General features: G+C 40.3%; 1 protein-coding gene across 1 annotated transcript; it reads left to right on the forward strand.

The window, feature by feature from the left end:
• The first annotated feature begins 15,599 nt into the window (after positions 1-15,599).
• On the forward strand, positions 15,600-58,448 carry FSCN1 (fascin actin-bundling protein 1). The gene is made up of 5 exons (XM_074200198.1): positions 15,600-16,792; positions 45,188-45,344; positions 49,023-49,144; positions 50,251-50,418; positions 53,518-58,448. Exons 1-5 carry the CDS (start codon positions 15,958-15,960, stop codon positions 53,718-53,720), a joined length of 1,485 nt encoding a protein of 494 aa, XP_074056299.1. The 5' UTR covers positions 15,600-15,957; the 3' UTR covers positions 53,721-58,448.
• Positions 58,449-60,948: the final 2,500 nt, after the last annotated feature.

Consider the following 60,948-nt stretch of genomic DNA (forward strand, 5'->3'; position numbering starts at 1 on the left):
TTTGAAAGTTCTTTACATTACAAGCCCATTAGGCAAATTATACTCAACAAGAAGTCATTCAGTCTTCTACTGAATACTTTCAGTGATGATGAGCTTACCACTTTCTAAGGCAGTCAATAGTAGTCATTTTTCCTTGGTGAAAGACACAGAAATCTGTCTTAGATATTAATAAAGACTCATCAAATTAAGACATCTCCTTTCTTCTACAGAAGTAACCACCCTGATTCTTGTGAAGTCTTGGGGAGCTAATCTGTGATGCTTAGCTCTAGTGCTTAAGGAAGCCACAGATGATGAACAAAGAAAACATACAGCCAAAAGAGAGCTTCATTGACATGCACCAAAAAAAAACACAGACCATTAGAGATAGGACAGAGAGCAAAGACCCAGCCCAAGAGGGGATGAAATGACCCTTCTTTTGGAAAGGTATTGTGGGGGAGGAAAGTCAAGTGATTGGCAGAATCAGATGATATTCAGGGGTTTAGGGCTTTGAATTAGAAACAAAGCAAATCTAGAAAGGGATTCCTCCAGACCAGATTCTGCCAACATTGCTGTCAGGTTGGTCTCCCCCCTACTGAGATGCTTCAGCAAAAGTGGGGAACCTTTTTTCTGTCAAGGGTCATTTGGATATTTATAACATTATTTGAGGATATGCAAAATTATCAACTTAGGCTGTTATATTTGCTCAAACGTTTAATTAATTCACCCCTAAAAATTCCTAGATTTATTGAATTTTGAGTTCTGCCCGTGGTTGCCATGGCAGTGCCAGACCAAAAACTTTTGTGGGTCTTAATATATGGCCTTTCCTTCTCTCCAGCTGGCTGTTCCTCACCCCTATGCAATAGGTTTCACTCCTCCAGAGAAAAGAACCTCCCTGGCCAAATTCACACAAAAATATAAGGATAGGTACTGGTCCTATGATTTTGTTAGTAAAGGAAACTGCTGATAAGAAAGTATAGAATGAGTTATATATTTTTGCTTGGCTATGCAGATTTGTTACAAAAGTTTTCTTTTTCCAGTGAGGGTTGGGTGGGAAAAAAAGTACTTTAAAATAAAATAATTTTTAAATGTTCTTTTCTTTTTTTAATAGCACTGTCATTGCCCAATGATTCCTCCCACTCCCACCCCCCCAAATAGAAGCCTCCCTTGTTACAAATAACAGTCATACAAAATAAAACCATACAGTGACTGTCTAAAAGAATATTCTTATGAGTTCATCAAGAAAGTTGATGAAATTTCCTCTATTGATATAGATAAGCAGCTGTCCTACCATTTATAGTATAACAGAGAGTCCTGGGGGACACTAAGCAGGTAAGAATTGCCCAGGGATACACTATTATGTAAGAGGTAAGATTTAAACCCAGATGCTCTTAATTTTGAGATTGGTTCTTTTTCCATGAGGACTGATAGTCCAAATTTTACTCCCAGGAACTCTCTTAGGACTCCAATCTTTCGCTTCTACTTCCAAAGGTTGATGATCCAATTCCCTTTATTTTCCTATCCCAGTCTTTTTCCTTCATGTTTTTGGTGGGGTGAGATCCCAAACTTTTTTTTTGTCCCTTCTTACATTTACTTCCACCATCTTTCTCAGAAGTCACTAGCTCTCCTTTAACTTCATAATAAACCTTAAACTTCTGAGGCTGGAACTTGAGAGTATCTACAAGCTAATCCTAACTTACTTTCCAGCATATCTCCTAAAACTTTGGGGGGCTGATTAGTTTCATTTTATTGCTTTAGAAGACCATGGATATCATAGGGTGATGTCTTTACTTAAGCATATTTGAGTAGTCAGCTTCCCTTTCTTCCAAAGTCATTGGGGTTCAGGGGCAGGACAAAAGTCAAGATGACTAGCAATAACCAGTGGATGACCTTGGAGTCCTCCATGTCTGACCTTGGAGTCCTCCACGTCTGACCAAGCTCTAAGGTCTCCACAGTACCTGCTTTAGTGACCTTCATGGAACAAATTGTTCTCATCCACCAATTCCACCAGGTAGAGGAAGTCTTCACATGCTTGGGAGTAGATATCCTTCCACTTCACAGATAGGTTTGAGGTCTGTCCAAATTATCTTCAACCAAGCTTGCCGGATTTGCCAAGATCTCCCCTCCCAAACTCATACAAAGAAATGGACATAGGTCCTGTTCTGTTAGGGAGTCTACCAGCAATTTGAATCCTATCCATCTTTGAGGTCTCAGCTTCTGATACCTCCTCTGCCAAACCTTTACTGACTACACCAAGAATTTCTCAGTACTCTGGGATTCTCTTGGATTTATTGGGTATAAATCTGACTTGGTACTTATCCTACACTGCTGGTTCTTGTTAGTTATTTTTTTCCTGTTTTTTTTTTTTTGTTGTTGTTGTTCAGTCTTGTCTGACTTTTCATGACCATATTTGGGGTTTTCAAATATACTGGCATTGTTTTGACACTTCCTTTTCCAAGTCATTTTTACAGATGAGGAAACCGAGACAAACAGATTAAGTGACTTGCCCAGTTCACATAGCTAATCTCACAGTATCCCAGCCACATTTGAACTCAGGTCTTCATGACTCTAAGACACTGTAATGACTCAATGCACTCTTATCTAAGATATTAGATTCTAAGTTCCTCAGTGCCAGAAACCAAGTATTATATTTTTATATGTCTCCCCATGACTTCTAACACAGCATCCTACTCTTAGTAGTTAATTAAAGATTTGCTTGACCCATTCCCCTTTCTCTTTCTTTTCTTTCTCCCTTCATTCTTTTTTTTTTAAGGTTTTTGCAAGGCAAATGGGGTTAAGTGGTTTGCCCAAGGCCATACAGGTAGGTAATTATTAAGTGTCTGAGACCAGATTTGAACCCAGGTACTCCTGACTCCAAGGCCTGTGCTTTATCCACTACACCACCTAGCCGCCCCCTCCCTTCATTCTTTAAAAGAATTTTTTTTATTTATTTAGGGAAATGGGGTTATGTGACTTGTCCAAGGAGTGTCTGAAGTGTTTGAATTCAGGTCCTCCTGGCTCCAGTACCAGTGCTCTATCCACTGTACCACTAAGTGCCCTCTCCCTTCATTCTTTATCCAATCTATTATTGTAATTTTTTTAAAACAAACTTTCTTTTCCATATGAATCTCATTCTCTCTCTTCCCCTACCCAGAGCCATCCTAAGAACAAAGAATACAAAAGAGAAAAAACAGTTGCAGGATGGGGGAAGAAAAATCAACCAACCTATCAACCATATATGATAAGATATGAGTGTTCCACACCCACAGTCCCCCATCTCAGCAAAGGGGAAGGAAAGTGCATTTTATCCACTCTTGTAAAGTCTAAACTTCCTCATAATTGATAATGTTTTCAGTTTAGTTCTATCCTTTCGTTTAAAGATCAATCAACATTAAGTACCAACTAAAAACTAAGCACTGTGTCTCCTCTAGAATGAAGTCCTCCATGCATTTGATGAGGAAAGGGGTTTCAGTCTCCAGATAGCTGTTATCTCTGTAAGCAGCAGGGAGGGGGCATCCAATACCTCCAGTTCCTCAGTATTTTCATTACTCTTTCTCTGAATTCACTCTCCTCCCTTCCCAATCTCAACCCTACAGTTAATCAATTCAACTCACATTGCCCTCTACTCTTGAATCCCTGGTTCTAAAAATCTGCTTATCCCCAACTACCCACCTCCTTTGCTCCTACTCACATGCTGCTAACCTAGCTAAGGGGCTCATATAATTCTGCTTACAAATTTATGTCATCCAGCCTTGACTGGCCCTGACTGCAGCACAGCAACTCTTTTATTCCTCAATGATTCTCTATCCCACTCCCCATGGATATAGTTCCAAGCCTTCTATTCTCTTCTCAAGCCTCCCAGATCTCCTCTTCCTCCATCCCTTCAGCTGAGGACTAAGAACATTGTTTCCCTGAGAGAATTGATGCCATTTACAGTAATCTCCTTTTCTTCCCCTTCTCAGCATCTCACAAGCCCTTAATATCATCCTACTACTTTTTCTTTCCCCTAGTCTTTCTATTCATGCCCTTGATCCCTTCCCTTCCTGTATTCTCTAATAGACTGTTGCCCAACTATTACCCCCCCTCTAAACTTCTATCTCTCCCTTTTTATTCCTTCTTTCACTGTTGCCTTCAAATATACCCAAGTCTTCCTTGCCTTTTCTCCCCATCCTTAAAAATCCTCCACAAAATGTATCATCCTATGTTTTTCCTCTGTTTCTCAGCCATATTCCTAGGATAAGTCATCTGTTGTCTCTACCTTTTCTCTTGTACTCACCTCAACCTTTTTCAATCTGGCTTCTGCCCTCTCCTCTCTCAAAAATTACAAAGTACCATATGTGATGGCCTTTCCTCAGTCTTCATCCTTCTTGACTCTGAGGTAGAAGACCTTTTTATCATTTGATACAGTTGACCATACTCTTCTCCTAGATGGATTCCCCTCTGGGCTCTCTTGAAATTGCTCTTTCCTAGTTCTTCTCTTCTTATCTGCTCACTCTTTCTCAGTCTCCTTTGCAGAATCATGACCTATATCACGTCTCCTAACTGCTCAAGGCCTGCCCTAAAGCCCTTTCACCTATCTCTCTCTCCACTTTTTCAGTGGCTTCATTAGTTCCCATGGAACTTTGAAGAAGACTCTCAGTCCTAGTTCCAGATTGTCAATTGTCTATTAAATTAAACTGGATGTTCCAGAGACATCTCAAACTCAACATATCCAAAAAAAATTTTCATTTTTTTCTTCTTCCCTCCCAATCCTAACCTTCTTCCAAACTTGCTTATATCTGACTGTTGCTGTTCAGTTGTAACCCCATGCCAGGGTTTTCTTGGCAAAGATACTGGAGTGGTTTGCCATTTCCTTGTTCTGTTCATTTTACAGATGAGGAAACTGAGGTAAACAGGATAAAGTGACTTGCCCAAGGTCACACTAGCTAGTAAATGCCTAAGGCAGTTGAACTCAAAAATGGGTCACTCTAACCATTTTGCCCCCTAGCTCCCTATATGTGTACCTATACATATACATATATATATATATATACATATATATATATATATATATATAGAGAGAGAGAGAGAGAGAGAGAGAGAGAGAGAGAGAGAGAGAGAGAGAGAGAGAGGATGAGAATCATAATCTCTTTAGGCACCTAGATTCTCAACCATGGGGTTATCCTCTACGCCTAACTTTACCTGCCCCCACATATCCAATCTATTAACAAATCTTGTCATTTCTACCTCCATAAAATCTCTGCCATTCAGTCCCTTCCCTCTACTTATGCAGCTATCATCTTAGTTCAGCCCCTCACCATCTTTTTCCTATCTTATTATGACAGCCTCCTAATTGGTCTCTTTGATTTAAGCTCTACCCCAGCTCCAGTCCATCCTACAGTCAACTACCAAAGAAATTTTCTTAAATGCAGACCACATCACTCCTTTCTCAATACCTTCCACGTTTCCTTGTTGCTGGTGAGATAAAATAGGCACTCTTATCTTTTAAAGTCCTTCACCTTTTGGCAGCTTCATTATAAGTTATACCCTTCCCTGAACCCATCTCCTCACCTTAGGCCATCCCCCAGCTTGGAATGTACTGGCTCTTCATACAATTCTTTAATGTCTTTGAGAGGCCGTCTTAGCTCCATCTTCTATATGATCCCTCTCTTGATCTCAACTGCTAGTGATCACCTTGCTTTTAATGATCTTGAACTTACTTCACACTTATATCAATCAAGCAAGAATAAACACTTTAAGCTCATATTCTCTCATATTGTCCTGTGGGGACAAGGATAAAGACAAAGAATGCAGCAATCCCTACTTGCAAGAAACTTCTATGCTAATGGCCCTGGGTTTGGAAGCCTGGTTTGGCTGATTCATTAAATAAGTGGAGTACTATATGAGATGGCTGGAAAGGTAGGCTAGGGTTAGTTTGCAAAGGGTTTCAAATACCATAAAGAACAATTTGATTTTTAATCCTAAAGGCAATGTGGAATCTCTGGAATTTAAGAAGGGAAGTGACATGGAGATTAGCTTTTGATCTTTTTGAACAGATAGTTACTTCTTTGGTCAATAGGTATTTTTAAGCTGGACTTAAAAAATTGGAATATCATTTGTATGTGTCTTTCCACATACAATGGGATCCAAAGTACAAGTCCCTGGAAGCCTAATTGATAAAGCCCACCTACCACCATATATAGAAGATATTTGCCTCTAGTGGTTCAGAGAGGATACCTGAGTTAGGGGAGCAGAGAGGCAATCAGGGATAACCCTCTAACACAAATTATTAATACAAAAGCAGCATCCCTTGACTCTGAGGTAGAAGACCTTTTTATCATTTGATACAGTTGACCATACTCTTCTCCTAGATGGATTCCCCTTTGGGCTCTCTTGAAATTGTTCTTTCCTAGTTCAAGGGCATGTTCTAATCCAAGTTCATATGATATTTAAATACTACTACTACTACTACTACTAACTACTACTACTACTAACTACTACTACTAACTACTACTACTACAACTACTAACTACTACTACTACTACTACCACTACATGTCCTTTAGTATTGAAGAGGATCACACCAACCAACTGTGAGTTACACAATTATGTTTCTCATAGTAAGGGGTATGTTGTGTAAGACATCCTTCTCACTTGCCTTTACCAGAAACGTTCCATCCCAGGGCCTGAATTATAGGAAATCGGACTGCTGGAGTTGGTCTGGGTGTTTGGGAGTCTCTTGGCCTTAAATTGGTTTATATTCCTTCCATATCAATGAGGCACCACAGCACTTCATCAACACCAGGCAAGCACCAGCATGTGATATCTGGTGACAGAGTGTGACTACTGGGTGCACTGTAACGCGTCTTATATGCATGCATTTTGTAAAGACATGATGAGGGGGACGGCTAGGTGGCACAGTAGATAGAGCACTGGCCCTGGAGTTAGGAGTACCTGAGTTCAAATCCAGCCTCACTTAATAATTACCTAACTGTGGTGGCCTTGGGCAAGTCACTTAACACCATTGTCTTGCAAAAAAAAAAAGATATAATGAGAAAAAGGTAGCTATGTAATACTGCTGGCTGGCATCAAGAAGAACTGAGTTCAAACCCAGCTTCAGACTCTTGCTAATTGTGTGATCGTAGCACAGGTCACTTCACCCCTATTGCCTCAGTTTCCCTATCTGTAAAATGAGCTGAATAAAAAAATGACAAACTACATCACAAACAGTGATTGGTAACTGTTTTGTAACTTCTAGTGTTAGAATTGCCTAGGACAAAGGGTAAAGAAAGGATCTTCCCAGGTTCACAAATTCAGTATTTCTCTTGATTAAGGACTTGAACTCTGGTCTTTCTAATTCAAAGGTAACTGAATTCACTATATACTCTGCTTCTCACTATATTTTATAACAACAGTTCACAAGAATAAAAAAATCATTTATAATTACAAATCACTACACAATGATTTCTTTTGAGAGCAGTAAAAACATGCTTATAGAGTTGAGGTCAGCAGTTTTTATTCCCAATTTACAAATTTGAAAACTAAAGACAAGGAAGGAAAGAATTTACATATGGTCATGCAGCTAGTCACCAGCAAACTCAGGTCTTCTAACTTTAAACTTGGTACTTTATATATCATTTTGTGCTGCCAACCAGGAAAACAATATATGATTCAATGAGCTCAATATTTTAAGCTGAAAGGACAAGAAAACTGAAACTGAACTTTGGGAAATTATAGTGACCAAACTTGGCCCTGGAGAGAGTGGAGAAAATGTACTTCCTTCCCTTCTTTGTAAAGGATGGAGACTAAGGGTATATAACAGTAATGATGTTGTCAGATGATGTGGTGATGAGTTTTACAGAATCTTTCCTTTTCTTTTTCATTATATGTGGTAGTTGACTGGGTGGGGAGAGAGGAAAGAGTTTCACTTGAGAATAAAGGTAACAAAAATATTTTTATAAAAAGAAAATTAAGAAAACAAAATAAATAAAACTGATATCTACATTAAAGATGAGAAACAATCTGACTTAGTGATAGAAAGCTAGATGTTAGTTGGGAAGATCTGGGTTCCAGTCCTAACTTTAACACCTATTGTCTCTGTGACCCTGGGCAAGTCACTTAAACTCTTAGTGCTCTAGATATCTTTCTAATACTATAAATTACTGAGAAGCTGCTGCCTTGTATTGGTAGAGGGAGTTTCTTTATTCTAGCTTCCTATACCAATGAAATCACGGGTGCATTCCCTATCAATAAAATTAAAAAATATATATATCATACTACCTCCCACGCGATTTCCTGTTTTCCCAAGCTATTGAACCAGAATAAAACTGAAATGCCAAAATATTCTGCAGTCCCAAACAGAATAGAATAAATATTTCCTGTCTTGGCACAAAAATGATTTTGACATCTCTGCACTTGTGTTTCCTCCCTGATAGAATAGAGGGCATGCCCTATCTTTACCCCAGTGTTTGTACAAATGAATGAGGCTGTGTCTTCCCTTGTAAGGAAGATGCTGCATCAATTACAACGAGGGTACCAGTCACCTTCCCAAGCTATTCAGTTATTCCATCTTAACTCCAATAACAACAAACTGCACTAACAATTCTCCAGCCCAGCTGTCAAACTAGCCTTGTGTTTCATTCCATTGATAAGGTCTGTTGGTCCACAAAAGAGGGGGTAAAAATATCTTGCTGACCTTCAGTTGTCATTGCCTCTCTATCTCTGTTAATTACAAATGCCAAGGACAAAGCTACATTATAAAGTTTATCTTTGCCTTCAAAGAAGGAAATAGCTAATAAGGCCAATACTCTCCTAGATCATCAACATCTCTGAGAGAAGACAAAATTTTCAGACCTTGCTTTCACCATCATTCATTTAGTCTGTGATCTCTCTCTTAACAGGTGAATTGCAACCAAATCAGCTTTTACCATGAATTCAAAAATTGCCACCTAGGATCCCCCCCCCCCCCCCCCCCGTTTTTAGTGGAAGTAGTAGGGGAAAGAAGGGTGTTAAAAATAGCTATGCCTCCCCCCCCCCAAAAAAGGTCATTGAGATTTTTTTAAATGCATAGAAGAGAAGAAAGCATGGATAAGCAGGAGTTTGGAAAAGTTTTTGGAGAATTTATTATATATTTTGTAGCTAGATGGTACAGTGCCAGACGTGCAGGTGGGAAGACCTGAGTTCAAATCCAGCCTCAGATGCTATCTATGTGACCCTGGGCAAGTTACTTTACCCTGATTGCCTCAGGTTTTTTATCTGTAAAATGAGCTGGCAAAGGATGTGGCAAATGACACTCTGTCAAGTAAATCCCCCCTAAAGGGGTCATGAAGAGTTGAACATAGCTGCAAATGATTAAACAAATTTTTTTAAAAAGTAGTATGAAGTGGAGATTCATGGCTTTACATATAATCCTTTTTGGTGTGTTCTGCTGTTTTTTTGAGAATTCTCTCTCTCTCTCTCTCTCTGTTTAACTTCAGAATAAAAAGAATAAAATTTAATTAAAAATAAAAAAGAATTGACAACCTGATTAGCAGAATCAGTGCCTCATATTACTCTCCTACCCCAGTTAAACCAACCCTGAGGGTATTCCCAACTTCCAAGACATATCAGTGATCAATAGATCATAGATTTGAGCTGGAAGGAACTTTAAGAGGCTACTTTGTTCAACTTCCTTATTTTATAGATGAGAAAACTGGGACCTAGATAAATTAAAAGATTTGCCCAGGGGGGCACACTGGTAATAAGTGGCAATGCCAGAGGTTGAACCCTGGTCCTCAACCCAAATCTGTAATGATTTCTTCATTACTGCCCTGCTTCCTCATCAGATCCAGGGAATGCAATCAAACAAATAATTTTAAAACCTCACCTTTTTAAAATACATACAGCATTAATAGGCAATAGGGGAAACCCAATAATCTAGGTTTCCTGGGTTTTAAATCTAATGTTCTATCTACTACATCTTAACCAATCTAGGTCTTTAAAAAATCAGAGAATTTCAGAATTAGAAGGCACCTTAAGAAGTCATCAAAGGGGCGGCTAGGTGGCGAAGTGGATAAGGCACCAGCCCTGAAGTCAGGAGTACCTGAGTTCAAATCTGGTCTCAGACACTTAATAATTACCTAGCTGTGTGGCCTTGGGCAAGCCATTTAACTCCATTGCCTTGCAAAAACTAAAAAAACCCCAAAAAAGTCATCAAGTCTAATTCTGAACACAAGAAGCCAATAAAACAATTCAAACAACCTCTGCTTGAATACCTCTAGTAACAGGGAACTCACTACCTTATGGGGTAGCCCAGATAGGATTAATCTTTGCTAGAGAGGCCAAACTGTGCTTTCAAAGAACTTCAATTCAACAAACACTAAGTGCCTGTTTTGAGTAGAACACTGTCTGAGGAGAAATAAAATTTAAATAAGGCAAAACCCCTACCCTCATGGAGCTAACCTGACCTCCACTTACTCTTAGCTCTGGAGCCAAATAATAAATTATTCCTTTTTCCCCTGAATAACCCTTCAAATAGTTTTGAAGAAAGAAATATCTTTTCCTCCATCCTCTCCAAATGTTTTCTTTTGGGGGAAGCTAAGTGGCACAGGAGTCAGGAGGAGCTGAGTTCAAATCCAGCCACAGACACTTAATAATTACCTAGCTGTGTGACCTCGGGCAAGTCACTTAATCCTAGTGCCTTGCAAAAAAAAAAAACAAAAACCAAATGTTCTCTTTGGAGGAAAAAAAGTAGATCTTGGTTCAAATCCTGGATTTGCTAATACTGTTTGTGTCACCTTGGGAAAATAACATCTCTTTGTGCTTCAGTCTCTTCATCTAGAAAATGTTAGATTAGATCATCCCCAATGCCCCTACCTGCTCTGAATCTATGATCCTAATGGCATAAATATTCCAAGCTCCTTCAATTTGCTCATCTATAAAATGGGGGGTAATGAAACTTCTCTTCTTTCTCCCATAGACAGGAAGAAAATGAGATAATATTAATTATAACTACTTTGCAAAAGCTAAAACACAGAAAAAATAAAAAAGTTCAGAAGAGAGTATAAATAAACAGCGATTTTATTACCACCTTGTTAAATTTAATATAAACTTAAAAAAATAAACTGAACATAACAGAAACTCACTGTTTCATATACAATTCTCCTTTTTGTTCTTTGTATTTTGTAATATTTTTGTTTCTTGATGAGTGTCAAGTTCATAGTTTTTAAAACAAAAAATAAATTATAAAAGTACTGAACAAAATTTAAGAGATTATTACTGAGTCTGGTTGGCTTCCTGGACACCAATCCATTTGTCTTTTGTACCTGTTCCCATTCATATCATTTGGTGACCAGCCCATGCTAAAAAACTTAAAACAGCAAATTGAACTGGCACTGAACATTGCAGTTTATATCTCATTTCTTCCAGACACTAATATCTTCTGTCTGCCCAGTGGGCCAGCACAGAGGTTCCTTACCCTTTTCCTTTGCGATTCCAATGTCCAATTTTCTCAAAATGTTATGATCACTACTGGGGGTCAGAGGAGAGGAGCCTCAGATCAGGGACCTAGGGAAGGAAGCAGCTACCTGCATTGTTTCCAGGTGGGGAACAGACTCTAAATGAAAAAGAGCTAACTTAAAAAAAAAAAAAAGCAATTAACTGGTGTAGTGGAGTACATTAAACTTGGAGTCAGAAATATCTGAGTTCAAATCCTACCTCAGATCCTTAGTAGTTAGCTGTGTGACCCTTGTTAAGTCACTTAACTCCTTTTTGACTCAGTTTCCTCATCTATAACATGAGGATAATAAAAGCAAACCCCTGTAAAGTTGTGTAAAGTGCTTTGTAAACTTTAGAGTGCTATATAAATGTCATTTATAGTAATCTAATGTCATTAGCAACAATTAAAGGGCCATCATATCTGAACATTTCCATACCTGAGAGCACTTAAAAGTTGGACCAGGTCAAATGCATAAAGAAGGTTACAGAATCCTAATAATATTTAGAAACCAAATCTCAATCAAAATCTCTCTCTCTCTCTCTCTCTCTCTCTCTCTCTCTCTCTCTCTCATTTTTTTGCAAGGCAAATGGGGTTAAGTGGCTTGCCTAAGGCCACATAGCTAGGTAATTATGAAGTGTCTGAGGCTGGATTTGAACTCAGGTACTCCTGACTCCATTGCTTGTGCTCTTTCCACTTCGCCACCTAACCGCCCCCAAATCTCAATATCTCAAAGGGGTAAAAATGCTAACAGAATGAAAAAAGTTAAAAAAAAGAGTAGGAAAATTTTTAAAAGAAATAACTAGCAGAATAAAAAAAAATAGATTACTGGGAAGATAACATTTCCTACCTGCTGATTTTTTTTATATTTAAATGATCTTTATAATAATATGGTCTATTCAAGTATGAATGGTATCCTTGATAAAAACATAAAAAAAGAACAGACAGGCTTTTAGAGATCATTTTCTATAGCATACCACATATTCCTGATCACATAACTGAGAAATAAGACTATAAGATTGAGGGTTCATAGATTTAGGTCTGGAAAAATCCTCAGATATCAATCATGTAAAACAGTGATATCAAAAACAGTGTGTATGTGGGGGAACACTCCCAAGTACAATCTGAACCAGATTAAAACAGAATTGTGAAATATTTAACAAAATACCTAAAAACACATAGAACATTGATAATATTAATATCTAAGACAATATGTGGGCTTATGGGCAAATTTAGGTAAGATTTAGTAGACCCAATTTATGTTTGCGTTTGGTAACAATGATCTAAATCAATCTTCTCATTTTACAAAGTTGTCTCATTTTACAAGTGACTTTTCAACTTTAAAAAGTTGCAAGTCATTTCACAAATGACTTGTCCAGCCAGAGTCACACAAGTATCAGAACCTAAATTTGAAATTTTAGGTCCTTTGACTCCAAAGCCAGTGAGTGTTCTTTTCACTCTCTAGCTATATTCCATTTTTTTTTTTGACTTTTAGTTGTTTTTCAGGCATGTTCAACTCTTAGTTACTCCATTTGGGTTTTTCTTGACAAAGAAAAACTAGAGTAGTTTGCCATTTCCTTCTCAGACATCTCTTGTTAATTCATTTAAAAAAAAAAAGAATACAGAACAAAGTACCACTTTGAAGGCTCTCTTCAAATGAGATATCAAAATTATACAAGAGCCTAAAATAGATTCCATTATAATTTGTTCAAAGATCTGACTTTATGTTAGACACAACATTAAAATGGGGTTACATGCCCACCTATGTTTAATTGATAGCGTTGTGGAAGATTTCTTTTAAGAAGCTGGAATACATGAAAAATTACATATAGATAACAAAATTATCCCAGTGCTCCTATTTACTAATGACATTGTAATTACTTGTAGAGCTCTGAAATATTACAGTTTTCTTGTCTAACCATTCACACTTAAAAAACAAGGTGGAGGAAAAAGATCTATTCTCCAGACTACAACATGCACTTCATTTAATTAGTCCCAGAATAATAAACTTGAGAGATAGAAGGAATATATTCTTTGGATAGGATATAAATAGAATATAAATTGGGTTCCTAATTGAGAAGGCAGAGATTAGGATGTGCCACTTTTGGAAAATGGCAGAGTTCTTCCTGCCTTCCTTCTTTCAGTGATTCCAAACAAAGCTTGCTGCTGTAAAACTCCATCTCCTTAGACCCTCATGTTCTCATATTGATGTTATATGCTTTCAAATAAGGTAATGTTATAATCTCAGAAGCATCAGAATGACAAGTAATCCAAAGAAGAATGGAAATGGGTCTAATTGGGCTTCAGCATACAACTTGTTTATGAGGACACAAGGACATGTAGGACCAGAAAGGAAGGCAGCCTAATTTTGTAACTGGAATTAGAGACAAGTGTAAAAACTGAGTGGTATATTAGTATCCTGGGGATATTAAAAAAAAAAAAATCAGAACAAGGCTTCTAGAACATTGAATGGAACTCCTGAAGAGACCGAAGAGTATTAGGATTGTGATGCTGCAGTTAGATATGAGCTCAAATATGAACTCTGACAGTTAGTAGTTGTGTGACTCTGAGCAAGTCACTTTAACCTCTGCCTCATTTTCCTCAACTGTAAAATGGGGATTGCCCCCCCCCCAAGCTGCCAGGATTGCTATGAGGATCAAATGAAATATTTGTAAATCATTTAACCTATGGTAGATGCTTAAATGCCTGTTTCCTTCTTCCTTCCACCAATAGAATAAATACCCTGCATGCCATCTAGGTATTCCAATTCCTAACATTGTAACCTAGGCGTAATAAATGTTTAATAAATGTTTACTGAATTTAATTGAATTAATAGCTAATATTTTATATGACACTTTAAGGTTTTCTCCGCCCTTTATATATGTATTCTCTGATGTGATCCTCACCATAACCCCGGAAGGCAGGTACTCCATTTTACAGGTGAGGAAACTGAGATCCAGAGAGAGAGTAAGTCACTTTCCCAGGGTCACACAGCTAGTACATCTGGGGGAGAATGTGGCCTTGGCTTTTTCTGATTTCAAGTCTGGCACCCTGGCTGAGTGAAGGATCAAGCAGGGCTTCAAAATCAACCGGTGGACTGAAGCTTGAAGACTGAGAAACTTGTGAGAAAGCAAGATAGGGGAGGACCCAGGACCCAATTCTGAAGTTGTTTCTGAAATCTAGAAGTAGAGGGGGGGGGAAACACAAGGCGAAGAATCAAGAGGGAATATCCAAGGGGGAATTTGCAGCCAAGAAAGCTCGATTAAGGAGGGAAGTTTTTCTGAGGCTGAATGAAGGAACCGAAGGCACGGAAGGAAAGGTTACCACTACCAAGAAGACAGAACATCTTAGGTGAAGGGCGGCTAAAAGCGGAAAGCCAGCGTGGGTCTGTGTTGAGAATGCTCCACAAGCCTTGGGCCAGAGCCGCAGCCCCGGCGGTCTGGCTTGCACTTCTTGCCCTTTTGAAGGCGCCCTTCGCCTCCCCTCCCCCTTCCTTGCGCGCGGCTCGCAGTCTATGTGCAAGTGGGAGAGGGCTGAGAAGGGAAGGCACAAAAGAAGAAAATCTGAGATCTCAGTCCACATTTACGATGGGGGTAGCTCCATCCTTCTCAGGTGGGGGGGGGTTGGGGCCAATTTGACTCTGCCCTTGAGGTTTAATAAAGGAAAATCTGGATGTTCTTTGTCGTCCACTCCCCTCAGCCCTTCTGGGGTGTCTGGCCGCGGGGTCAGAAGAACCATCCTGAACCCCCCACAAAAGCGCGGGGAAGCCCCCTGGCTCTCGGCGCCGCTTCTGCTTCTCTCTACCGCAGCGGGCCCGTTTGGGGCTATGCATGAGAAGGATGGAGTTTGGGGGGGGCTGGCCATCGGGGCTCTGCAGAAAGGGGGGTGCCCCCTAGGACCTGGAGGAGGGAGAAAGGAGTCCGAGGAAAATCTGTGGCCGGAAAAAGCCCCGACCCTTCCCGATTCGTGGGCCCCCCCCCCCGCGTCCCCGCCGCGCCCATCTCCGCGAGGCTGCTCGGAGCGCGCCTCCGCTGCTTTCCCGCCCGGCCCCAGGTTCTGGTCCGCGGGGCCGGGCCGGGCCGGGCCGGGGCCGGGGCCGCACGCTGCGCGCCCGCCGCGGCTGCGCCGCCCCCTCCTCCCGGGCCCGGCCCCGGCCCCGGCCCCGGCCCCCCGCGGGGGCCCGAGGCTCCGTCGGGGGCGGGGCCGGCCGCCAACCCCCTGACATCATCCCGTCTATATAGGCTGCGGCTGGGCGGCGGGAGGCAGGCTTTGTGGAGGGCGGCAGCGCGGGGAGCGGAGCGCGGCGCGGCCGGCGAACAAAGGAGCCGAGGCGGGAAGGCAGCGCGGCGGCGCGGAGAAGCGCCCAGGCCCCGCGGCGCGGAGAAGCGCCCAGGCCCCCCGGCGCGGAGAAGCGCCCAGGCCCCGCGGAGCGGAGAAGCGCCCAGGCCCCCCGGCGCGGAGAAGCGCCCAGGCCCCGCGGAGCGGAGAAGCGCCCAGGCCCCCCGGCGCGCCCCGGAGCCCCCCGCCAGCATGACGGCCAACGGCACGGCGGAGTCCGTGCAGATCCAGTTCGGCCTCATCAACTGCGGCAACAAGTACCTGACGGCGGAGGCCTTCGGCTTCAAGGTGAACGCGTCGGCCGCCAGCCTGAAGAAGAAGCAGATCTGGACGCTGGAGCAGCCGGCCGACGAGGCCAGCGGCGGCGGCCACGCCGTCTGCCTCAAGAGCCACCTGGGCCGCTACCTGGCGGCCGACAAGGACGGCAACGTGAGCTGCGACAGCGAGGCGCCGGGGCCCGACTGCCGCTTCCTGATCGTGGCCCACGACGACGGGCGCTGGTCGCTGCAGTCCGAGCCGCACCGCCGCTACTTCGGCGGCACGGAGGACCGGCTCTCGTGCTTCGCGCAGGCCATCTCGGCCGCCGAGAAGTGGAGCGTGCACATCGCCATGCACCCGCAGGTCAACATCTACAGCCTGACCCGCAAGCGCTACGCGCACCTGGGCGCGCGCCAGGACGAGATCGCCGTGGACCGCGACGTGCCCTGGGGCGTGGACTCGCTCATCACCCTGGTCTTCCAGGACCGCCGCTACAGCGTGCAGACGGCCGACCACCGCTTCCTGCGCCACGACGGCCGCCTGGTGGAGCGGCCCGAGCCCGCCACGGGCTACACGCTCGAGTTCCGCTCCGGCAAGGTGGCCTTCCGCGACTGCCAGGGCCGCTACCTGGCGCCGTCGGGCCCCAGCGGCACGCTCAAGGCCGGCAAGGGCACCAAGGTGGGCAAGGACGAGCTCTTCGTGCTGGAGCAGAGCTGTCCCCAGGTGGTGCTGCGGGCGGGCAACCAGAGGAACGTCTCCACGCGCCAGGGTGAGCCCTCCTCCCCCCCCCCCGCCGCGCGCGCCCCTCCCCGGGGAGAGGGGGGGGGTGTCCCGTGCTGCCGCCCCCCCCCCCCGGCGCCCCAGCTCATCCCGGGGACGGGCGCAGGATGGGGAGATTGGAGGGAGGAGTGCAGCGGGGCGCCCCGCGGCGTGGCTGCCTGGGGGGTGGGGGTGCCCCTCCCTCCCTCATTCTTAGCCGGCTTGGCCCATGCCCCACGCCTCTGCCTTCCACTTACAATCTTTTTACATTTTTTGCCTTCCACTTCCATTTTTTAATTTTTTGCCTTCCACTTACAATTTTTTTAATTTTTCCCTTCCACTTACAATTTTTAAAATTTTTTTTCTTCCACTTACAATTTTTTTTAATTTTTTGCCTTCCACTTACAATTTTTTAAATTTTTTGCCTTCCACTTACAATTTTTTTTAATTTTTTTCTTCCACTTACATTTTTTAATTTTTTTCCTTCCACTTACAATTTTTTTAATTTTTCCCTTCCACTTACAATTTTTTAAAATTTTTTTCCTTCCAATTACAATTTTTTTTAATTTTTTGCCTTCCACTTACATTTTTTAATTTTTGGCCTCCACTTGCAATTTTTTTTAATTTTTCCCTTCCACTTAAAATTTTTTAAAAATTTTTTCCTTCCACTTAGAATTTTTTTTAATTTTTTGCCTTCCACTTACAATTTTTTAATTTTTCCCTTCCACTTACAATTTTTTAAAAAAATTTTTCCTTCGACTTAACATTTTTTTTTATTTTTTCCTTCCACTTACATTTTTTAATTTTTTTCCTTCCACTTAACATTTTTTTTTAATTTTTCTCTTCCACTTACAATTTTTTAAAAATTTTTTCCTTCCACTTACAATTTTTTTTAATTTTTTTAGGTTTTTGCAAGGCAGTGGGGTTAAGTGGCTTGCCCAAGGGCACACGGCTAGGTCATGATTAAGTGCATGAAATCAGATTTGAACTCGAATCCTCCTGACTCTAGCCACTCCCCATTTACAATTTTTTTAATCTTTTACCCTATTATTACACCTTTTACACTCAACTCAGGGAACTCTGAGCTCCCGCTATCACACAGTTCGTTCAATTTTACTTTCCAACCTTAAAAGTAACAACTGTCTGAGCAGTTTTCCTCCAAAGAGAATGAGCAGATGCCACATCAGCTCATGGGGGGGGGGGCAACTCCTCCCTGATTCTTCTGACTGGTGGATGTGGGAGGTATTATTGTTGCATTTAGTTCCCACTCTTGCCTTTATTTTCACGGACTATCCTTTGTAGTCTTATCTGCCTCTCACCTTGGTGTCTTTTTTAGGATCTTTTAAAGCTGAAGCTTCCATGTATGTCTTGCCTATTCTCCTCTAACTTTGAAATAGGGGCCCCTTGTTCTCAGCATTGACTCTGGAGGTGAGCGGGTAATTCTGGGTCAGTTGGGATTAGGCAGGAATGCCTTTCCTCAGCTACTTTTCAAAACAGCATCTTTAGAAAAGCCAGGAACTCTTCCCAGATTCTAAAGGTTGATGAAAGAAATCTTTCCACTGCATCCTTCCCAGCCTCCTCAAATAAAACCTGGGGTCCTCTATACACATTTCTGTGATCCAAACCATTTCAGATTGATGCTTGTTGAGTATTAAATCTCTTGTCTTTGTGAGGTGGTGGGGAAAACCAGAGCAGGATTGTGAGCCCTAGAGAATGGAGGAGAGGGGGCTGTCTGAGCTGCAGTTTCCTTCATTCAGCTTTGTCACACAGTCCTCAACATCGTCACACTGCAGATGAGAAAACCAGATGTGTTATGGAACTGAAGGGGTGTAGTGTTAGCGTTAAAATCAGGGTTTGGGTCCCCCCCCCCCTTCTGCAGGAACCATAAATCCTGAAGCATCCCTTCTGTGTTTCTGGGAAGGTAGAATCCTGCCTCTAGGAGGAATGAATAATTATGACTTGCCTTCAGGGCGTGTCCTGAAGATTTAAATGTAAGGCTTGTGTAGTTTGGGCTGGGAATATCTCCAAACGAATAAAAAGGATCTTCGGTTTAGGGCAGGAAAGGACCCTAGAGCTCTCAGCCTTGGTCCTACCCTCACCCTTTAAAAAAAAATCTACTTGTTCTGAAGGGGAAAAGGGAAGGAATGGGGTTGAATTCAGGATCAAATAGGGAGACTCCCCAAACCTCCATTGTGTAATTCTAACTGTTCAAGAGTCTCAGAGCCACCGATTAGAGCTGTTTTAATGCCAAAGGTCTGATTGAACTGGGAGAAGATAAATGGTTAGTGGCCTCAAATAGACCATGGGTTAGGAGATGGGTGGGGTTCCTACTCCACCTCCTTAATTTCTGAAAGCTCTTTGGTGCCAATGAATTGCCAGCCCCAAACCAAAAACCAAATTGTGACTCTAGGGGCTCTTGAAAGAAGGCAACCGTGGTCCAATTAGCTGCAATATGATCTCTTGTCTTAAATACATTTCAACTAAGAAAGCTGTTTTCCGTTCAGCTAATTCTGGCCAGGAGCAGTATTCACCAAGCTGTTGTAGAATTGCTGCTGAGACTTTGCTAACTTAAGGGAAAAAAAATTTTAACGTTTTGTTTTCCTGTGGCTGTGCTGGGTTTCTCTAATCCACCATCTCCTTTCCTCTTCAGTATAGCAGATAGATCTGGTTTCTGGACAATGGTGAACGCCCATGCTGAGCTCCAGTTTCTAAGATAAACTCTTTACCTAGACAGCTGAGTAAAGAAGGTCTTGTCTTCTTTGAATGATAAGATAGTGCCAAAGTCTCTGGAGATGACCTCCTGGTTAAGCCAAATTACATCACCCCCAAAGAGGAGAGCTTAACACTGAAACTTCTTCCCCTTTCATCTTTTCTTCTGATCTTCTTTCTCTCCTTCCTTCACCCCCCCATTCCCTTTTTCTTTTCAATTTCTGCTCAAACCAGATGAACAGCCTCTTAGCAAGTTTTTGATCCTCAGGAAGCATGACTGCCTTCCTTCTCCCTTGAGGTTGCCTTCAAAAAGACAGTGGGGTTCTGCTTTTGTCAGCGTTAGATTCTCTTACCTAGGTACATTTGAACAAACACAAAAATTGGAGGGCATGTCTGTATTCAAATTCTACCTCTTGGATCCCTGGGACAAGATAATGCTTGGAGAATCATAGATTTATAACTAGAAGAGACCTTAAAAGACCTGAATCTAACTCCATTCAATAAAAACTGTTTTATTTTTTAATTAACAACAATTTATTAGGACAGCTAGGTGGTGCAGTGGGTAAGAGCACCTGGAGTCAGGAGGACTTGAGTTCAGATTTGACCTCAGACAATAATTGCCTAGCTGTGTGATTTCGGGCAAGGCATTTAACCCCATTGCATTGCAAAAAACAAACAAAACACACACACACACACACACACACATACACACACACACAAAACAACCATTTATTTTCTCCTTCCCCTACCCTTCATTGAGAAAAGAAAGAAATGTATTATAACAAAGTCAAGCAAAACACATTAGCCATGTCCCCAAAAATGTATGTCTCATTCCACACCCTGAGCCCCTCACCTCTCTGTAGGTTAATCATCAGTTCTCTGGAATCATAAATCTGTCTACTTTTATAGATGGAATACCCAGCATCACATATTTGAGACAGGATTTGAATTCAAGCCTTTCTGACTCTCAAATCCATTGCTCCCTAGACTAAAGTTTCCTTTTCCTTAAAATGAGGATGAGATTAAATGACTTCAGACATGCCTTCCACCCCCTAGATCTATGTTCCTGTGAGTCTATGGCATTTAACACTTTTGAACAAAACTAGGGAGACAGAATGCTATAATACAATGCATCATGGATCTAGATACTACGTAACATGGCTTCTCCTTCATCTCTTTCACCTCCTGACTTGGATAGATTTTGAACAGTGGACTAAGGTGATGGGCTAAGTCTCCATCCAATTTATTTGACCTGGTTTATGTCTGCCCCTTTTTTTAGCATTAGGCTTCCAGGGATAATTCTGTTTGACCTGAGAGACTCCTTACCTGTTTTTACTTTCTGGTTCCTTGGGATATCAGACCTCTAGTTACCTTTCATGGAAGGAGAGGAAAAAGATGACTAATTGGGAGGTACAAGGAGTTTTGCAATTGAACCAAATCCTCCAAGCCCTTGTGGTGGTTCTTGGTTTTAAAGGCCCCACAGGTGAGTTAGAAGCAGTGACTAACCATGATAGGCAATAGGCAATGATGAACCGAGTTCATATGACCCCTCCTTTCCACCCAGATGGGAGGGAAGCACTTTTTTCCTTTAGCAACCTGGCTGTAAGGCCTGGGCAGGAGGGATCTTGGTTTGTTTTGGATGGGTTGTCATGTAGAAGAGCTATTGGACTTGTCCTGGTTGGTCCTGTAGAGCAGAAACTGCAAAGGAATCTTTATAAGCTTGGTATTTTGAAAAACTTAACAATAAAAGCTGTCTAAAAGTAGAATGCATTGCCTTAGTGAGTGGTGAGTTCTCCATCCTTTAAGGCCACTTTTTGGGCATATCCTAGTGCAGATTTCTTTCTTTTTTTTTTTTTTGAGAATGGGTTGGTCTAGAACTGAGTGTCCATCTTATTTGTCCAACAAAAACCCCTCCAGGGGGAATGGTTTAACAAACTGTGGTTTATGTATGTGATGGAACACCATTGTTCTATTAGAACCCAGGAGGGATGAGAATTCAGAGAAGCCTGGAGGGATTTGCATGAACTGATGCTGAGCGAGATGAGTAAAACCAGAAGAACACTGTGCACTCTAACAGCAACATGGGGGTGATGATCAACCTTAATGGATTTGCTCATACCAACAGGGCACAATTTTGGGGTGTCTGTGATGGAGAATGTCATCTGTATCCTGAGAAAGAATTGTGGAGTTTGAACAAAGACCAAGGACTATTACCTTTAATTTAATTTAATTTTTTAAAGAAAGATTTTGAGTTTTACAAATTTCCCCCCCCCTTCTTGCTTTCCTCCCCCCACCCCCCACCCCCCACAGAAGGCATTCTGTTAGACTTTACATTGGTTCCATGTTTTAACACTGATCTCGGTTTAATGTGATGACAGAGAAATCATGTCCTCAAAGAAGAAAAATAAAGTATGAGATAGTAAAATTACATAATAATATAAGGGTTTTTTTTTTTCTAATTTGACGGTAATAGTCTTTGGTCTTTGTTCAAAGTCCATAATTCTTTCTGGATACAGATGGTATTCTCCATCGAAGGTACCCCAGAATTGTCCCTGATTGTTTCACTGAAGGGATGAGCCAAGTCCATCAAGGTTGATCATCACCCCCATATTGCTGTTAGGGTGTACAGTGTTCTTCTGGTTCTGCTCATCTCACTCAGCATCAGTTCATGCAAATCTTTCCAGGCTTCCCTGAATTCCCATTCCGCCTGGTTTCTAATAGAACAGTAGTGTTCCATGACATACATATACCACAGTTTGTTAAGCCCTTTTCCAATTGATGGTCATTCACTCAGTTTCCAATTCTTTGCCACTACAAACAGGGATGCTATGAATATTTTTGTACAAGTGATGTTTTTACTCTTTTTCATCATCTCTTCAGGGTATAGACCCAGTAGTGGTATTGCTGGGTCAAAGAGTATGAACATTTTTGTTGCCCTTTGGGCATAATCCCAAATTGCTCTCCAGAAAGGTTGGATGAGTTCACAGCTCCACCATCAATTATTACCTTTAATTTTTAAAAAATGTTGTCGTCTTTATGTAATTCTGCTATATCTCATACTATGTTTCTTCCTTGAGGATATGCTTTCTTTCTCATCACATTTAACTTAGATCAATCCGTACTATGGGAATGATGTAAGAACTAGCAAACTGCCTTCTGTAGGGGGGAGGGGGGGGAGGGAAGCCAGATTTGGGGGGGGGAAACCTTTCTAAAAATAAAAAAAAAACCTCCAGGGCAGCATACAGAATTCAATTCCCATTCATGAATACAATGTAACCCACCTCCAAAGAGCACAGTGACATTTCTTATGGACCTTCCTGAATGAGCCTGGAGGGCCAAGGGTACAGATTGGCCATACCTGGTCTAGAAGATGGTCACTGGAGTCTGTTATGTTTCCACAATGCTTTAAGCCCAAAGAGAGGAATGCACAAGAAGTTCTTGGGAGAATCCTATCTACCTTGAGAACTGATGACTTATTGATGATTTAAAAGAGATAAAAACAAAAACTGGACCTTTTGACCAGAACCAGCTTTTGTTTGGTGTTACCATCTGTAGGTCTATTTATTTTGCCTCTAATACTTCTTGACAGTTCTAGGAAGAAAGGCTTAAATAAAGATCATAGGGAAGGGAAGTCAGTGGGTTAATAGCCCTCTGAACTGTCTTGGAAAGCTAAAAGAATGAGATTTGGAAATCCCAGCTCGTTTTGAATATTTTAATGAAAAGAAGAGGAAGCAAATCTCCTGTAGGCTGCTTTTATCCTTTTTCTTCCCTCCCCCTCACCTCCATATGCTATCTTCTACTAAAGTATAAGTATCTAGGCAAGTGAGAAAAACTAACTTTACATTCTGACATCAATATTCTTTTTTCTTTTTAGAAAGATTCTATTTATTTTGAATTTTACAATTTCCCCCCTAATCTTGCTTCCTCCTCCACCCCCACAGAAGGCAATTTGTTAGTCTTTACATTGTTTCCATGATATGCATTGATCTAAGTTGAATGTGATGAGAGAGAAATCATATCCTTAAGGAAGAAATATGAAGTATGATATATGGCAGAATTACATAATAAGATACGGTATGAGCAAGTCCATTAAGGTTGATAATCACTCCTAATCATCAACATTCTTTTTCAGAGGCAAAAGTTAGGGGGCAGCTAGGTGGTACAGTGGATAGAGCACTGGCCCAGGAGTCAGGAGAAACCTGAGTTCAGATTTGGCCTTAGATACTTAATTTACCTAGCTGTGTGACCTTGGGCAAGTCACTTATCCCTCTTGCCCAGTTTAAAAAAAAACAAAAGCAAAACAGAGGCAAAAGTTAGGCAATTTTGGCACTTAAAGGGGGGCAGTTGGGCCTGTTGGATAGGTCACTGGATGAAAGAGTTGGGGAGGGAACACCCTCATTCAACTAGCAATGTGACCTTAGTCAAATCATTGTAACTTCTGTGCTCCATTTTTCTTCTGTAAATTGAAGGAGTTGATTTCAGTGGCCATTAAGGTCTCTTCTAAATCTATCATCCTATGATCTATAAATGAATAGAAAAATGTTAATACAGACTGCCCAATTGGAAATTTGAGGTCTGAGAAGAAAGGAAGAAAACCCTCTAACTAGGATTATCTTTTGGGGGAAAATTTTTATATTTTATTTTTTCCAATTACATGGTAAAACAATTTTAAACACCCAATTTCTAAAATTGAGTCGTTTCCCCCCCCCATCCTTGAGAAAGCAGGCAATTTGATATAGATTATACATGTGCTAACTAGAATTATCTTGATAGACTTGGTTGAATCATTAATAAGTGTGTGAGGGAGAGGGGTGTCCAACTGATGGTATTCTATAATAAAGAAGATCCCACAGGGACATGAATCTCCAAAGCTGAAACATTGGCTCCATCCCCAGTCTTTAATTGCTTTCCAGCCATCTCCTTCTGCCTAGTCTTATCTTTAGTGTGAGACTCACAATTAGAATTCCAGTTGCTTATTTGTATAACTAAGCTGATAAAATAATCACAATGCTTATATTTTAGTAGTGGTAAAGTGGCTTTTACCCCCCCATCTTTTTTTTTTGTCTTTTAAATCCTACATATTGAAAATTCAAACTGTCCCACGTATTTTTCTCACCTCCCCCTTTTCCTGTTCCCTAAAGCCTCATAATTTTCCAGTTAATTGTGATTCATCCTTTTTAAGAACTCAAAAAGCCATGTTTCATAAGTAAGAAACTAACACTCAACTTGTAAGGACTTGATGGGATGGGTAAGTGAGTTCTCCAACTTCTTCCTGCTTGTAATGGGGAATTTCTGGCCCTGGGAACCTTACCTTATCCAAATTGTTACATCGAATGATTCTTGGAGTGAGAAATCAGGTTGTCTGGATCATCAAGTATTTACTTGTTCAGTCAGCCCCTACCTTGGGCCTAGTAGGCATAAAACTGTATCTAAAAGTTGATGACATGATCCTTGCTCAAAGGAAGTGGATTATCTGAACTGCTGTTAGCTGGCTTCCCTGCAGGAGAAGAGCTTGGTCCAAAAGCTAATATTCTCTTAGCTGTCATCAAGGAGAGCAAAAGAAATGACTCTAGCAGCTAATCTTTTTCTTTTAGCAATAATAATAATAATAATAACTAGCTTTTATATAGCAACTGCTCCACACTAGGCACTACACTTAATATTCCACATTATTATCTCATTTATATCCTTACAGCAACCTGAGAAGTAGATATTATTATCCTCTATTATCATTGAGGGAACTGAGACAAATAAGGTAAAGTGATTGACCCAAGATAAAGTGTCTTCGGCCCACCTTCAGTCATCCTGATCCATATCTAGAACCCAGATAGTTCCAGAGGAGAAAATGAGGTTGATATCTTTGCATAGACCCCTCTCATTTAAATCCCAATTCATATTCATGTCATGGTATCACATCCCTGATGTCATGGTCCTCTTCATGAAAGAAGGAGAAGCAACTAGATTTCCTATGATGTAATTTGTACCTCATCTATTCCACTCTCTTTCTTATTCCTTTTAAATATCTAATGATTTATAATAAAGTCAACATGTAAATTTCTTTTTCTTTTTTCCTGATGGAAAAAAGACAAAAAAGAGAAATTTACATCCAAAGAGAAGGAAAGAAAAATGGTGGAAAAAAAAGAAATTTCATTTGAATTTGGGGTCTCCCTGATCCTCTTAAGGTTTCTTCCAATTCTGAATCTATGATTTCATGATTTTCTCCAGTAAGTAGTTCATCTCACAAAGCCTCCGACACTATCCAAATAGAGAGGAAACATTTTGTTACTTGTACTTTGGATTGATGGAGGTAGGAGGGGCTCTGGAATTGGCTTCTGTTGGGATCAGTCTCTCATTGTCATATCCCTGTTGGCACTCATGCCCCCTCTGGAAGAACATTTGGGTCTCCTCTTTCAGGGATTAGCTAAGGACAGAGAATCATTTGACAGAGCATGGAATGACATTCTTGTGGACAAGGAGAGGTTGAGAGCTAGCTAATAGTAGAACAATTAGTATGTCCTCTTAGAGGGAGGTCTCCAGTGGGATGTATATTTGGCTATTTTCCCTCTAATACCATTGAGGAAACAGGCAAACAAGGTGAAATGATTGGCCCAACATTAAAGTGCTTGAGGCCCTTCTCAAGTCATCCTGATCCGAATCTGGCCATTGAACTATTGGTTACATTTTTAGAAATGATTTAGATTAAGCCCTACAGAATATTTCTCAAACTTGTAGGCCAGATAAGGCCAAAAGTGATAATCTAACATAGTGGAAGACAGTGGGGATCCATAAAGATCTCAGATTAGGATATTGAGCCAAACTGAAACAACTGATAAATGGGGTTAAAAAAGTCAACTTTTAAGAAAAAGAGGGAGATTTTTTTCAGACAAATTATTATCTGGAAGTTTAATAGTAGTAATAATAATATCAGAGGGTTTTGTTGTTATTCAGTCATCCAACTATTCATGGAATTTTTGTAACAAAGATAATTTCCTTCTTTAGTGAATCAAGGCAAACAGGTTACAGTGACTTGCCCAGGGTTGTACTGATAATAGTGTGAGGCCACATTTGAACTCAGATCTTCCTGACCTAGCATTCTATCCATTGCGGCATCTAGCTTGCTCATTAAATGAGGTAGGTAAGTGCTATTATTATTCCCCTTATACAGATGAAGAAATAGTGGCCAGTGTTGGTTATGTACCTAGCATATAGTATGCTAGTATGTCTTTGAGGCAGAATTCAAACTCAACTCCTTCTCATTCCAAGTCATGTGTTCTGTCCACTACACAACAGACTCAATATGAGGCATCAATATGATGAGGGAGCCAAAAAAAAACCCCTTTTTTAAAAAAAAAATGCATTCAAAGGAAATAGACCCTGTGTATTTTGGTATGATGAGACCATGTCTGTTGGAATATTGAGATCAGTTGCTCACACTACATTTTTTGGTGGGGGGTCTGCAAGGCAACGAGTTTAAGTGACAGAAGTTACAATGACTTGACTGAAGGTGTCGTTCCCCCCCCCAACTCTTTCATCCAGTGACCTATCCAACAGGTCCAACTGCCCCCTTTAAGTGCCAAAGTCATACAGCTAGGTAATTATTGTCTGAGGCCAGATTTGAACTCGGGTTCTCCTGGGCCACCTAACTGCTAGATTTGTTTTATCTGACCTCAGAAAGCACAACAAGGAATTGTAGGTAGGTATCAAGGCATATTCTGACTTGAGGGGAAAAAAAAAAACTTCTGAACAATCCAGTATACAAGAGTGGAAGGGAATAAACATTTGTTATTATAAGAAGCACTGTACTTACTATAGAGACATCTCATTTGATCCTCACAACAATCCTGGAAAGTAAATGTTGTTATCCCCATTTTACAGTTGAGTAAGTTATAGGCAAAGATTAAGTGACTTATCCAGGGTTATACAACTATTAAGTGTCTGAAGTGGGATTTGAACTCTGATCTTTCTGACTCCAGGTCCAGGGTTCTATACCCTGTGTCACCCAAATTGCTTCTAGGGGACAATGGTTTTTCCTTCTCACTGGAGGGAAGAGCTGGTGACTTGACCACTTGTTGGAGATGAGAAGGGATTCTTAAATCATACAATGGACTAGATGATCTCTGAGACCCTTTGAATTCTAGGATGCCACAACTGTTGAAGGTCTAGAGTTCAGTCATTCCAATGATAAGTTAAAACAAACCCATAGAAGACATCACTTCCACCACCATTCAGTGATTCCCCCACTATAAGCCATCTACCTTTTACAAAGCAAGATTGGGTAGGCAAGCATAGTTTAGACTGATCAGCCCTTGCTGTGTCTTTGCCTCAGTAAATTGTAGGTTGTCATCCATAGAGAGGTAAGTTAGTCAGCATCCCACTTAACATTTAGATTCTAATTTTAAATCTATCCTCAAGTTTTAAATACTAGTAAGGAAAGATGGGGAGTTAGTAGTTTCAGGAAGTTAGTAGGGCTATTATCTCTTAAGATTTAGGAAAAAAAGTTTTAATGTGACCACCTCAAGGGACTACTAACTAGGGCAGTCTAGAAGAATAGAAATGATAGAGGGATGCTGGGCCCAAAGACAGTTGAAGCCCAGGTGGTTTCTGCTAGGCGTGGGGCCAGGACCATCACTGGGGCATTCTGCCACTCTTCTCTTGGCCTTGAATTTCAAGCCACATGATCCTTCTGGCAACTCTGAAAAAGGGTCACCGGAGTAGAATTAAAACTCTTTGTTGGTAAATAGTCCAAATCAGGCTAGATAGACTTCCCTGGGGAAGCTCATAATTAGATTAGGTGGAGTGTCTAGAGGGCCTGCATTGTTCCTAAAAGAAAGCTGGTAGACCAGTGGGTTATAACAAAAAGTTCATCCCTTGCAGATAAACAGAAATTATAGTATATGAAGATGATCTCCTAAGAAATTATTAGAATTGTTCGGGGGGTTTTATTTTACCTTCATTTCCATATCTATTTCACATTCCAGTCTGCCACTTTGCCTGTGCCTTTAAAAAAAGTTAAAAAGACTGGGAGTGGGGGAGGGGAAGGTGAGGAAAGAAGGTAATTCATTCAGTATTGTTCTTCACCCAGCATCTCTTTGATTTAGTCATTTCTCAATTGTGTCTGACTCTTCATGATCCATCCATTCTTAGCAGATTCTAGAGGGGTTTGCCATTTCCTTTTCTAAGTCATTTTACTGATTCAACAGGTTAAAATGGCTAGCCCAGGATCACTCAGATAATAAAGCCAGATTTGAACTCAGGAAGTTCTTCTTGACTCCAGACCAGCTCTCTATCTGCTATCCCACTTAGCTGCCCAGTATCCCTCCCTTTGCAAATACAAGAAGTACAGTTATTCCTTCTACATTGTGGATTAGGCATGCAGTGCTCTCACACTCTGGAAAATTCATGTAAAATTTTTTGGCCCTCTCTTCGTTCCAGAGAAGTCTGAATTATTTTGCTATTAAAAGATAAAGTGTGTTGATATTATATAATATACATGTTTTATGCATTTCTGAATTTTTAAACTTGTTCTTTATAGTTTGCTGTCCTTCATGTGTTGTCTGTGGCTTCCTCCACAATTCTCCACAAAACTCACCCCCAAATTCCCCTTTAATGAGTTTTTTTCTCCCATTTAAATTGTTATGTTGACCTGTGATATATCAAAGCCATGATAGGGAAAGTTGTAATGTGGAAGGAATAACTGTAGGTGCATTTTCTCTTCTTCTGAACCAACCTAGATGAATATAATCACATGGTGTTCAAATTAATATTTTTCTATTTACATTGTCATCATTTGTGATACTATCTTTCTGTGTCTGCTTACTTAACTCTTGTGCATGGGTTTAAGTCTCCTGTGCTTCTCTGAATTTTTCATATTAATCATTTGTTATGGTTCAGTTATATTACATGTACCATGGTTTACTTAGCTATTCTCCAGTTGATGGATGTTTATATTATCAGCGCTGCTGGAAATATTTTGGTGTATATGGGACCTTTCCTTGTATCACTTAACTGCTCAGGTATGTGCCTAACACTAGGATGTTCATTATTTTCCTAGCAGAGTGGTTCTAGGATGATTGGAGCATGGCACGGTTTCATCAGTATTATTGTGTCTAGAAGATGAGTTTTCAAAAGAAACGGGAGGCATAGAGATCAGGAGTTAAGGGCTTCCTCTTGAAGAATCACTAGACTGTCAGAACTAGAAGAAACTTTGACAATCGCATAGTATAAACCACTGAGAAAAGAAATGACTTGCCCCAAGTTATAGAGTAGTAAAGCTAGAGCTCCCACTTGGGTTTCCATATTCTTAAGTCCAGGACAAAAAAAATTGGAGAGAAGTTGCCAACCTGCATGGATAGAGAAGGAGTGTCTCATTTAAGACCATCATCTTGATCCTTTTTCTTTTTTTTTGTCACTAACCTTCCCCTTGGGCAGTCTGGTTACACTTGTGGATCTCTTCTCAGAATAATGTTTTCCAGTTCATAACATATCATTACAAAGGAAATTCCAAGTGGTGAAAATAAAAAGATGTGACTTCTCCCCCCCCCCATTTAAATTCATGACCCCTAAGTTAGAAAGTCTTAGATCAGAGCCAGCCCATCTCACTTTCCTTGAAAGAGCTTGGGAGGGGCAGCTAGGTGGCATAGTGGATAAAGCACTGGCCTTGGAGTCAGGAGTACCTGGGTTCAAATCCGGTCTCAGACACTTAATAATTACCTAGCTGTGTGGCCTTGGGCAAGCCACTTAACCCCATTTGCCTTGCCAAAAAAAATAAAAGAGCTTGGGGAAGGATAAAGGTGTTTGGCTTCCTTCCTATGCACATTGAGATAGGGTAGTATGAATATTAAAGTTGTCTATTTTTCCCTATAGACTCTACCTAGTGAATATTCTTCCCCCTGTAGCTCAGTTTGCAAAAGCTTCCCTTTGTCCTTGATTCCAGCAAATTATAGAATTTTAGAGCTAGATAAGACATTTAGTGATTATCTAATCTAACACCCTCTTTTGATCAGTGTGGAAAGGGGAGGTTCAAGGACTTTCTCAGTACATTTACCTAGTTTGAGACAGAGTCAGAAATAATTGAAAGCGCTCCTGACTCCTAAACCAGTGTTCTTGGAATGTTACCTTCTTCTATACAATTGAAGTATGATTTGAGGTAAAGTATGGGAGGGGGTATAAGAAAGGTGATATGGAATATTAAATAACAGTGATGAAATCATGTTTCTTTTAAGGTATCTTTTTTCCATCAAGTTCAGATATTTGAATTGAATCAGACATTAAATTATTAAAAAAAAAGCAAACATCCAAATATTAGGGTGAGTCCAGAACTGTTCATTCAATGAGTAGCATTAGAGCCTTGCTAGATGTCAGATACTGTGGGAGATGATGGAGATAACATGCAAAAATAAACAATCACTGCTTTCAAGGAGCATTTTTTTAGGAGAGATGTATACCTAATGTGTGACCTTAGGCAAGTCACTTTGTGAGTTCTACTAGAAGGTCTTTTCTAGCTCTGGCATTCCAGTGATTCTTCAAGAAGTCCCCTAGCCACAATCTCTAGGCTTCCCACTCAGCAGGAAGATGATTACCTCTTTTGAAAACCTATCTTCAGACACACACACACACACACACACACACACAACTGAGTGGTTATTGGGGGTGAGACAGAGGGATATCAGGAAAGACCTCATATAGAAGGTGGTAATGATGCTGAGTTTTAAGGACAGGAGAGGTAAATATTGCTAACATTGGAGTGGATTATGGAAAAGCACAGAGATGGAAGCATCATATGTAAGGAACCAGGAAGCCATTTGGATTGGTTTGAAAAATGTGTGATTGGAAATTTTATTTTATATATATATATATATGTATATATAAAACTGGGAAAATAGTTTGGAGTCAGCTTGTGAAAAGGTGTTTGCCAAGCCAACCAAGTTTATTTGATCTTAGCAGCACCAGGGAACCACTAGAGATGATTAGGTAGGACAGTGACATGATCAGACCTGTTTTCTAGGAATATCACTTGCAACTGCTGGAAAGATAGATTGGAACAGGGGAAAAACTGGAGGCAAAACAACCTTAGGAAACTGGCAATAGTCTGGGCAAGAAGCACATGAATTTAGAGAATAGTTGCTTGAATATAGAAAAGGGAATATGAATGTGAGAGATGAGAATCAATAAAACTTGGCAGCTGATTGGATATGGGGGATGAGGGCAGAAGAAGAGATGGGGATGATTCTGTGGCTTTAAGCCTGACTGATTAGAAAGATAGTTATATTCTCAACAGATATGGGGCGGGGAGAGAAATGGAAGATAGCTAGCTTGGTGGGGGGCAAGGGAGTGAGTTGTATTTTGGATGTGTTTGAGATGCCTATTGGGAGTCCAGTTAGAAATTGTCAGTAGGCAGAAGAAAGAAAAGTAGGTCTGGATATATAGATCAGTGATTCATTTAGAAAAGAGTTAATTGAACCAAGTGAGAGAAGATGGAGAGAGATGAGAAGAAAAGAAGGGACCCTAGGGAATACACCCACAATTATGGGGAAAAAGAAGAAAACCAGTCTGGGAAAAGTACCAAGCAATAGATGTGCCTCTGGTGTTTGAATGGGAATGTCTCTCTTTCTCTAGTTAAGAATTCTGTCATTTTCCTAGGGCATCAAGGGGAAACATTCTTGAGCAAAGAGTCATTGAATTATCTAGATGCTGGGATTGAATTAAACGACAGTTTACCAAACTTCACCTGTGTTGAGAGCACTCTTAATTAGAAAATTTAGATCTCCTGCCTTCAGGAGATTGCTTAGTACATTAAGGAAGGCAATAGGAAGATAATATTTGGAAAGATAAATGCATAATGTGTAAAATATGAAAGTAAAATACTATAATAAAGGGGGAAATTATTACCTGTGTGACTGATTGTTATCAGGGAAGGCTTCCTGAAAGAGGGGGTATTTTGAGTTAGGTTTAGAAGAATGAATATGAATTCAACAAGTAAAGGAAAGAATGTTAGTAATGTGAATAGTTCTTGCAAAAAAGTCTTTCCTGCATTTAGAGCCCTCCTCCCTAAAATTACCTTCTATTTATTTTGCATATGTTCTTTTATATACTTATACATGGACAGGTTGTTTCTTTTGTCTTCTTTCCCCCTTTCTCTCCTTCACCCCCTCCAAATAGAAGCTCCTTGAGGGTAAAGATTGTTTTAATTTCATTATTGTATCCTTAGTATTTGGCTCCTAATGGTAGCTTAATAAGTTCTATAGATGGGGATCAAGTGAACACAGGTGAAGAGGTAGAAAAGTATAGAATGTATAGTGGAGGACAGGTAGCAGCCCAATTGGGCTGCTATATATGTTAAAGAGCAAGAGATAAAGATGAATGGAGGGAGAGACTTTGACTGCTGACTTAAAGAGCTAGTAAAGGCAGCTGTTTAGATTTAATTCAACCCTTTTATTTGAACAAGGAGGAACTTTGAGGGTCAGAAAATAGAAGCAACTTGTCCAAGGTCATACTGCTACTTAGTGGAAGAGCCTGACATTCCAGGGTGGCAGACTTTCCTCAGGGTTTCTTTTATCATATACAGCATTTTACTCAGCATGGCACCTGATACTGTGGATGCTTCATAAATGTTTATATTGATTGATTGGGGAGGATAGCTTTTAAAAATTGCTGCCTTTTGGTTTGACAGTTATTAAGCACAACCAACTGATAGATCAACTGAGTGGAAGCATCTATTATACCGAAGAGAGATACTTGAATTCAGCTCTTGATCATGAAAATCATGTTGGTTTGGCTTTGCTATAAACATTCTTTTCATGGTTTTCTTGGTTCTGCTCACTGCACTGTGAATCAAGTTATATATCTTTTTTTTTTCATGTTTTTCTGAATTCCTCATTCATTGTTTCATATGATACAATAACATTCTTCAGCATTTCATATACTGTTATATTTGTACGTTGTTGTATACATATTATCTATAGACAAAAGTTTCAAATATCTTTTGCTTTTCTTTATATCCCCCCCCCAAGTTATCCCTATATACTTGATACTTTAGAGGCTTCTTAGTAAATGTTTACCAACTGAATATACCACAGTTTATTTGGTCTCTCCACGGCTAATGGGGATCCACTGTTTTTGGTTCTTTCTTGGAAAAGTGCTTTCATGACTATTTTGATATATGGAGTTTTTCTTTCAGTCTTTGACCAAAAGGTAGCTTTTAAGTAGCTACTGGTCAACTTTACTCATGACACTGAGAATTCAGATCATCATACAAAATTCATTATATACAGACCATTTTATATATACACCAAGGGTTCCCAAACTTTTCCAATATGATAATCTCTTTTAATGTCAATTTTGGATATTTCCAGGGGTTGGATATGCAAGTTTTCATGAATTTAATAAAGCTTTTACATGAGTTTATATCTTATTAATCAGCAGCATCTAATTTAGATTTGTGAAGTGGCAGTACATAAGTGAGACATTCAGAAGATATGTTTGCCTTTTGATAGACTAATGTCTTAACAGATTCTCTGTGGTGCCTAGATTGGAAATTGTTAATTTAAGCCTTATATGTCCAAGGGTTTGAAATGGCGTTCATAAATTAGTCTTGATAGCCAAACTCTGTTCCTTATATAGGACATATTCCACTCTATATATGCCTTTGCATTAGCTCTGATACCTACTTCCTCCTTATCTACTCCTCCTAGAATCCCTCTCTTCCTTTATGATATAACTCATGCTTCATCTTCTGCATGAAGTCTTTCCTGGTTCTTCCCACCCAAACCACTTTATTTAAGGTGATGAAGTGAATAGAGGATCAGGAAGATTTATTTTCCTGAATTTAAATCTGACTTCAGACACTTACTGTGTGATCTTGTACAAGTCACTTCCCCCCCGTTTGTCTCAGTTTTCTCATCTGTAAAATGAGCTGAAGAAGGGAATGGCAAACCATTACGGTATCTTTACCAAGAAAACTCCAAATGTGGTCATGAAGAGTTGGATATGACTGATCACCTTGCCTAAGTTGGATTAATTAATTTTATATTTGTATAGTTTATACTTTAGATACCCTTGTCTTTCCCATTAAAATGTGAGCTTCTTTCATGGTAGGAATTGTTTGATACTTTTGAAACCTATTCACTGTGCCTAACACCTAAAAGATACTCAATGAATTCTTTGTTTTTTGATATTTGATAATCTGACTGACTTCCGGAAAATTGCCTTCCTGTACCACTCTTGACCTGAAGAAGGTAGTCTACTTAAAGAGTGCGTCTGGAGGGAAGCCTTGTGGGGAGGGGGAGAATTTTGGAGGGGAAGACCAATCCTCTATCTGCCACAGTGTAGCATGAAGTCTTTTGACACTCAGTAAGAGGCTAAAAATAGTGCCCCCCCAAAGAATAAAGCAGTTAAAGCCTCCAATTGGGGGTAGAAGGGATACAAAGGAGAGGAGGGGGATCCTGGAGCTCCTGCTGTTCTGAACCACTCTGCCTTTAAGTAATGAATTCAAGATCCCCTGCAACTCTAGCTTTATCCCCCCACATGTTGCTTGCTGGGTGTCCCTGCAGGGGAATGATGCAGACACCCCCTGAAGTACCAGGCTAAACTTCTGAGGGGGGTGATGCAGAGCTGGCCTCCTGGAGGCACCCAGAGTGGTAATACCATCTGCTGGACCAGTATTCGACCCAGGGGGGGAAGGGCAGCAAATGTGAGGGCTTTTTATTTTTTTCTCTCCCATTTGTCTCATGGGATAGAGCATCAGAATTGCAGATGCTACTGCTTAATCAGCATTCTGGATTCTTCCAGTGTAGCTTTTCTGGGTAGCATTTCTTAATTTCCACAGCTCAGGCCCTATGGAACCTCCAATTTGGTCTCTCATTTCAGCCCCTTTGAAGTTTTCCTCTGCTGGAATGGAGGGTTTTTTCTTTCTTTTTTTTTTTAAATTACATTCCTTTCTGCTGAGTCCAAGTAACCCAACTCTGGGGTTAACCTGGGGGGGGTGTTTTTTTTATTTAAAAAAAATTTTGATGGTGTTCACAGACTAGCCTCCTTTGTGTATGTGATCTTCCCTTCTTTGTAAATAGAGCACAGACCTCTCTGCCCTGGAGGGGAATCTTCTTACTATTTCTTAGTAATCCATGTAACCTTGGGTCCTCTACTTTCGTCTTTCTCCTATCATCATCTAAATTCATGTGACTGTGCAGTCTGGATGGTAATTAAAAGTGTGAAGAAGTCTTAGGCTCGGGGATGTCTGAAACACTTTTTTTTTTTTTAATAATGGGGAAGAAAACCTGTTTCTATAGTAACACTAGTCTCTTAATTAGGGAGTTTAAGACCAAATGGTGCCAGTTTATCTCTCCTCAAGAGAGGTGTTTCCTTTTCACTTAAAGAGAGAGAGAAAATCAGATAGGAAATGGCAGGGCTTTACAAATTCTCTAGTTGCTGATGTTTGGAGCACCCAGATAAAATACTGCTGTTTGCAGACTTGGGGGAGAGGGGTGGGCAGAACTGGGTCTCCCACAGGATTAAGTACTTAGATCCAGGGCTCCAGTCCTGTGGACAGTGAATCCATGTTCTCCATTGCCAGCTACCCTGGGCTCTGTTCTCTATAGAAAATGAGCACAGCTGGTGGGGAAATCCAGATGGTGCTGAAACTAATCTAGGAGATGGGAGGGGGTATCCTCCTAGCTTCAATGAAAACTTTTGTGAGATTGTAGATACTGTGCTTTCCTTCAGGTTCCCCCCTTCCCTCAGAAGGGATGTCTCAAATGCATGCAATAGTACCTCAGCCTTGTAGAACCTGGTCATTTATTACTGAAAAGATATGAGGACCAGGGGAACTTGTTCTCTGACCTCTGTATTCCAGATTTGTAGATTGTTAGGGCTCAAATGGTCTCCTGACCATTCCTCATTTTATAAATTAAAAAAAAAGAGACACCCTTAAAAGATTCAATGACATACATAGAGCTACATGGTAATTTAGAAACTTTTCATACCTGTGATGCTAGGAAGGATCTCAGAGACTATTTGTTTGAGCCCCCAAACACATTCATGTTAAAAATCAGTGATTTGGGCCTGTGATAAGTCAAAAGTAACAGACAGCACTTAAAAATTTACAGAGCATTTTCCATAACTTATCACTGAATCTTCACAATTAACCTATGAAAATAGGCTCTATGGATGTTACTGTACTCATTTTGAAGATGAAGAAACTGAAGTCTAGAGAAATCAAATGACTTGCTCTTTTGACTTCCCATCTCTAAATCCAGCACTCCATATGCTGTGCTAGGATGTCCTGACTTCCTCATCTGGAAAATGAGAATGTTGGAATTGATGATCTAAGGTCCATTTCAGCTTAAAATCTAACGCTATGATTCTGGCTGATCCTGGAAGACCTGAAGCCCCTTTTAGACCTAAATCCTATTTTAAGTAGCTGATTAGGAATTTGAGCCTAGATCTTGGCCCCCCCCCCCAGTCTAAATATTTTCCCCTTTATCATGGTTTCCTAGACTGTTGTTTATTTATCCTTGGGAATGGCTCATGCATGGTCCTAGTGAATCTAAAAGAGGTACACAAGTTTATTGTCTGGTAAATCCCCATACAACCCTCCCCAAGTACAAATTTTCAGTGACCTAGCATGTATAGCTTTATATAATACTCTTTCTTTAGGTTCTACCTCCTCACTTCTATTTCTTTTAAAGCACAATTCTGGGGCGGCTAGGTGGCGTAGTGGATAAAGCACCGGCCTTGGAGTCAGGAGTACCCGGGTTCAAATCTTGGTCTCAGACACTTAATAATTACCTAGCTGTGTGGCCTTGGGCAAGCCATTTAACCCCATTTGCCTTGCAAAAAAAAAACCTAAAAAAAAATAAAGTACAATTCCAAGTGTCTCCTCATCTGGGAACTTTTTCCTGATTTCTTTGTAACTTTCATCTCCCCCTGCCCACTCCAGTAAATGTCCTTCTCCTTTCTAAATTTACCTTATACTAAACTTGTCTGAGAGAGTGTTGTACCTTCCAGTAGAATGTAAGCTTCCTGGGGGCAGGAGTATTTTTTGTTTTTTTGTCTTTGGGTTTCCCATGACCTAGTGCACTCAGCAAGACGTGAGTGCTCATATATGTGTTTGTGGAATAAATGAATGGCTTAAAGAATCCGTGCTTCAGGATGGTTGCTCTGAATCCTTTTGACCAGTGTTTCTGTATAGATGGGAACTGCTTGCTGGTCTCACATCCCATCTGGCAGGCATTACTGAACTGTATGGTGTGCCTAGAGCTGGGGAACCCTTCCCATCTGGCCCATCGCCCAGTGTACAACTAACATTAAACCACACATAACTGTGATCTAGTCCTTGTTCAAATAGCCTTGCCAGTTGGGCATTCTACTGAATGAACAGTAATTGTTAACCAATTAGTGGAAAAAAATTTTTTCTTATTACCTTACAGAAGATTGTAAACGATAGACTAAACAGACTTTCTCTGTAACTGGACTAGTAGACAATGTCTGTCTTTGCAAGGATTTGTTAGAACCTCCATCCAGTGATTAGATACACATAAACACCATAGAGAAAATAGATAAAAGTCTTAAAAATATCTTTCTTACTTTATCTTTTTTATCAAATTCATAGGATCATGGATTAGAGTTGCCAGGAAACTTTCAAATCCAAACCAGCCAACCCCCCCACCTCAATTGTAGATGAGTAAAATTAAGCTTAGAAGTCACTTTATATCATAGTGACACCTAACTGTTAACTGTCTGAAATAGAAATTAGCTCACTTTCTCCAGCCCCTAAGATCATTGCCATTTCTGCTTTGCCAGACAGTGCCTAGCTGACCCAATAGACCTTTTGATTTGTTTTATCCTTAATTTTGACCCCAAAGTCCAGTAGCACATTCTTGGACATATGTCTCTAGCCTCAGGGTTATATTAGGATGGGGGTAGTTCTCATTACCTATGGGTTCCTGCTGGTCTAGTTTCTGGGCACAGATTCACATGTTTGGACAGCATCTGGATTATGGGATTGGACCAGATGGGCTAAAAACTCTTCATTCTTCTCTCCATTCCTAAACGTTCTCAGTTGGAATAGCAAGATCTTTGACATAGATTGAGTTGATTTAGGTCTCCTGGATAATTCTTTTAATTTTAACTTTGTGTGTATGTTTTCACACATTTGCGGTATTTGGTTAATTTTTGTTTTGATTATTTTTATTCATTCATTAGTTATGTCAGGCTTCATTCATTCCACTCCCAACCCCCACAAGGAATCTAGTCTCTGACTCGGTGCATTCCTTGGGTCATACCAATTATGAGCTGGCTTTTCCACCAGAAACAAAGGCTCCCAGATGTGAACAAGCCTCTTTTGGTTCTTCTGCATTGACCAGCAAAGATGAAACTTGATCTGGGATTTGGTGTTGGGGGATGGGGGAGAGACAGAGAGCAGCAGAGTATGAGGTTAGGCAATTTAGTAAAACCATACCATGAAACCATGGAAAGCAATGTTGTTTGGCTTAGCCAAAACAGACTTTTGTGGGAATTTCTAATTAAACTTCTTTGACTCTAAGCATTTAACACTGCTATTTAAGAAGAACTCTTGACTGCATTGAAGTATTGGAGAGGTATAGGGTTAGATTAAAAAAGAGACCAGGGTTTTGCAAAAGCTTCCCAGAGGGAGCCTCCCATCTCCTAGGATAGCAAAACTTGCCAGCAGCTGCGGGGGGTTAGACAACAATCCCCATGTCTGTGACTGATTGAGAATGACTTCACTGCTAGCAACTCTCCCACAACCCACCCTGCAGTTTCCTGCAGTGTTCACAGCAAAGGCAAGGAGGCATTATTATCGGGCACCATTCATAGTGACTTAGCTGTTTGTTGTCTTCTTTGCTTTTCTACAAATAAACAAAGACCTTGGTCAAAGGATAGACAGAGACCAGTTTCCAGGGTCTTGGATGCCCTGGCTACAGAGCCAAATGGTCAAAATTGACCTCTGCTCTTGGAAAAACAGATAGTAAATGAGATTAGCTCTGGGAAGGGATGCCTGCAAATGTTTTGGACACTAGAGAAGAACAGAGTATCCATCAAATTTCAGAGCAAGTATCAAAGGAAGAAGGATCTGATTGAAAGGGTTTGAATTTAGGGATCAGTCATTTAATAAGTACCTTGGTGGCAAGATGGATAAAGTGTTGGAAGATCTGAGTTAAAATCCAGTTCACATACTTACTCATCACAAGTCCTTTAACCTCTATTTGCCTCAGTTTCCTCAACTATAAAATAGAGATAATTGTTTTGAGGATGGATATTATTTGTAAAATGCTTAACATGGTAAAATGTTAAATTTCCTTCCCTACCTACTGTATGTTAGGCCCTGACTTGGTATCTCTTTGGGGGAAAGATGTCACAGCACCCAGCTGCTTAAATGTAGTTGGGTAATTCCACTGAGGCCACAGATTGATTCATCTGATTCAGCAGCTGCAAAGACAGTTGTTATTCAGCTGTGTCTGATTCTCTGTGACCCCATTTGAGATTTTCTTGGCTGAGATACTAGAGTGATTTTCCATTTCCTTCTCCAACTCATTTGAAAAATGGGGAAACTGAGGCAAACAGGGTGAAGAGACTTTCCTAGGGTCACATAGCTAGTAAGAATCTGAGGTCAGATTTGAGCCCAGGAAAATGAGTCTTGCTGACTTTTGGGTTGTGGCACACACTCTAACTCCCATGATGCTATCAGGAGAGTTATTTCTTACCTAACATGGCTCATTGAATTAACAAGATACTTCAGTGAGTGTGTGAGAGAATTTTTGTTGGTGATGGTTTCCTCACACCTTTGATGGGAGGGTGTTGATAAAAGTCTCCACACTGGGTTGTTACAATGACCAAACATGGCTCCAAACAGAGATGGGGAAGAAGTGCTCATTAGGAGCTATGGATGCTAAATGTTACATCCATTCTCAAACAAGATCACTATGTAGATTGACTTTGTTCAATTATCTTTTTTCCATTGGGGGAGGGTTCCTTTAGAGAATTTGGGGAAGAGATGTTGAACTAGAAATAACTGAGGCATCAAAACAATTTTTTTAAAATTCATATAATTATTTTTGTTGGTTTTTAAAAAACTTGTTTAGGATGTTTTTTCTGGGGAAAGAGAATTCAGAAAAGATAATGCAAAAACAAAATATATAAAAATCTTTTTTAAGTTGATGCAAGCAATTGTTAAAATTTCCTTGAAATGTGTTTGGGGGGGATGGGATTGATGTTAGGTACATCATTTGGCAGAAGCAAGTTCATTTGGGAAATAGGTGATGCTTCATGTGAAGTTGATTGCTTTCCATAGAAAAATAGGGACCCAATAACCTCAGCCTGGTTTTTACTTCCCTGTAATCTAGAGGTCCTATATTAATGGTATTCTCCTGATTATAAACCTAGTAACCTTTTCATAAAATAGAAATAGAGTCTGGTATGACCTCTTTTGGAAGAAGCCATGCTGGTTCAGTGAACCAGGCTTCTCATTATAATGATTCCAGTGATCTAAATATTCTGGATGTTTTTGCTAGGACCCCAGTCAAACTCATCAGCAGTATATGAAGCTTTCAGCCCTCATTCTTTTTTTTTTAGGTTTTTGCAAGGCAAATGGGGTTAAGTGGCTTGCCCAAGGCCACACAGCTAAGTAATTATTAAGTGTCTGAGACTGGATTTGAACCCAGGTATTCCTGACTCCAAGGCCGGTGCTTTATCCGCTACGCCACCTAGCCGCCCCTCAGTCCTCATTCTTAAAAAAAAAAAATTAAAAAAGGTAAAATAAAATTAGCACCACTCCATCCTGTCAACTTGCTTTTTGTCTTTTGAGATCACAACCATCACATCCCTGAATTCTTAATACCCCTAAGAAGTAGTCTTGGGTTATTTAAAAAGACTGGGAGAGCAGCAAGACATTCTCTTACCATTTCCTCAGGTTTCAATTTCTTTGTAGATCTCTTTAAAATGACAACTTTTTCCTTTTCACTGGGATCCTTGCCAGTCTTACACGTGTTGGGTTTGGCATAGTAAAAGTGGAGTAATTCTGTCTTTTGTCCATAATCATTGACCCATTCCTTCTCCTTCCCCTTTTCTTTGACCTCCTTGCTCAAATGTAGTTTATATCCTTTTTATTGTCATTTGTATTCGTTGCCAACCAAGGTATTCATTCCTTCTGAACTTTTGTATTAATAGTGGATGGTCATTTGTGTAACATCTTGGGCTTACTGAGTATTTAACATAGCTTCATATTTGCTCCTCACAATAGCCCTGAAAAGGTAGAGATCATTAGTAATCTCTTTTACTCAGAAGGGTTGAAGTGAGAGAGGATATAATCCAGTTTCTCTCCTTCCAAGCCTATTTTTTTCTTCTATATTGCTGCCTTTTCCATTTCCAGGACTGATGATGACATTCTTAGCATGTTGTTGTGGAATTGCTTCAGTTAATGTCATGAGCTCATTTGGGGGTTTCTTGGCAAAGATACTAGGAGTGGTTTGTCATTTACTTCTTCAGCTCATTTTACAGATGAGGAAATTGAGGCAAAAATGGACAAAGTGACTTGCACAGGGTCACACAGCTGGTAAATGTTTGAGATCAAGATTTGCACTCAGGAAGATGAGTGTTTCTAATTACCAACCTAGTGCTCTATTCCACTTCACAACCTAGCTGCCCTTTCTTATGGTATTTTTTTTAAAGAAAATTATTACTCATCAATTATTTTTCTATACCTGTTGCTATAATCTTAGTTAATGAATAAGTTTCTTTGTTCATTCTCTCTCTCTCTCCCCGTTCTTCTCCCCTCCCTTTCATCTGAGCTACTTCTTCCCTTCTCTCCCATGGGGTTCATCACTGGATTTATTTTTTTAATTTATTTTTATTAAAGATATTATTTGAGTTTCCCCCTCCCCCACTGAAAGCATTCTATCAGTCTTTACTTTGTTTCCATGTTGTACATTGATCCAAATTGAGTGTGGTGAGATATTCATATCCTTAAGGAAGAGACAAAAAGTCTAAGGAAAAACAAGATCTAACAATAAGATTTTTTTCCCCTAAATTAAAGGGAATAGTCCTTGTACACTTTGTTCAAACTCCACAGCTCCTTATCTGGATACAGATGGCACTCTCCTTTGCAGACAGCCCAAAATTGTCCCCGATTGTTGCACTGATGGAATGAGTGAATCCTTCAAGGTTGAACATCACCCCCATGTTGCTGTTAGGGTGTACAGTGTTTTTCTGGTTCTGCTCATCTCACTCAGCATCAACTCATACAAATCCCTCCAGGCTTCCCTGAAATCCCATCCCTCACTGGACTTATTATTGCAGATATCTGATTGACTACCAAATTCAGAACTCCCGGTTCAGGTGATCCACTAAGGCTCAGCCTTCCAGAAGGGGGGGGGGGGATTACAGCCCCTCATTGGGGCAGCTAGGTGGTACATCACATAGAGTGCCAGACCTGGAGTCAGGAAGATCTGAGTAAAAATCCAGTCTCAGGGGAAGCTAGGTGGCGAACACTGGCCCTGGAGTCAGGAGGACCTGAGTTCAAATGTGGACTCAGACACTTTAATTACTTAGCTGATCTTGGGCAAGTCACTTAAACCTCTTGCCTTGTAAAAACAAAAAAAAAATCCAGTCTGACATCTACTAATTGTGTGACCCTGGGCAAGTCTTGTCACCCTGTTTGCCTCAGTTTCCTCATCTGTCAAATGAACTGGAGAAGGAAATGGCAAATTGATCCAGTGTCTTTGCCAAGAAAATCCCAAATAGGATTACGAGTCAATCAGGACAGGACTGAACAACAACTGTGCTTGTCCACATGGATCACTTTAGACCATTCCCTCCACTTATTGAGATAGCATATGTCCCTGCTTTCAAGTTCTATCTGAGCTTCCATCCACCATAACAACAGTTCTTTAGAAAGATGAAATCCTAGAATGATTTTCTTTTACAACTTTGAAATCCATTCTTCTAAGATTGCAGGAGGAAGATGCTATGAGTAATTCTCCATTTGTGCTTGGGAGGTAACAGCCACTTTGTTTGATGGGGTCATATCATCTCTGCTTAAGCAGCCAGTTAGTCAGAATCTGGTCTAAAATAAAAAGTACCATTGTTGCTGTTTTAAACCTGTTTGCTAAATTATTAAAGCTATAATGGTTCTATAAGAGTTGTATAAACCATAATAGCTATATAATAGTTATACAAGCTATAATGGAGTCATATAAGCTATTATAAATATATTATATATAAAAACTATAATAGCTGGATAAGTTATTTATACTATTATATATATACCTACGTTATATATGCTATAAAAACTATTTGTTATATATTTGTGAATGCTATAATAGCTATATAATAGTTTTAAATTATAACAGCTTTAAGTTGCACTAAAATTTGAGACACAATAAATCTCCTTGACTGTGGAATTCAAAAAGCTTGCAAAAGGATGAATGCTGAAAACCATCTCTGCAAGTAATTGGAAAAAATTAAAGGATAAACAAGTTTTTAAAAAAGACTATTTAAGGGAAGCTAGGTGGCGCAGTGTATAAAGCACCAGCCAGCCCTGGAGTCAGGAGTACCTGGGTTCAAATCTGGTCTCAGATACTTAATAATTACCTAGCTGTGTGGCCTTGGGCAAGCCACTTAACCCCGTTTGCCTTGCAAAAACCTAAAAAAAAAGACTTTTAAAAAAATACAACTCCCATTGACGTTAATGTCAAATAGCTTGAGAAGGTAGTTTTCAGATTGGAATGGGTGTGGTAGGAGAGGGGAATAATATGAGTAGATGGCACTTCTGGTCCTTTGACCTTTCATCTATACTCTGCCCGGAGGTCATCTACCAGTCATTGGAAAAGCTCTGAGTTCCAAGAATTACAGCTTTCTAGAGGAACTATAGTACAAACTGGGAGCCAACACCCTACTGTGCTGGAGTTTTAGGTAATCACTCTTACATGTAGCCTGCATGTGGGGAGTTACCTCTCAGCCAAGTGTTCCCACTAGGATGGACTACTCTCTATGGAGGGATGTTAGTGGTTTAGGGGCTACTTTGGTGAGGAAGGGGCTCCTGACAAGGCTGAGAGCAGGTAAAAAGAAGTTAGCATGAAAATTTGTTTTGCTCAAATATATATTATGTATCATATTTTTCTAAATGGGGAGTATAGATATGATAGAGAAGGGGTAGGGAGAACTGAGAAAAAAGAAAACAAAGAAAAGGGGTTGTTGAAGAATTTTAAATGGCATGGAAAAAAGCAAAAGAAAGAAGAGAAGTAATCAGAACAGCTTTGAAAACTACATTTGCATTTCTTATATCTTTCACAAGAAAAGCAAGTTACATGTAATAGAAGTTCAGTTTCCCATACAATATCCTTTATTTTTCTTACCTCCTAACCTTTTTTTCTAGACTACTAAAATGCCCATCTAATTTGGTTAAGTTCAAAGCAAAAAAAAAATTTTTTTAAGAGAATAGGGAAGTGACCTAGTTAGGACCTAGCCATATATAGCCTCATGTCCCTCTAAGAGATGCATTATGAGAATTCACAGGACCTGTATTGTTCCTGTTGACATAGAGAGTTTCTTGTGATAAAGTGTGAGGTATCATTTTGTTCTGTCTTAGCAAATTCTACCATCTACCTCTCTCTACATCCCCTTGGGGATAGATAAGGGAATTTGTATTGGTCCAAGAGGATCTTACCTTTCTTTACTTCCTATGCAGGAATGGATCTCTCTGCCAATCAGGATGAAGAGAGTGATCAGGAAACTTTCCAACTAGAGATCAATAGGGACACTAAGAAGTGTGCTTTCAGAACCCACACTGGCAAGTATTGGACCCTCACATCCAATGGTGGAATACAGTCTACTGCTTCAACCAAGTGAGTACCTGGAGGGCTAAGGGGGAGGTTTATTTTTTATTTTATTTTTTTAAACTGGTTCTCCCTCTCTCTCTCTCTCTCTCTCTCTTTGCTCTACCCCACCCCCACCCCACTGCTGATAGCCTTGGAAATTTAACCTGCTCCATTTCTGATTTGGCTATTTTACCACTCTTTGGGTGGCTTAATGGTTCCCTGCTCATAGGGACTCCCATATTGTTGCCACATTTAGTGCAGACATACAGATAGTTTCAGCCCAATTGCAGCTCACAACTCATGAATTCAAATTTTTAAGTACTGTAACCTGCACCTTCCCAGGACCATGTGCATGCTCCTGGGAGGTTTTTTGATATGGTTTAATTTGATAGCCTGGGCATTCTAACAATTTTGAGTGGGCCACTGACTCAGAGTAGCTGTGCTTCTGATTTGGAAAGAAGAAAAGCTGTATCAGTTGCCCAACCAGAGGGTTCTTTCTAGCCATCTTTCTTCATTGACTTTGGTGATCATTACTGATCCTTTCAAGCTGCTACCACCAGCTTGTTTCCAGGCTCTTGGGCTTAAACTATGTACATTTTACTGGAACTGAAAACTTTCAGAAAATTGAATTTTTTTCATTCTTTATAGCAATCTCTTTGTTAAAGATATATGTGGCTGCTGAACCATCAAGTCTGGCTACCCAGTAACATGTGGGAAAATAGACTACTCAATGAGCCAAATTGAGGGCTTAGAATAATGTTCTTAACCTGGGGCTCATGAACTTTTTTCTTAGTATTTGATGATTATTTTACTGATTGATTTTCTTTTTAATCTTATACTTCTAAAAACATTAGAAGGGATCCATAGACTTCACCAGACTATCAATTAAGGTCCAGGCCCTAAAAGAAGGTGTAGAATCCCAGTTTATAACATGAGAAGATTCCATTTTTACCCCAAGAGATTTTGTTCAGCGTCTCTTTGATCTTGCTCATTATAGAAACAGGACTGAGTCAAAGGGTCATGGAACTTAGCTTCTTTGTAAGTCAATAAGCATTTTTTAAAAGTATCTACTGTGGGGCGGCTAGGTGGCGTAGTGGATAAAGCACTGGCCCTGGAGTCGGGAGTACCTGGGTTCAAATTGGTCTCAGACACTTAATAATTACAGCTGTGTGGCCTTGGGCAAGCCACTTAACCCCATTTGCCTTGCAAAAAAAAACAACCCTAAAAAAAAGCATCTACTGTATGTCAGGCCTCTCTGCAAGTGATGATGTAGGCAAGATATTTTCAGAGGGATTGTGAATCCTTTGGGTTCCTAGGATCTTAGATGTGAAACAGGAAAGGACCTCAGAAAATAACTTTGCAACCTTAAATAATTTTTCCAATGTCACACATATGTGACAGTGAAGTGTTTGAACTCAAGTTTTGTCTGTAATCATGATTGGGGTTCCAGTGTCTGCTGTCCTTGGCAGTGGAGAAGATAAGCTTAGGGAAGCCATGATCCCAGTTCTCTTGAAATCTTTGCAAATCTGTAATAGGCTAGGATGCAGACATATAAAAATGTGGTACAGAGGTGCATTAAAATTGGAAATTAAATTATTGTGTGAAATTAAGGAAGGAGGAAAATTTGACTTAAGAATAATGTATTTCAGGGTGACTAGGTGGCGGCGCAGTAGATAGAGCACTGGTCCTGGAGTCAGGAAGACCTGGGTTTAAATCCAACCTTAGACACTTAAATACTTAACTTAGTTGTATGACCTTGCAAAAACAAACCAAAAAAAAAAAAAAGGTGGAAATAGGATTCCATCCTTGAAATTTCAGGAATATTGAATCAAGTCAAACATTTGTTAAATGCCTACTGTGAACTGGGACTTGTGTTAAACACAGGGATACAAAGAAAGGCAAAAAATAAGCTCTGTCCTCTGGGATTTTCACAATCTATTGTAAGAAGAACAGTGATCAAATTAGGGGATATTTTTTTTTTAATGTTATTTTATTGTGGTTTTTTTCAATTACATGTAAGCTTTAAGTTTCACAGTCTTCTACATCCTCCTTTCCTTCCCCCCCTTCCCACAACAATGAGTAATCTGATAAAGGTTATACATGTACAATCCCGTTTAACATATTTCCTTATATATTAAAGAAAAATCAGAGTTAAAGGGAAGAAAACCATAAAAAAGAAACAAAAAACAAACAAATTTAAAGAGTGAATATAATATGTTGGGGGCTTTTTTGCAAGACAATGGGATTAAGTGACTTGCCCAAGGCCACATAGCTAGGTAATTATTTAAGTGTCTGAGGGCAGATTTGAACTCAGGTACTCCTGACTCCTGGGCTGGTGCTCTGTCCACTGTGCCACCTAGCTGCCCCCTAATATATTATGTTTTACACTGTATTCATTCTTTGATTTTTTTTTTTCCTCTGGATGGCATTTTCCATCACATGTCTTTTAGGATTGTCCATGATCACTGAACTATTGAGAAGAACTAAGTCCATCCATAGTTGATCATCTCACAGTGTTTCTATTAGTGTGTACAGTGTTCTGGTTCTGCTCACTTCACTCAGAATCAGTTCATGTGAATCTTTCCAGGTTTCCCTGAAGTCTGGCTGCTCATGTTTCCTTAAAGAACAATAGTTCTCTTATCACTCGTATCACAATTTGTTCAACCATTCCCCAACTCATGTATATCTAGGGAATATTTCTTAACCAATTAGAGTCCCAACATGGATTGCATGGCCATTAACCAAATTGAATACTAGGTTATGAAAATATCTCTGTGTCTTTTTGAGACCAGCAACCTACATTTTAGGGTTAATTGTCTTGCTTTCTTGGGGTGGCACATTCAAATTGCTGGGAATAGGAAATTAGTTTTTACTCCCAATATCGGTGAAGCATCTCTTGGCAGAGTTGGTAGACTCTTTGTTGTTGTGTTGTTGTTCAGTCCATTGAACATGCTCTACTCTTTTTGACTTCATTTGGGGGTTTCTTGGCATTTCCTTCTCCAGCTCATTTTACAGATGAGGAAACTGAGGCAAACAGGGTGAAGAGACTTGCCCAGGGTCACACAATTAGTAGATGTCTGAGACTGGATTTTTTTTGTTGTTTTTACAAGGCAAAAACCGAGTCAAACAGTGACTTATTCAGTGTCACATAGCTAATAAGTGACTGAGGCCAGATTTGACTCCAGGGCCAGCCCTTCTGTCCATTGCCTCACTCAGCTTCCCAGGTGGGTACTAGGCCATGGCCAGTGAAGAAGACTTATTTTTCTTAAACTCATTTATTTGCTACAAAGGAGGATTCTATGGGGCATATTGGGGAGTAATCCTTTGAAAATGATAGTGGGGGTGGCTAGGTGGCACAATGGACAGAGCACCAGCTCTGGAGTCAGGAGTATCTGAGTTCAAATCTGGCCTCAGACACTTAATAATTACCTAGCTGTGTGGCCTTGGGCAAGCCACTTAATCCCATTGCCTTGCAAAAACTAACTAAATAAATAAATAAGATAGTGATATATATATATGTATATATATATACATATATATATATATTTAAATCAGTGAAACACTTCTAAAAAACATAAGCTCATTTAGATTCAGGACACAATTGTTTGGTTGCCCTTTTTCCATGTTGAAGGTAAGTATATGATGTCCTGAGGTTTGGTTGGGCCTTTCTAATGGCTACTTCTGCTTGGGTGCCTCTGTCCTCAGGAATGCCAGTTGCTACTTTGACATAGAATGGTGTGACAAGCGGATTACTCTGAAGGCTGCAAATGGGAAATATGTCACCGCAAAGAAAAATGGACAGCTGGCAGCCTCTGTAGAAGTTGCAGGTGAGACTGACCCTAGGAAAATGGGGGGGGGGTATACTTTAGGCTTCATTTTAAGAAGGTTAAAAAGCTTTTCTATTTGTAATGGGTAGAAAACTCACTAGAATCAGACAAAAACATATATAGATATATATATGTTACATTTCTTAGTATGATGACTGGAGGTGGCTTTTCTTTTGGTCTCTTTTGTGTCTGATGACACTAAAAACCACTATTTGCACTAGCTTTTTCCAAATTCACATCTGCTACTTTGACGTGCCTCTTAAAAGAGTGGGTTTTTCCTCCCTAACACTGCTCCTAGCAGTTGATATGTGATAACAAAACAAGTGTGTTCCTTAGAGAGAATTAGATACTAAATTGAGTTTTTTTTTCCCTTTTTTTTTCTTTTATCCCCTTAAGTTTGGAAAATCATTGGTGGTCTTTTTTTTCCCCTGCCAGAAGGGAAGGAGGAAACATACTTTCTATCTTTTACTTTCCAGATTTTTAGGAATTTTTTTTTTTTTGATTAGTATTTTTGGTTTGGATGGGGAGGGAAAGGACAAATTACAAACTGGAAGCACTTCACTCAATGCTTTGTGAAAGAGGAAGGGTGCCAGGAAAAGAAGACAGACCTTATCCCCTGGCCAGTGACAAAGCAGTTGGATAGATGAGATAAATGCACTTCATAGAAAGAAAAATGTTCTATCCAAGTTGTGGTTTTGTCTGGAGAACAGCCATAGACTTTCTTGGAACCCACACCTTGATCTTTGCCTGTTTGAAAATGTCATTTATGTCACCAACTTCCAGCTCCTTTTTTGTTATCTCAGGGGCCCTATCCACACTTCCCCATCCCTCTTACAAAAATTCTCCTTTGTCTAGACCATTTTGGTCCAAAAAAGTTTGTAGATCTAGTCTCATCAATGGTTTCAGAACCCAGAGAACCAACAGATATCTTCTATATTCATAAGAATTTGTTATCCCTGACTTCTGCCTAAGACAACTATCCTTTCTCTTTTATCAAATGTCCTTTTACCCTCAAATTTCAGCAAGAGAAAATAGCCTGATTTCCTTTGAATTGGAAACTTAACTATTCCTTCTTCCTTTTTTTTTGCCTTTTTCCTGTTTGATAGGAGAAACTGAACATTTCTTGATGAAACTGATCAACCGACCCATCATTGTCTTCCGGGGAGAACATGGCTTCATTGGATGCCGGAAGGTGACTGGGACCCTGGATTCCAATAGATCCTCATACGATGTGTTCCAACTGGAATTTAATGATGGTGCCTACAATATCAAAGGCAAGTTCTGCTGTTCTTAGGGAGAGGGCAGAAGGCTTAGCCACAATTTCCCCTCAGTCAATGCTGCTCTTAGCAAGTAACAGGCAGCAAGCAGAGGGTGTCTTGTTAGAGGACCAAGCCTTTGGAGCTAGACTGGACTGTAAAAACCACATAGTCCAACCATTTTACATTTAAGGAAACTGAGGTCTGGAGGAATTAAATTATACAGGGTCCTATAGGTAATAGATTGCAGAGGTGAGATTTGAATCCAAGTCCTCTGACTCTAAATCCATTCTTGAAAATCTTCTCAATACAGTATTTCTCTTTTCTCATAGTAGCACAATAGCTGTGATTCAGGATAGATTTTTGTTGTTTATTTCAGCTATTTGGTTTGTGGACTACTTAATTGAGACTTGTCTATCCTAGCCATCCATCATCTAACACAATTTTTTTAGATCAAAAAAAAAGTTAAGGGGCTCAGACTTGTTCTTTAAAAAATTTTTTTTAATTTTTCTGTTTTTCTTTCGCTTAGATCTCCCTCCTTTATTTATTCCCCCTCTTTGGATGGCCATCCCTATTTACAAAGAAAGCAAATTTTGAAAAAATCTGATATTATATGTATGCACTTGTGAATCCTAACCCTTTCAAAGGATCAGGGAAAGATGTGATTAGGTAATTTCTGAGATTGTTTCCATGGAGCACTGGAAGAGAATCTAGAATTTGGAGTCAGAGATTGGATTCCAATTCAGACAGCCACTTACTTCTTATGGAATCTTGGGCAAGTAACAAACTCTTTGGATGGACCAGTTTCCTCATCTGTAAAATAATGAAATTGCCCTACAGAAAGGATTTTTAACATAGGATTCGTCAATTTATTATCTTAATATTTTGTCAACTAGTATATTAATTGGTCTTTTTAATCTTACGTGTTTTGTTTTATGAATTTAAAAACACTATTCTGAGATGTCCAAGCCCAAAAGGTCCTTGATATAGAAATAGTTAAGAATCCTTGAATCAGAGGATCCCTAAGGTTTTTCCAGGTGCAGATTTGATTGACTCATTGTAAGTGTGATTGATCCCTGTATCTTTCTCAGGGACATAGTTAAACAGATGTTAATGACATGGTAGAACTGACTGGTGGTTCCTCTTATCTCTCCTGAAACCTCATTAGGCAGGGAGCCAAGAACTAGAGAACAGTAGAATGTTTTCTTATCTGTTTGCTAGAGTCTCATTCCATCAATAGAAGTTACCCAAAGTCTCATTTCTCCTCTTAAGTAAAACCCTTCTCACTGGTACCAGTCATTGAAAATATCAATCAATGGGTAATACACAGTAGTATGTGACTGGTTTTCTTTCAAATAACCCTAAAAAAAATTACTATTTTAGCCACTATTCCCAAGGGAAGTTGGAAAGGGGGGGGGAATAGTTTCTTTTTTTTTTAAGAATTATAAAATATAAAATCTTGAAGGGAGTAGCAATGACTTAGGTTCCAGAGGGCTGGAAGTGGCTCCTGAGATGAATTCTTGAATTTAATGGAAAATGATGGCAACTGGAACATGAAATTGAATCTTGGCTCTGCCACTAACTCTTTTTTTCCTTAGTTAAATATTTTTTCCTTAATAGTATTTTTATTTATTATATGTAAAGATAGTTTTCAACATTCATTTTTGTAAGATTTTGAGTTCTAAGTTTTTTTCCCCCTCCCAGCATCAGTTCATGTAAGTTTTTCCAGGCTTTTCTGAAATTTGCCTGCTCATCACTTTTTTTTAAACTTTATTTTTCCAATTACATGCAGAGATAGTTTTCAACAATTGCTTTTCTGTAAGATTTTGAGTTTCACATTTTTCTCCTTCCCTTCCTTCCCCTCTCCCCCTACAGAAAACAATGTAAGTTATACTCACAAAACTATATTAAACATATGTCCATATTAATCATGTTGCGAAAGAAGAATCAAGTCAAAAAGGAGAAAAGGCCATGAGAGGGGAAAATAAATAATACATAAAACAAATTTTAAAAATTGAAAATAGTAAACTTTGGTCTGCATTCTATGACTGATTCTTGACCTTGGCAAGTAAAATCACTTTCCTTCCTGGTCATTCTTTTCTTCTCTGACCTAGAAGAGCTCGGTGTTTTCCTCTAGCTCTAAATCTTTGATATGATGAATGAAGACACTTAAAGACAAAAGAATCATACATACATCACTCAGGAATGAAATTTGAAAAAGTTCCTTCAGAAAGTACTGTAGACCAAAACTAGAACCTGAAGATATTTAGACAAAACCAAGGATGATAGCCATGGTTTATCAAAGAGAAGCTCAGCACTGGATTTGAGCTCAGGAGACGAAGTCTTCCTGACTGACTCCACGCCTGAGGCTCTATCCACTGAACCACTGGGTTAATATATTTTATTAAATTATTCTTATTAAAATTTCTATTTGGGGGGGGTGGCTAGGTGGTGCAGTGGATAGAGCACCAGCCCTGGAGTCAGGAGTACCTGAGTTCAAATCCGGCTTCAGACATTTAATAATTACCTAGCTGTGTGGCCTTGGGCAAGCCACTTAACGTTGTTTGCCTTGCAAAAACCTAAAAAAAAAAATGAATTCTATTTGGAACAGCTAAATGGTGCAGTGACTGGAGTGCTGGACTTGGAGTCAGGAACGTCTGAGTTCAAATTTAATCTCAGCTCCTTAGTAGCTGTGTGACCCTGGGGAAGTCACTTCACCCTGTTTACCTCAAATTTCCTAATCTGTCAAATGAGCTAGAGAAGGAAATGGAAAACTGCTCTAGTATCTTTGTCAAGAAAATCTCAAAGGAGGTCACAGAGAGTCAGACCCTACTGAACAACAATAATTTAAATCAATGAAATGAAATTTAATAATGAACAATGTTTTTTGAAAAACACAGCATAGTCCATCTAGGTCCTTATAAATTGCATATTCTCTTCTCTAAGGCAGGCGTCAGTTGAGCTTGACCCATAAGGAAAGATGAAATGGAGATGCATTCTAGGTTGTTAATGACAGCATCATGGTGTCAGGTGGAAGTTTGGGCAGGTGCCTTGTAATCCATGACTAGATAGGTTGGGCTCTATAACAAATATTCAGTTCTCCTTCTCCCTTTGCAGATTCTACTGGGAAATACTGGATGGTGGGAAATGAGTCCTCTGTTACTAGCAGCAGCGATACTCCCGTGGACTTCTTTTTCGAGTTCTGCGACTACAACAAAGTGGCCATCAAAATCAATGGCCGATATCTGAAGGGTGACCATGCTGGAGTCCTGAAAGCTTCCACAGAGGCCATTGACCCTTCCACACTCTGGGAGTACTAAATGCACTTTAGCGTTGGGTTTTCTCACTTCCCACCCCCCCCACCCCAATTCCCAGATCCTGCCCAGATGATAGTTTTCATTTCTGCCCTTTCCTTTCATCCATGTTGCTTCCCTCTGCTCCTTACCCTGTCCCCACCTCTATCTGTGGAAGGATTTCAGGATGGCTTGCTATATTCCTACCTTTTATTATCTTTTTAAATTTCTCTTGCCTTCTATGTTTTCAGGGGTTTGTTTCCTGTATTAATGGCATGGGGGTGTGGGAAGAAGCTTTTTTTGCCTTTCAAACTGGAAAACCCAGAGAAAATGGTGCATCATCTCATACCTTTGTAGTTTGCTTGGTTTGGGAAATTCTCCTTGCCCACCACTTTGGAGGTGAGGCAGGAAATGTCATCAGCCTAATCCTATTCAAGCAAACACAAATAGGAATTTTAAGAATCATCTCCTCTCTCTCTTCTGTGCCATGATAGGGTGCTGGCACCTTTTTTTTCCCTTTTTAAATTCTGACCTCTGGAGACTCTGTCTGTGCTGCTGTTGAACCTTACTGCCTGCCTGCTTTAATTGGCAAATGGTGCTATAAGTAGGCTTCAGGCTAGTGGGACCAGCATTCTCTTTAACCATGGGTTACGCTGGAAAGTTCTAGGACTAGGTATGATGACGATGACCCCAACCTCCTCAGAGTGACAGCCTGAAGGAACCTCCCTGATCTAGGCTGGCTTCCTCACCTCCTGAAAGAGTCTCTACTATGGTGGCCTGACTACTAAAATGAGAAGTTGAGAGACAGTGTGACCAGGTTATGTCCTGGACTGGTCCACTTATTTGTAGGTGGTACAAATAGAAGTTTGTTCATAGTCTTTTAGATCCAAGGATACCTCCTGTGAGACCATGGAGGATGCATGATGGTATTGCTAGCATCTTCTTAGCCCTAGGTTACCACCTTTCTTCCCCCTCACAAGGAAAAGATAAATAAACCAAGTGTTCTAAAAATGACTTCCCTGTCATCTTTTACCATATGCTTCCCTATAGATGGGCTCCCCCAGTGGTCCCCCACATAGAGCACGTGTGACCCAATTGGATTAATTGGTCATTCTTGGTCTTATCAAGAGCCCTCTCTCTCCATGGAAAGGTGACATCTACCTCTGTGGTGGCACTAGACCCCCCTGGGTGCCTTCTAATTTTTCAGCCAGGTCATTTCCCCACCCCCAACATTTTAGGAAAAGTATTACTATTAGCTTCATGCATGGTGGGAAAGGGATAGACACCCCAGCTTAGGGGTTGCTAAGCTTTAAACTTGGGGATAGAAGCCTAGCCATATATTAAATTTTCTGCTGGCTTAGTACCTAAACCCTTGGAGCTGCTACAGGCGCCTTAGAAGTAATGGGCTGAATACCTTTTGGTTGAAAAGAGCCAAGCTGACTTGTTTTTTAGTTTCCTTCTCTCATTTTCTAGGAATAATGGTTGGAATTGCAAAAAAGAAGGTAAAATTTCCATTTGTAGTTCTAAAATCTTGCTTGGTGAACTTTTGCACAGTGGTGGTGGTTCGATCTTTTTTTTTTATTGTGTTGCTTTTTTTTCCTTCCCCTTTATGTTATCAGCTGGAAACCTCTCTAACCTAACTGCACATATTTTGTTTTAATTGCTAGATGCCCAGTCCCAATTGTAGCTACTCCACTGCCCAGTGGCTGAAATGCTCTTGGGTATTCAATCCACCCTTATTTTCCCAGCCCTCCCTCCCTCCTTTCCCAGGAGCTCTCCCTTCTGCAACGATGGCATGAAAATATCCTGTTACTGGACGCAGAGAAATGACCAAAACAGTATTTTTTTTATATCTATTTATATAAACTCTCTGTGGCACTATCAGAATTGTCTGTAATTGGTCTTCATTAGAATATAACAATGTGAACGTCTGTAAGAGGTGATGCTGAACCTTCAGAGTTAATGCAGGCACTGAGGAGAGACCCTTCTTTATTGGAGGGCTTCTCAGAAAGCATTGCTTCTCCATCTATCGATTCCCTGCCTGCTTGCTCTCTGTGCCTCCTCTCCCCTCTTGGCTGCCTCCCTTCATCAGCTAGAGTTGGAATGTGAACTCCTTCTATATCCCCTTTCCAAGCTAAAAGTAGTTGTAACCCCCTCTTCCTGCTTACCACCGGGGGACTTCTTTTTTTGCTGCCCTTTTCCTTTTTTCTGGTGGGCTCAACTGGGACCCTCCCCTGACCTGCTTCATCATCAAACCTTGCCCAGCTCTCAAGATGGGGGGGGGGGGCTGATTACCTTCATGGCCTTTTCTGCTTGAGGGTCAGGAAGAAACTTGCTGAGAGAGGATTTTTCCCTAAGATTGGGAGAAAGACACAGAGTGCTCCCTTAGAAGCCTTATACCTTTGTTGCTATTACAGAGGTTGCCTCTTCCCCTCTGAGTCGGTGCTAAGTGTCTGTAACTGGAATCTGAAATTCTTGTGAATGGGGATGGAGTAAAACTGACTCTTCTTGGTTTTTCTCTTCCCTGTTGTATGTTGTCAGCCCCTTGGATCTCCAGGGGCTTCAAGACAGAATTTGTGGGAGACCAAAGCCATGTCTGAAAGAGAGAACTTAGGCAACCATGTGCTTTCTGGCCTTCCTTTGCCTTCAGCTTTGTGCACCCCACCCCCTTCCCCTTCCGTCCCCCCACACCTTACCTATACTTTCCCAAACAACCATCTGGCCCCCTGGTTGCCTCCTTACTGGCTTCTCCCTGTGAAAGTAGGTTGAGAATCCTTTTTTTTCTATCTCTTGTATCAGATGTTGTGACTCCAAAAGCAGCCCATTCGGGTGGTAAATTTTCAGTTAAATTTTTTTTTTCCAAGTGCCATTTGTATAACTTAAATCACAAATAGCTTCAACTGGAAAATAAAAAAAAAAGTTAAAAGGACCAACAGCAGATGTCTCTGTCCTGTCATTGTGCTTTGTGTGTTTGGGAAATGAGATGGGAGAAGATTGGGAGAACCACAAATGATCCAGCATTATGAAATGGTGGGGAGGAAAGTCATAGACCCAGGATGTGTTCTGTTCCATGGACCAAAGTCCTTTGTGTATCAATTCAATTCAACAAATATTTATTTTTAATATAAATATTTTATTAGTTTTCCAATTATATACAATAATAGTTTCTGCCTATCATTTTTGTAAGATTTGAATTTTACAATCCCCCCCACAGAAGGCAATCTGACAATCTTTACATTGTTTCCATGATATGCATTGATTAAAATTGAAACAAGTATTTATGAAGTATCTACTTTGTGATAGGAACATAGGATACCTGCCCCAACGGGGCTTTACAGTCACTGTGGGAAAACATTCACATGCATAAATATACATATATATACAAGCACAAATAATAGAAATTAAGATGAGGGGGAAGAAATAATAACCAAGTAGAAAAGTGCTTTTGTTAGATGATGACAGCTAAACTGAACCAAGAAAAAATCTTTAGGGATTTCAAGAAAAGATTGGGAGGGAGAACATTTTTTAATAGTATTTTTTCCAATTACATGTAGAGATTATTTTCTGCATTCATTTTGTAAAATGTTCTCCCTTCTTCCCTTTCCTCCTCCTACCCCAAGACTGCAAGTAATCTAATAAAGGTTATAATCATGTTGCCCATTATTTCCATAATAGTCATGTTTTGAAAGAAGAATCAGAACAAAAGGGAAAAAAAATGAGAGGACAAAAAAAGTGAAAATAATATCCTTCTATCTGCATTCAAACTCCATTTTCTGGCTGTGGATGGCATTTTCCATCATAGATCCTTTGGAATTATCTTTGCTATATTGCTGAGAAGAGCCAAGTATCAAAGATGATCATCTCACAGTGTTGCTATTTATGTGTACAATGTTCTGATTTTGCTCACTTCACTTAACCATTGGTTCATGGAAGGTCAGGTGTTCTGAACTCCATCTGCTCATCATTTCTTATAGAACACTAGCATTCCATTATGTTTACATATCACAACTTGTTGAGCAATTCCCCGGTTTTTGGACATCGCCTCAATTGACAATTCTTTGCTGTCACAGAATATTTTTATACATGTGGGTCTTGAGGGAAAACATTCTAAATGTGGGGGTGGAATTTGCCTATGTAAATGCATGAGGATGAGGAATGAAATAATGATGGGAAACTGCTGACAATTCTCATCTAGGAACTGAGGAAGTGACTTGAAAAGACAAGTTTCCTATTAATTAGAGATATTTATTCTGACCGCTGAGTAAAGTAGGCAAGCTGAACCAGGAAAATATTTATATAAGAATATGGTGAAATCAAACAATTTTGAAAGATTTAAGCCAGATTAAAATGAACAGCCATGATTCCAGAGGAACAGTGACGAAACATGCACTCCCATTTCTTGACACATGATAGGTACAAACTTTTATTTATAGATCTATGTGTGTATTATATTTTAAAATCTTATAAAATTCATATTTTATATATGTATGATATATCCATTTTTTGGCGGGGGGATGGACTTAGCCAGCAAAGGAATTTGTTTTGCTTGACTTGATTTTTGTTAAAAAGGTTTCCTTTTGGAGCCAAGATAGCGACAAGAAGGGATCAAGTCTTAGGTGCTCTCTGACAAAACTGGAAACTAAGGACTCTAAACTTTCAAGAGACAGAACCCACAAAGGGACCCAGTGAGGCAGTTCTCCTACTCAAGGTAACCTGGAAAAGAGCAGAAAGGCTCTGCTCCCTGGGGTTGGAGGGGTGGCATGCCGGAGGGGTGGCATGCCAGAGGGGTGGCCCACCAGAGCCAAAGAACTTCAGCCTCCAGGAGGCAGCCCCAGGGCACTGGGAGCTGCCGCTCACAGCAGCGGGGGAGTCTCCTGAGCTGCACCCCGGGGAGCACTGGGCGCAAAGTGGGGAAACAGGGCACCACTGCCACAGCCAGCACTTGGAGCCCAGCCCCCAGGGCACACATCCAGAAGCCTGGTCAACCAGCCCAGATCCAGGAACAGAAGCAGGCAGAGCCAGTAAGCAGGAGCCCCCAGGGCATGAGCCCATTGAGCTGAGGGAGGGGAGTGAAGAGAGAGACTGCAGAGCTCTGTCTTCTGCCTCTGGAACAGGACTCTGGGGCTCTGACCACATTCAGATCCTGATAGTCTAGGCCCCCCCACAGAACAGCAGGGCCCCCTGCACCTCAGCCCCGTGGCAGAGGAGGGCGCTTATGGTCATTCATAGACCAGGAGGGAGGACAGAGCCTCATACACTGAGACCCTTGTGGAAGTGCTCAGGAAGCACCCCAAAACCAGGCTCAGGCTGGGAAAATGAACAAGCAAAGAAACAAGAGGAAGACCATTGAGAAATATTTTGCAAATGAGCCCAAGAAGGATCAAAATACTCAGTCTGAAGATGAGGAAGCACAAGCTCCTGCATCTAAAGACTCCAAGAAAAACAGAAATTGGGCTCAGGCTATGATAGAGCTCAAAAAAGACTTTGAAAATCAAATGAGGGAGTTGGAAGAAAAACTGGGAAAAGAAAGGAGAGAGATGCAGGAAAAACATGAAAATGAAGTCAGCAGCTTAGTCAAGGAAATCCAAAAAAATGGTGAAGAAAATAGCATGCTAAAAACCAGCTTAGGTCAAATGGATAAAACAGTTCAAAAAGTTATTGAGGAGAAGAATGCCTTAAAAAGCAAAATTGACCAGATGGAAAAAGAGATAAGAAAACTCTCTGAGGAGAACAAATCCTTCAGACAAAGAATAGAATTCAGGGAGATTGATGAATTTACCAGAAATCAGGAATCAATACTTCAAAACCAAAAAAATGAAAAATTAGAAGAAAATGTGAAATATCTTATTGAAAAAACAACTGATATGGAAAACAGACTTAGGAAAGATAATTTGAAAATTATTGGAATACCTGAAAGTCATGATCAGGAAAAGAGCCTTGACATCATTTCCAAAGAATTACTACAGGAAAATTGCCCTGATATTCTAGAAGCAGAGGACAAAATAGAAATGGAGAGAATCCACCAATCCCTCAGAGAAAGAGATCCCAAAAAACCAACCCCCAGGAATATTATAGCCAAGTTCCAGAACTCCCAAGTCAAAGAGAAAATATTACAAGCAGCCAGAAGGACACAGTTCAAATATCGTGGAGCTGCAGTCAGGATCACACAGGACTTAGCAGCAACTACATTGGAAGCTCATAGGGCTTGGAATATAATATACTGGAAGGCAAAAGAGCTTAGAATGCAGCCAAGAATGAACTACCCAGCAAGGCTGAATGTCCTCTTCCAGGGAAAAAGATGGACTTTCAATGAACCAGGAGAATTTCAAATGTTCCTTTTGGAATGGCCAGAGCTGAACAGAAGGTTTGATCTTCAGATACAGGACTCAGGTGAAGCATGGAGATTGGAGGAGAGGGGGGAAATATGAGGGACTTAATGTGGATGAACTGCATGTATTCCTGCATAGAAAAATGACACTGATAATACTCATATGAACCTTCTCAGTTAATAGAGCAGGTAGAGGGAGCTTTTATAGTTGAAGATAAAATATGGTGTAAAAATGGAGTCAATAGGAAAAAAAAGGGAAATGTAATGGGAGAAAGAAAAAGGAGAGGGGGAATAGGCCAAGATATTTCATATAATAAGATTTTTTTTATTACAATGAGCTATTGCAGTGATATGGAAGGGGGGAGGCAAGGGGGAATGAGGGAACCTTTGCTCTCATCAGAGGTGGCTAGGAGAGGAAACAGCATATATACTCAATGGGGTATAGGCATCTGGAGAAAGAAGGAGGGGGGGAGCAGGGGGAAGGGGTGGGGATGTGAATAAAGGAGGAGAGGATGGACCATGGGGGGAGAGTGGTCAGATATAACACATTTTCTTTTTTTTTACTTCTTGCTAGGGGCTGGGATTGGAAGGCTTCCCCAGGACCATAGGGCCAGGTGGATGCTGGGCCTAAGGGGTGGTAGGGGGGCTCAGGGCCTCTTGGCCCTAGGGCCTGTTTGCTGCGCCACTCAGCAACCCTACAGCAGAGTCAGAGTGAAAGGAGAGAGAAAATATAGTACATGGTAGTGGAGAAATAAGAAAGGGAGTTGCGATCAGCAATAGCAATGTTGGAAAAATATGGAAGCAACTTTTGTGATGGACTTACCGTAAAGAATGCGATCCACCCATGACAGAGTTGGTGTTGGAACAAAGACTGAAGCATATTTTTTATTATAGTTATTTGGGGGAGGGTGCAGGGCAAATGGGGCT

Source organism: Macrotis lagotis, chromosome X (assembly GCF_037893015.1).
Source record: "Macrotis lagotis isolate mMagLag1 chromosome X, bilby.v1.9.chrom.fasta, whole genome shotgun sequence".
NCBI classification, from domain to species: domain Eukaryota; kingdom Metazoa; phylum Chordata; class Mammalia; order Peramelemorphia; family Peramelidae; genus Macrotis; species Macrotis lagotis.

What these genes read in the sequence shown, in the direction of transcription:
- FSCN1 (XM_074200198.1), top strand. Translation starts at nt 15,958, where the DNA reads ATGACGGCCAACGGCACGGCGGAGTCCGTGCAGATCCAGTTCGGCCTC. An exon ending in CAGTCTACTGCTTCAACCAA is followed by an intron (nt 45,345 to 49,022) that starts GTGAGTACCTGG and finishes CTCTGTCCTCAG; the next exon opens with GAATGCCAGTTGCTACTTTG. An exon ending in TGGTGCCTACAATATCAAAG is followed by an intron (nt 50,419 to 53,517) that starts GCAAGTTCTGCT and finishes CTCCCTTTGCAG; the next exon opens with ATTCTACTGGGAAATACTGG.